Source organism: Adelges cooleyi, unplaced genomic scaffold (genome assembly GCF_023614345.1).
Source record: "Adelges cooleyi isolate 19-005CV unplaced genomic scaffold, UGA_ACOO_1.1 ACOO_flye_CR_arks_rails_tigmint_CR_PRNA_9, whole genome shotgun sequence".
Lineage (NCBI taxonomy): Eukaryota > Metazoa > Arthropoda > Insecta > Hemiptera > Adelgidae > Adelges > Adelges cooleyi.
This window is the reverse complement of record NW_026096579.1, coordinates 10,710,351-10,782,439: the sequence shown is the minus strand read 5'-3', so window position 1 is coordinate 10,782,439 and position 72,089 is coordinate 10,710,351.

The following is a 72,089-nucleotide window of genomic DNA, read 5'->3' as shown; positions in this document are numbered from 1 at the left end:
TTGTAGATACACATTACATAAAATCAAAATAGTAATAGTACGTCATATTTGACTCTTTATTCTTCTTTATCTTCGTCTTACACTCCTAACTACACGGCGTCGGCCAAAATATTTGACTCTTTAATAAGAAGTTAAAAAGGTAGTAATAGGTAGTGATTAGTAAGGAAGTAATGTAATTATTTTACGCTTTTTTTATTGTATCTATACTTTTTTTGTATAGAAACCATTTACTTATTTTAGTTTACTTTATTTTGTTGAACTGACTTACTCGAAGTGTTCACAAATTGATTAAGTAATATATCTTGTATGGCTAAATTTTGATTAAAATATTTTTACTCTTCAATATGGAGAAAACGACTATAACCTTATTTGTTTATATTAAAATTTGACCCTGTTTTTTTAAAATTATTTTTATTAATTAATTTTTAATTTTTAATAGTTATATTGTTATTTGTTGTTTATTTAATACGTATTTTAAATATATTATCTTGGCAAAAATAATGCACTTGTAAACAAAAAAGAAATGTTTATTTATATATTATTCACTCATGGAACCTACTTTGAATTGTGGTAATTTTTTTACTATTATTCATATCCTCGCATAAATAAATGTTCTTGAAAACTAGCACTCTGTAATAATATTTAATATGATGACTGTTAATGAGACACGATGCTTAAGTATACGTCAATAAAATTAATAATGTATGTGTAAGTCGGTGAGCGAATTATCCGATACGGTTTGTTAATTGGATTTATTCTCATGTATTTAATAAGCCCTTTGATCAACCATCCGCTCTCTTACATTTAACTGTGTTACCTTTACACGGTTATTCAAATTATTAAACATATTAATTACCCACTTTACCGCCGAATTTGGTACATTTGGCGTTAGATTTGTCTAACTTAACGGGATTGTTTGGATAAATATCTTATTGTATGAAATAGTAATTACACATTATATATTATGGGATTACTGTTGATTCAAGAATGTCTTAATAATTAATTGGGTTTATGATAATCGACAACATTTGATTTAGTACCTATCGAGGTAAATACACTTAGGCTAATTCCTATAATGTAGAATCGTGTTAAATCTAACATAAGGTGTACACCGATTAAATTTGTCTCCAAGGGCCATTCGTGGTTTACATTTATGATTTAAACTAATAGTCGACAGTAAGTAAAGGTAAGTATTACAAATAAGCACCCGTATCTGTATAATATACAGCAACCACGAACTATTACTGTTTACAATTTAATACAAAATAGCATCATACATCTGTTGTTAAAACAAATTGAAAATTCAGCTTTATAATACTAGTTTCGCCAACATCTTGTATTAAATAGTATACTTAGTTTTTTATTTTATTTTATTAGTTTTTATAGTTATCACGATTGGTTTAGTTATAAGTACAGTAATACTCCTCTTTTTATTATTTAACTTGTGAGATAAGTGATAACGAAATTGTTTATCGAACTCAACCCAAACGTTAAAACAAACTGCAATATTACTAAAAAGTACCTTAATATCAGTGGTGAGTTTAAGAAAAAGCCCCAGTCCGGAAATGTAACAAATGGTCAAATAAAATAATTATTCAGTGACGGGGCACCATTTTTGTTTTTTTATTAAATAAAGAAATTACCAAAATTATAACACCAGTATTATATTGAATAACTACCTATTAACATTACAATTCACCGTTCATATTTCGAATAATCATCATCTGTCCGTGTTATGTAAAATACAAAATCGAACAAGACATAAAACTATAGCAGCGGTTATTAAAAAAAATACTTTGAATAACTTCGTTTGTTATGTCCACTGTTAGAAACATAACTGCTTCATGTTTTTTTTAGCTTCGATGCGTTGTTTTTACAATGATGTGTTTTTTTTTAAATTTAAATTTAATTTAAAATTTTTTTTTTTTTTGTGTCGGGACCCACGATACCTCGTAACCGCTGAACCGATTTCTCCGTGTAGCAACTCTATAGATCAGAAATCATACTTGGAAGGTACTTAAGCAGGCTAAAAATTAAAAAAAGTCACCCATTCCCCATCAAAATCGAGAAAAACACCTAAAAAATTTACACATTTTTCAACTTAAAATTACGATGCTCTATAAATTCTTTGAAAATAGTCAAAAATGTTCCAAATTTATATGAATTGTTCTTCAAACATAGTACTATCGATAAACATTAACAAACCAGAAAAATATCATAAAACCTTTCCCTTAGAAGGGATAGAATTTTTTTCTTTATTTCACTTTTTCAAGCCAAGTTTTAGAGATTTAGATCTGATAATTAGACCAAGGTATATCTAAAATGGAACTGTAAGTTATACAATTTTCTCAAAAATCTGTAGTTGAATTTATTTTTATTAAGGAAATACCCCAAAAATAGGGTAAATTTACACTTTGGCCGTAGTCAGTTTCCAGGTTGCGAATGAATCAACAGTCAACAGGTAATGAAAATATTTTTATTATATTATTAATTACGATATATGGGTAACTATGACAGTACATTTTTATAGACAGACGATCAACCCTTATCGTATCCACCCTGCACAAGACTAAATATTAAATTTTAAGTACATTATTGCTGGTCCCACGATATCTTTTAAACCGCTATAACTGGTTTGAACATACTATCCACAGATTCGCATCGAAGCATTTATTTAAAAGTGATTTTATCACTTTCAGTTATAATAAAATCTGTAGAACTGTGACCTCTCCTATGACCTCCTGTGACCTATGCCCAACCCCACTGCACTGGCTTTTTTACTATTATTTTATATTATTTCATGCTTTGTCATAATTTTATCCGTTGACGACCGTTTATTGAACAACTTATTGATGTATTATATGTATGTAGTTTTATTAATAGATATGCATTTCGTCATTTGAGTTGTTAATTAAAGAGGAAGGGGAGAAATCCATAAAGCAATTTTTTGTTACACTATAAACTTTATAGTTGAATAATAAATTATTATTTATTGTTGGCAGGCTAATAAGACAGATAAATTACACTTCTTAAATGGCGTTCTTAAAATATACACGTCGAAAAAACCAACAGAAGCATGTAGACAAATGCTGTTAAACACTAAATTGATATAATTTATTAAAATAATAGTCCCTCTTAATGTATGTCAGAATTTATATCAGATAGTGGTTTGCATAATTTCTGCAATACTGTACTATTTTTTCTTAACTCCCATCATGATAGTATCTACGAATATTAATTCAAAACGCGCAGTAAAATGTTATGTACCCTTTCACACCATTACAGATAAGAAAAACTAACATTTAACTCGGTAGAACATATTATTGTTTAGTTCTAGGCGTGTTGAAAATGAAAATAATTTTTTTAGAAAAACACGTTTTTGTAATAGATAATTTAACCATCTGGCTGCACCTACGCTAATATAATTTTTGTAGCATGAACTTTATTTTAAGGACATTGATAGTTCATAGCTAGAAATATACAAATTGAAGTCATTTAGATTGGACGTAAAGATATATTTACTTTTAAACGTTTCATTTGGTGATATACTAGTGAAAATTAAATATTTATCTTTGGGAAACGTAAATTTTGCGGTTGATGCAAAAACAAAACTCTAAAAGCCACGTATTGTGGATCCTATTTCCTGTAATGGTGTTTTCATTATAAACGTCATGGTCATCAATCCAATTTAAACTTCCAACACGTTAGCACACATCATGTTTTGTTTATTTTAGTACTTGACCATCATGAAAACAGTGAATACAATTTCCAACATATAACAATACAGAAAACAAAGAGTAACTTTAACCTGATGCAAAACTAAATATTACAAATGTATTCTATTACAATTTATTATTTTTAATTATTTGTAAATATTACAGTTTATTTATTATTTAGACCAAGCGGCAAGTTTTAATACAATTATATATTGTTATCCAATAGCCACAGATGCTGCGGGTATAGTACAAAAAAAAAATATAGAAATTGTTTTTGTAGTTTTGCTTAAACTGACTTTTATTATTTAATGGCAAAATATAATATGAACTACTTTCAATGTCGACGTTTACATAATTCCAAGAGTTCAATACAAATACCTTTGCATCATATGATTACACGGACATAGATTTTCTTTCTTTTATACTGCGATATACCTGAGTTTTTCTTAAACATATTACTAGTTAGATAACCTCGTTTTACTTATATAGGTACCTATACTAGTTTTAAAATTAAAATGGATTATTCCTATGGTCTTATTTTGAAGTTGTTGGTTTGGTTCAATGCTGAAAATCTTTGAAGTCGCTCATAATCAAGGGATGTTGAGAGCTCCGAAGTTGATTTCAAAAAGTTTTTCCTTGATTTCAGATTTTTTGTACTATACACAAAATAAACGTTAATAACAGTTATGGTCTTATATAGATGAAAAATGTAGTTTATTAGATAATATTAAAATAAGTTCTATGCTAAATGTAATAAATTATTATTATTTTATACTAGTGCGTAATTTAATTATATTTTAACAAAAACAAGTGCATTTTTTTACTTTTAAATTATGTTGTTACATATTTTTATGATAATCTAAAACAGTTTATTTTTATTCGTTACCAGTACTCACGTCTGATATTCACAACTCAATCCTTCAAATATACTTCTTACAGGGAATTATTAAATCAGGGTAAATATACAATTTGACTACAGCAAAATTTTACATTTAATTTTTAATTTAACTAATAATAATACTATGCTAGCATATTATAATCTATAAGCATATTTTTATTGGCATGATTACATACACGATTGCCACAGATTTTGTTTAAAATGTGGCGTCTACATATCAATTGAAATTAAAATTAATATTGAATATACTAACAACAATAATTGTATTTCTGCTACAAAGGAAACCGTCGAATAACAAATCAAATTTCACCACGTAAATAATATTATAATATAGCATTGTTGTAGTATATTATGCATATCATTTGAAATTATAATGTCTGTATTAATTAGAATGTACTTCTTATTATACTTGGTTAAAGTAGCGTGTATTTCTGAAAAGTAATAAACAAATTAAATGTAATAATCACTCATTTCATCACTGATGGTACAGTTTTCTAATTCACTGGAATGTAACAGAACAGAAAAATTAAATTATTTACTAATCAAATTTACTTCTTGTTTCAATTAAACTTTATTTTAAAACTAGTAATTCTTACTTTTTCACTTAAATTATAACTTAATTTATTTTAGGAGAACTGATCCCAAATAGCTGATAGAAGATACGAGGAATAAAAAGAAAAAGGCGGTTTAACACTTAAACATGTTCATTTGAATCTATATAACATGTGAATATTTATTGGCATAGATTCCATGATAAATATATAAAATAAATACATATATTATGAAGAATTTTCAAATCAAACACCTCTATACACTATATCTTAATATTAAATTATTATGGATTAACTAAAAATTGTATTGAGCTACCTACTCAATATTATCATTATTTGAGTTGACAACCGTAGACATGATATTGATAAGTGTTTCTTATTGGTTTTATTATGGTTTGGTATTTGAGTTGTAATTTATATTTGTATTAAATAAAAACATCAGTAACGAATTCAACGAATACATATCTTAGTCTGGTTCATTCCACTTGACAAAAAGTGCTAAGTACTAAGAAATAAAGGTTTAATACTAAGTAGCGGAAGCTTTCGCATTGTATTTAAAAATGTTTTACTATAAAAAGAGATTAAAATAATTTTGGAAGTGTTTGCTTAAGAAAATGATTCAATAAACGCCATGGAAGGCAACTATTAAAAAAAAGTGAACTGGGAATGGTGCCAAGTTACCACTTTAGAAGTGCTAAACGGCCACGTAGTCTACCAAAAAACAAAAAGCATAAATAAAATAGAACGACGACAAGAGGAAAATATTAAATAATTAAAATTTTTTCAAACTTCTTTGTGTATTTCTTTGTATTAATCCCCCCGTCTCCCTGTTTCTTTCTTAGTTTATCTAATAAATAACTACTGCGAAGTTTTTATTATATAATATTTAAACACATCATTTATTTAGTTTTACAATACTATAATAACAGTAAAATATTTGTTTGTTCAAATTCACAAAGATGTTTTTCCATAGATATTTAAAAAATTGAAATGAATGAATGGAAATTGAGAAGTATTTACTTAAGAAATTAAGCATTATTACCTTATAATATATAATACGTCATATGACTCAAAACACAAAACATGGCATGATTAATAAGTTCATCCTTTGAAATGATGACACCTTTTGTTAGTATCAGTGTTATCACATAAAATTGGTTCAGATATTCAGCTTATAAATATAAATTAGGCTAATAATGTGTGTTCGTTAATACGTTGTGTGATTTAGCTTATAAATATTTTAGTATTACCGTTAAAATGTTAATACTTTAACAAACAAATTGAACAAAATCACTAAACTTATTTGATTGGTTAAGTAAAGACGAGCAAATATTTTTTTTCTTATAAAGACATAAAAATGTTCAAATTTTGGGTGAGCCACGATCAAATTTGTATGAGGCGCCATGTTAAAACGTATCCCCGCCTTAAAGCTAATAGTTAAAAGGCGGGTTTTCATTTTACCGCATGTGGAACTGTGCAGAATTAAAAAAAATTATTTTTTTACAACGTACATAAAAGTAACAATAATAATTTACAATATGGATTTGAATTTATTTTGCTAGCGCGTTAAGGTTTTTTTTTTAAATTGTGTAACTGTCTTCCATGTTCAAGACATGATAAATACTATAATATCACTATAAAAATGATTTTAGACTTGTGTATTTTTTACTAGATGGTCTGACATTTTTTTTTAACGTATTATTATTAATTTAGGCACTAGTATTTATCCTATACTAAGTCTGTACTTTTTAATCGTAGAAATTATACTCTAACCAACGCAATAGCACGGTTGGCAACGATGTAATATTGTTAAAATTAAAAAAAAAAACCGCACAATATTCACGTCATGGAACACGGATTCTCATATACTCCTCCAGCTTTACGAACTGTAATTATATATATATATATATAAACCACTTGCTCGTCAGCCATGCCCGCGGGATGAAACGGGATATTATAATATACTTAGGTACCTACGCACATGAAGGGTTACGGGGAACCGAGTCTGGAAACGCAATCAGCGAATTTCAAGTGTAGAGGTCCTCCTCCTCTTTGACAAAAACGCTGATTCAGCACACTCGCGGGTCCACCGACCCTTTCATCGTCGGCCTCTTGGCGAGGAACATCGAGTGCCACTAGTATATTGTATTTTATCGTTAACCTTACCAATCCCGATTGCCTGCTATCCAGTGAACAAGATTTTCTCAATGTGTTAACGGCGATTCTGCGAACACTGCCGTTACACTTAAATTGTTAATAACAGTATATTATCGATTCGGTTTCATTGCACGAGAAACAACTTGAAAACACCTCCGTGTTGTGACGTAAGAGGGTATATTATACGCCGTGTATGGAAATTTATTACTAAAAATTGACGGGGGATTCGTTTGAGTTGATTGAGACAATTAGTTTCCACTAAGAAACGTAGCAATGTTTTTCTTTTCGTGTTAAAACCTTCACGAGTAGTTGTTTTACCCATTCTCAGAACACAAGTAAATATGCAAAATGAATATTCTGTATCTGAGTAGTTCATTATGTACTTTATTCCAAATAATTCAAATTGGCATCCGTGGAAATACACACAAATATTATTATTAACTACATAATATGCATATATAGGTAGTGTGATTCAGAAATTTGTTTATATATAACTCTATAAAATAGTTGAAAACTATTTAAAAACATCTACATAATACATTAATTGAAATTCATAAAACTGTTATCGATGAAATCGTAGAAAGTCGACTATGGTTAATGATAATACTTCTAGTGATTTAGCTATCACATAATATCGGCCACAAGGGGTATTTTAAAAAATAATTATATATTGTGTAAAATGTATGTGGTGAAAAAGTTTAAATTCAAATACCTAAATTGACACCTTAATTGAAAATATGTGAAGGAACTATTTCAATTTGAAGGTAACACTTTGTTCGAGTTTGAATACCTATGGTTTAAGGAATCACCAAGTGGTTTTCTAAAAAAGTAAGTACGATTTAAAGGATTTAGAAAATGGAATGGTAAAAAATAAATAGGAATATAAAGTTTTAACCGCACGAAAAGTAACTTTATATGTAGATTGAAATTGAAGCGATTGTATCGGCACGTCAAAACTTTGTTACACGGAAGAAGTCATGGGCCAAAATAGGCCAGTTAAATAATTTAAATTTAAAGTTTTGGCACTACCTAGATTTCTGATTTTTTTTTAACAATATCGACAGTAATTGTTTACTGCAGAACCGTAGAGATGACTTGACACCAGAAAATAAAAGAGCATACAAAAACCATCTTAGTTCTTATTAAGAATTAGCTAGATATGAAGTATTTGTAGAAACATAAAACCATTGATTTTAAATATAAAAAATATGCAATCAACGGTAAAACCAATAGTTCAGGTAATATCAACTTGCTGAGACCGAAATTAATTGATAAATTATATAAACTGTTATCTTTCCAAATTCTGATTTGCTTAAGGCGTTTCCAGTTTTTTCTTAAATAATTTCAACTTTGTCGCAAATTTAACCTTACTAAGTATTAGAGTTTTTGATATTTAAAACTTTTTGTTTGCTGGTTACATGAAATATTCTAATTTCAACTAAATTGTTTGTTATTTTAAATGTAAGCAAATAACTTCTCTGATTCGTTTCGAAGCTTAAAATAAACTTTTATGCTTATTCTTGCAAAAAGGTTATGTATACTTTAACAAATATCTAAAACGTAAACACTAATTCGAAGAAAATGAAAAATTACCTTCTCATTTGACAAAAGTTGCTTAATGTGAAATTTTGTTTTAAGACACTTCATAAACAAATATTGGCATAGTTTTGTACATAATTCTTTAGAAGATAAAATCAGTGAAATAAAGTTAGTATTGTAATTACTTTTATTTATATACTTATAAATAAATAAACATGCAACGGGAGCCTTCATCTCTCATATCCAACATGCGTAATAGAATAATATATTATATGGGTAGTTTTTTTGTGGTGTGAACCACATAATTTATTTTATGGCCTTTCCAAACATTTTCAATTTTTTGTGTTAAAACTTATTGTAGACTCTTTAACAATAGAACTATTTTTATTTCATACCTTGGCCTTATAAATTACCATTTTTCTACATAATTTTGTGCAAATAAAAAAAAAAGGAAACTTATAATTCGATTTCGGGTTACCGCCTGATGAGACTATCATAACTTCAGAATATTTAAACAAATCCGGGATCGATTTTATTATTTATCGAGAAGTTGGGAAATTCGAAATTAGGAAGTATTGTTGTATAAAAAAAGTTTTGTTTACACAAAAATTCTGAACGTGACATTTCTGAAAATACTTCTTTATTTAATATATTTGTATTTATTATATCCTGTGTTCAATCTCTCCGGATTGATAATCGTTAAATAAAAATCTTGACAGTTTATTTTGCCCAAACAACGGAAGTCTCTGTCTAGTGGTTAATATGTAAATTACGAAAAAAATATCGATGCGTCCAAAACGATGAAAAACAACATCTGATACGATTAAAGCTGAGTTTCGGCACGTTCGCTCGAACTACAAACACCTACTTCAATAAGGATTATATTATATTTTCTTTATGTACTCATTTTGTGATTTGCAATCGGTGACACCTTCATAAAATATTTTAAAGAAATACATCATCATCATTATACTGCTGTACCTCGTCTAAGGGTTGCATCATGATACTGGACTATGGGTCAATCGTTTTTTGTCGAACAGTGTATCAGAAAATAATAATTATTATTATCGACTGATACTGATAACATTGAAGAATAAAATGTCTTTTACGACACACACAAAATAAACGAGGAAAATTGTATTTATTCTAGCATGAACGAATACCACCGGATGAATGGTTACCATAAAAACCTTAGAATTCTAATTCCTAAAGTATTATTTTAATAGATATTCCAAAACGCAAAAAAAAAAAAAAATAATAACTATAATATAATAAAAAATTATACGTTATTTATTAGTAGTTTATTATTAGTCTATTATTCATATTGAACTATACAACTAAAAAAACTTCTGAGACATTTGATTTTTTTTAATATCCTCTATGAAAAGTTGTATTATTTTTTTGGAATCCAATTAATCAACAAATAGATATAAAATATTTTATACTTAAAAATAATAGTCAAATAAAATAATAATTTTACTCAATTTTATTACAGCTTATATAATCATTTTATAAAAAATATTGTAAGTATAATATTGATAACCCTTTATATATAAAATAGTATAAATGGATATGAGAAACTAAACTTAACTATAACTTACAACGATTAATACATGCATATGTGGTACAAGTTCGACATGATGATATCAAGAAGAGAATGTGCAAACAGACAGAAATAAAGATAATTAATAAGCAAATTTGCTATAATGTGTAATCACAAAAGCAAAAAAAAAAAAAATAAATAAATAAATAATAATAATAAGCAAATCTGATTAGGACGTATTAGCCAATGTACTAAGAATTGAACACAATATTTGCTTTAGACATTGCTTTAATGGCTTATCGTTTAGCTAATCAACGTATAAAATATTACTTTGTCTTAAACACACTTTATAGTTCGTAGACATATATCTAGAAAATAAATATTACATTCGATTTTTATTAAAATTAAAATTAGCAAGAAACTAAAATACTTGTACAACGTAAACTTTGTTAAAAAGTTGTGATGTTCTAAGAAAACCCGCTACGACCTTATGAATTCGTGGTCCAATAAGTGGTATTTTGCCTCTTGGGTTTTCTTAGAGTACTTTTTTTAACCATGGAATTTTGTTTTTTCTCTTTCTTGCCTACTTTAACCTTCTTCTTTTAGTTGAGACCCAAATGTCAAGTCGCTCAAAAAATTCCACAAATTCCAGATTACGTATTTTCCTCCACTGTTGGAGATACTGATCTATAATTGGCCGTCTTAATACCTTTCTTCTTGAAACGTTTCTTTCAAAAACTTGTAATCTTTGTTCTTCAGTTTCCTCAGTGGCCGGCATTGTGCTTCACTCGTAACTATTGGTTTAATAATTGTTATAAATATTTATTTTATTTTATTGTGTTTTGAAAGTAATCTTGAGCTTAGCAGTTTACCTAGCAGCGCATGGTAGCATTTGTTTTTCATTTGCGTATGTTTTTGGATTTTTCGCTTGTACGTCATTTATCTACGTAGCTATTGACCTATACATTTAAACGTATCACTCTCTTGAATTTGTATTGACTTACATTTATCGTTTCTATCCTTTGAGCACTGTTTTCTTTCCTAATGACTACCAGGTACTCCGTTTTCTCTGAGTTGATGGGTAATCAAACTTTCTTTGCCGAGACTATTTAATCTTCTCTATTGCATAACTCTACCAGTGTGTCCTTCTCATTACTAAGTATTCGACATCACTTCCTCGTCCCTTTTCATATTCATAACTTGGACTGCTTTTTCACAATTATTTTTTTAAAATTATATCCATATAATAAAAATGTATCAGAGACTTATCGATTTTAAAGAATTCTGTGTTTTAAAAAAATCATACGTGTCATGTCTGAGAGGTAAATGTCGAATGGTGTATACGATTGTATGTTTAAAAATCGCATATTCTATGTTTTTATTGCATTAACCTCTTCTTACCCGGTTTTGTATTTATAATATTTAGAAGAGAATATTGGAAATGACGCTCGAAATACATTACATATTTATTATAAAGGCTTTAGTATCGGAAATGAGTGCTGTGCTAGACACACGTTAACGTCGTGCAAAACACATCCGCTTGTGACAAATAAATTGGCAATGTTGCTGTGCCGACAGACTCTGAAATTGAATTAACAGCAGCGTAACACATTCCCTTGCAGTCGTTATCGAAGTAGTTAACCAATCAGTTTGACATAAGTAATTAATAAATTATATCGGATGCATAATTAACCGGAAAACACGACACGCTTACGTGCGCTAACTAGTAGGTTTAGTTTAACAACAATACTTACTATAGTTATGTGGCCTTCCACGGTTTTAATCAGGATTCTACCTTATAGACCTTATAGAATGTTATACTGTAACAGTCTTTACTGGGAGTAAAGACTGTTAAAGCAAGAATTGAAACAATCAGTTGTAAGTATTGACATTTTTTTCATCAACAATTAAGCTATTAAAAAAAATGTATTTATAAACAACCAAGGAGCATATTTTGATGTTATTAATGCCTTGTAGGAAAAAAAGGGTTCTGCTATTTTAGTAGCACTCCTTATAAAAATGTAAATAATATAAAAATTAAACATATTCTAAAATGCGAATTCAATATTTCTGACGCGCACGACAACTGCTAGTCTGACTGACACAAATAGTCATAATATTTAAATAGATTATGTCAACTAGTTAAGTCGTATTAACTATTATTAATATATCAAACCCTTTGGAGGTTAAAACAATTAGTTTTATGAATATTCATGTACAAAACACGGTATTAACTAATGAACCAATGTCCTAACATAGTAAATTGGGCCATGTGCACAAATGATAATTGCAAATCAATTTGTCCGTTAATTACGGCGCACTGTGTGTACATTTGGGATTTCATTAGTTTCCTATTATAGTATTTATTAATCGGCTGTCCAATACACGTCTTGTGACGAGCATTGTCATTAATAATACTGTGATGTATGGATGACAAACCGTGATTTCATTATTTATTTGAATACATTATTTATGTACAATTTGTTTGAATTGTTGAAAGTTATATCAAAATCTATAACACAATAAATAAGTAAAAAGTAAGTAATCTATAAATATTTAAAATAATGTACATTTTATAACAATATCATATTCAACTAAACTATTTAGTGTGTGTTGATAACCTCAGGATTTTTTAAATAAAATTATGTTTAAAAGAGTATGGTTATGCGAATCATTCTTATGACATAGAGTTTTAATAATGTAGACAATAAAGAGGCTGCTAAAATATAATAAAGTTTTGAAATAAAAATAATGTAAAAAAATAAGTGACGAAAGTATAGCCTGAATCCTTCAGCTACTCACATAATGAATTTATGATGAATTGAGGTTTGCCTTATTTTTCTTAGAAATAACATTATTCTTTAATTTCAAAATATTTTTTTTTGTCGCTAATACTCTGCAGCTGCATAACAAATAAATCTAAATCAGATAACAATATTTTTTTAACGCTTCTGGTTGAATTCTTAATATCGTATTTTCTTTAGATTGAATTTTCGGTGGAAATTTGTTGAAAATCTTTTTTAGTATGTTTTGAAGACTTTTTTTATTTATTATAGAATGCTGATTCGTTTTAATTTTGTTTGTTTTTAGGTTCAAGTTGAATTTTAGTTATCATAAGCGTTCGTGTTTGTTTTAGAAGAGATCTGTATAACTTTATCAATCTGTTTTGACTGTTCAACTAAAAATGAATAGTTGAAGTTTTGTCAAATAAATATTATTAATATAGAAATTAGAAATATTAGAATCAAAATAATTTAAATGTAATGTTGATAAAGACAGGTAAGGTATAGATTATCACTGCAATAGTTGAGTTGTGCTAAAATGCTAGGTACGGTTCAAAAAAGGTGGCATACTAATATTTTTAGAAAAGTAGATTTTGTATGTGGTTTTTCTCAACATAAAACACATTTTCCAAAAGGAGATAATATTTTTAAACTAGTTTTTAATTTTATGATCATGTGATCTTCAAAAAGTATGTTTTGCAACATTTACATGCAACATATTCTATAATTTATAATGTTTTTGCGACGAAACAAGGTTTAGTCATATGATTGAATAAACTAAGTTATTTTTTAAGTTTTTATATAAAAAAAAAAATGGTTGTTTGGATTAATTTCTTGTTCATTAAAACTTTTTTAAAGAGTGTTGTGGACACTTTATTTTAACGTCAGAAACATCGAAATATAAATATTTGTTTAATCCACGATGATAATTATTATTTTTGGTTGTTACTACTTGGAAGGTTTTACTAAAAATATAGACAAATCTTGAATTTTAATTAAATCATAACAGAACTAAATACGGCTGAAATGTCATTCGCTAAATGTTTATTGTCATTCTAAATCATTATTAAAATGTTTTAGAAACCATAACTTTTAAATTTGTTGTATGTTACAGAAATTGCGTGATATAAGATTTTACTTTTACATTTTAGTTTATAAATACATTCAGTTAATAAAATTAATTCAATCGTATAAAACTTTGCAGACGGATATTATTGTTGTAAAACAATCAACAAAATTAATTTATTTATAGTTTAAATTTTATATACTCCGTAATAAAATATACATGTATATTCAGTTTCAACGCAAGACTGAGAACTGAGAAGGTAATGGTTTTACAATCAACTGTTTTTTTTGGTCTGGCACAATGTAACTGTTCAGCCGTTGGACTGATTTCTTTGAACAACAACTTTAGGAGAGGAGAGATTAAATTCTTGAGAGTCTATTTATTTATAGAAAATGAAACCTTAAAAAATGAAAAGTATTTTTTAGCTTTATATTGAAATTATCATTTAATTTATAGAACGTGTTGGAAGTACACAACACACATAATATAATTTATAGGTACCTCATATTCTTATAAATGTTAAATTTATGTAACTGTCAATTATATTATTAATTAAACGTGGATAACCTAAATAAAAAAATAATTACTCTCATTAATGATTTTTCTTTTGAATAATATAAAAAAAAACAAAAGGTTAATTCATAATTCTTACATTTTTAAGATGTAAATTACAATTATATTTGATTAGTTTCAGCTGTTACTCGTTTTTTAAGCATAATTAAAAACTACACACGTTGTCACGTGTGTAGTTATAGTGCATAATTATTAGGATAATGTTTATGACACATTAATCGTTGGCTTATGAACACTGTTATTCTGTCATTTTAATTAGGTTTTTAAATTGTATAGTTTTAAAAGTCACGTTGAACATTTTTTTAAAATCCTTATTTATAATAATCGTTTGGTGATAGTTAATGTTAATGCATAATGTGTAATTGGATTATGCCAGCAAGTTTTTTTTTACGCAGGGTTATGATGACATTTAATTAGTGATATACAACTGTTGAGGCCAATGATATTACAAATTGTATTTAAACTTTAGAATATGAATAAAAAAAACTATAAAAACGTTTAAAATAACGATGATGAAAAGAGAAGCAAATTATAATTGTTTTCGTTGATTTTGATCTTGTAATAAAAAACTCAAGACAGTGCAGTAGAAAAAATCAAAGGGAAAAAAATTATCTAGGGACTACCAGTCATATATATATATCGAAGGTACTTATGTTAAGAAAATTGGCTTTTTTTTAATTGTTTCTATTATTTTAATTCAAACATTTTAATTAAAAACTGGTCGTTATAATTAATTATAATTGTATTATGTATAATATACCATTATCGTTACAGTAGATTGTATTTATTTGTACGATACATCTTAAGACGGTATATACTTATAATTGCTTCGCTCACGGCTCATGTAAAAAATCATTAATTAAAGGCGATCATGGTAACAAGTGGAAACAGTAATTTAGAAAGCGCAGTATGGTCGAGTTGGCCACCGACTTGAAGGCAATTAACTTTAAATAAATAAAACCATCTGAAAGAAAAAGCTTTGATACGAATCAGAAAATAGAGTTTGGTAACTTTTACCTTATCTTTAAATCTTTGGTAAATTTCCATTATTAGTTAACAAAGCTAAAATATAGGCAAACTTTTTAGCATTTTTTTTTTTAATTTGTAATAGAAAGAAAACAGAATTACTGAGACCCATTGGGCAAGGTGTCAGTGTGTTGTGCGCCCACTATCACCGATTGAACTAGGTCAGGCGGTTTAGTTTGCAGTACAGGAAACCGTACAGGAAAACGATCCACCACCTTTACGAGGAACCTCTTCTCTAGATCTTGAAATTTTCAAATACTAGAATGGAATGTGAGATTTGTCTACAATTTCCTCGAGTGTTAATGACACAGTTTTGTGATGTTTTTAAATTAAACATAATACAGACATAAAGGTGCAACTTAATAACTAAGTTATTTATTTAAAGTTCACAGTATATGAAAACAATACCTAATACTTAACAAGCTACAAAAATAGTTAGAATAATTAGAATAATATCTTATTTATAAATATTACAATTTTATTATTTCTAATCAAATAATATGTTTAGTAAGATCAAACTTTTTTTAGTTTTTTTGAAAATGTTAAAAAGGAAATCATTTTTTTTGCAAATTCCGATTGTATTTATGTAAAATTGGTTTTTAGATGATTTTAGCCAAAAATGGATTGTTATACTTATAATACCGGTCAATTTGTAATGTACCATAGTGTCGATAATAAGATACTTTAAACTGTAAACTGTGTTGTAAATGTATATTATTTAATATTTCATTTTTATTTAACAAAATCCTCAAAGCCAACTTAATTTTTGTAGCTTTGTAAACCGGGTTTAACAATATAATAAATTGGATTATTAACGGTAAGGTTTTGGCCGATCTATTCAATGTATAGCATTGGAAAACAATTGTATTCAATACCGAAATTTCGACCATTCAAGATTAGAATAAATATCGCATCTGTACGGTGCAACAGCGAGTGGCGACGATTGAACATTGCAATATTTTTCCTGTCGTCACTAGGAGGACATAATGGGGGTGGCACATATTAATCGCAACTATAGAGCAGGACGCTACGCATATGTATGTATATATATCAGCAGCCGGCGCGGTGGCAGCCAAGTCGTTGTGTCGATGGCATAAATCAAAGTTGCCCGCCAAATGTTACTGACATCTCTGGAATAAAATATGTTTTTGTCCGCGGGCAATGGTCGGAGCATCATCTTTATAGCGACACCGGCAAACCGTAGCACTAACATCATGTCGGCGTACGTTATTAGTTTTAGTGGTTACACTAGTATATACTAAATAGTATAGTGTAAGCACGTCCGGCCAAGTATATATACAGCGGAAGCAGTACAACACAGTACAGTAGTTAATGTACAACACTAATAATATGTTATATATGCACACTTAAACGCTACCGCAATGCGCAACAATGTCGAGCAGTCATGAAAATAAAAAGCACTTTCGTTGCGTTCGTTTTGAAAAAAAACTTTGTCCCAAAAAACGTTAATATTTATTCGTTAGACGACTATTTTTCGTGGAATTTATTTTGATCATTCCCAGGGAGTAGGTACCGGCCAATGTTATATTGTAACCTTTACATTTATATTATTGTAGTTTTATGCGGTTTTGCCGTGTGTATTTCATTTTTTTTTTCATTTTAACATAGGAACAGAGGTAAATAAATTAAATTGAAAATCCATACGCGTGCGGTACCTAAGTGAATAAACCCGCCGAGGTGGATTACAATTGGTGCGGTTCTGGGGTACAGCTACAGATTTTATAGCGGCAACACCTGCGGTAGCGAGTGCAGTTACAATAATGTTTAGGCGTGTAAGCGTAACGGCAGCAATAGTCATAGATTTCACCGAGTCCACACACTGTACCGGTATGGTATGTATATTGTAGTTTTTATTATCAGAGCCCGTGTATGTATTGTGTATAATTTACATAGACGGTGTAATAGTATAAAATGATGCTGTTATTAATACAAGCGAGTAAGTTCGTTGATTATCGGTACAATAGTATACTAGCTGATATTATGTTTTGTCTGCCAAACATTTATAACACATTTGATATTGACTGCGGTGATCTTTAAAAGGCTTGCAAAGCGCGAAATTTAATTTTAAGGGTCTAATAAACGTCTTGCTGGTTTATAATATAATAATGTTTAATAATCTAGACAAATTACAAGTCTCTCTGATCAGAATTCTACCGTACAGTTATTTTACACGTTAAGAATTAATATATTATAACTTTGTTCTGTAGAGCTAATATAATTATGTATAATGCGTAGTTAAACGTGACAAAATATGCTGATCATTGTAAATTCGTTGTTCTTGCAGCATAGACAAAACGTCATAATGTTTCGCGTTTAAGTGAAATATGGCAAGTCATGGTATTTACTGAAAAGTAACACAAAATGCGTTTTGTCAAATTGTATTTTAATATTTACCTACTTATTGTTTATAATACTATAGAACCTATAGTATAGATTGTAAATATATTTTGAATAATGGTAATAATAATAAATAGAAAAAAATGATGTATTTCAAAAACATCGAAGCTAAAAAACAATTTATCGGATTTTAACATTTGTGTGGTTTCAAGAATAGGGCCCCTGAACGTTATAAGTTTACAATATTATCATCCCATAGCAATGCCCTTTGTTTGAAATTAAATGTGTCAAAATAAAATAATTGCATTTTTTTAAACTAAATAAGTATATTTTTTTTAATGAAAAAAATTAAGTTTAAAGTAGATATGGGCCAACAAAATAAATTAACTAGAAGGTATAGATATTTAAAAAAAAGTGATTATTAAATGATTTTATAATTATTTAATACAATGATTTTGCTACAATCAATAAACTTAATATTCTTTAAGTTGATATGCTATAAAAAAATAATGGGGTTTCACATATCAGTGGTTGGCTTATAGTTGATTTATTAATATTAGCAGGTTACGATATTTAATATAGCATAATATATTTTCGCTAATTGTTTTATTTTACATGACAATTAGAATTAAACTGAAAATATATTACTCCAGCGATAACCGTAAAATTTGTTTGAACTAAGTCATTTGTTATTTTTATTTTGGTGTCATTCAATAGAACGGTTCAAGGTCTCAAATATACTTCTTAATAATACGGAAAACGGAAAAGCTGGGATGGAGGAGAAGGCGGTGCAAATAATGCTTTTGTACTTACTTTATCTCTGGAACTACTGGTCCGTTTTTTTAAATTTGTAGATAATTCTTAACCCCTTATCATTTATCAGCAAACCAATCTTGTCGTTTTAATGATCACAGCAAGATGAACTCGTGTAAATACGTTGTTGTCTGTGGTTGTAGTTCTGACGACATAGCTTTAAGCTTGTTCTAAATTGGGCGATAGAGGTCTTAATAAATAGGCTGTTAAAATAAAAACAACAAAAATGAAGATTGTGGTAATCAAAAAAAAAAAAATTAATTCTATTGTTCGGGTCGTCCTAAATTATTTGTTTTGTAAGTTTTTCTAATTTGAATATTGAGTCACTTAAATGAATGTGCCTAGTTTGTTACATCGCGTTGTTGTTAACTATATTTCAAAGACCATTACAATGTTAATTTGTTGTACCGATACGAGGCACTATGTATACAACATTAGGGCGGTTAACCCATATTTTCATCCTTATATTATGATATGTTCTTAAACCTTGTGTGTACAAAGTATAAACGTGCACATTCTACAAGTCTATTATGTATATGTTGCGTCGAAATTATGACTAGGAGATGCAGAGTGTTATTATAACGTTATAGAACCTAAGGGAACTGAAAGACGCATACCTACTCTATGTATTTGTTTGAATAGGTACCACCTACTCTACTCAAAAGTTGTTTGCCCATCAAAATTTCACGTTTTATCATTTGATGACACTCGGAATAATGTATGAACTTAAAGAGTTGTTGTATTTTGACAAGAGTAGGTTAAAGATGTTGTGATAATATAAAACCCAGTTTTTCTAAAATGTTATAATAAAAAAAAGCTTAATAGCCTATTTAGGGTCATCGCTGACTGCTCCTAGGAAGTTTTAAAAGTTATAAATATACTATCAATCATTATTTAATGAATACTATTAATCCTTTTAATACGCCGGAAATACTTACAAGACTTAAATGTTTTATGTAGAAATCAACACATTAAATTTATTTATTATGATAAAACATTAAAAAAAAAAAAAAAAAAATGAATAATTATTGTACACCATTTTATTAAATAACAATAAAGTTGTCTAAAATATTTCTGAATTAGTAGTAAAAACTAATTTGTTGGTATTGGTCTTAACAATGTCAGTAGAAAAACTATTAGAAAATAATATAATTTATTAGACTTTAGGTCATTGAGTGTCTTTTATATTTCTTACAAGTTTTGATGAATTAAGTGTAATTTTTTTACAATTTGCCGAATTTAATAGTACTACACAATTTTTTTTTTGAATTAGGAGTGTTACAACTGAATATAAGCCGCACAGAGGTAGCCTAATTATCATCCTATGTAAAAATGTACGTTGATTAATTTTGTCATGCACTCTTACATTGTAATTTAAATGACTACATAAAGGTGAAATCCGCCTATTATGCGGTAACCGTGTTCCTACTATGGCGAAGTCAAAGTAAATCATGTACGTTATACATTGTTCTTGTGTTAATAACAATAGCTAGGGTCCTCTTCTTCACTATCATCTTTTTGCTTTAATTATACAACACATCTAAGAGATTTTACACATTGTTCGCTTTCATTCTGTTTAAAAAAAGCCGATTTTATGTTGTAAAAATGTAATTACTGTTTTCTGTATAATTATTATAGAACTGAAAAGAAATAATATCACCTAATTTAGTTCACGCTTAAAGCTATGTCGTCAGCAATATGCGGGCAAAATATTTTTTTAATAAAGAAGCAAACACGTGCACGGAAAGTGAGCCGAAAAACAGCAAAAGCAATACCGCTAAAAATAAATCGTTACGTGAAATTCCAGTTTTATAAAAAAAAGTAAACAAACTTTATCTACTTTTAAATTGAAAATTCGGGATAATTATTTATTCAAAGTAAAAAAATGCTTGTTTTGATTTAAGTACCGAATTTAGTTAATAAAAGTATAAATAAATTTTAATACTCATAATTTGTAATGTTAAAATCTCGATCATTTTCAAACAGTTCTGAACCATCACGTCTCGTAAAATAAATTAAACAAAGCCTTTTCAATCGCATTATTAATACAAGATACATTTTTGTAAACAACGTTTAACACAAAAAACTATTTTTTTAGTTAGTTTTAAAGTGCAAAACTGTATTTTCATAAAATTAATGTTTTCAAAAATTACCCTTATAATAATATTAAAAATATTTGCATTGAAGTAAATAATCGTTTTTGAAAGATAATTTTTGAATTCCGGTCATTATTAAGAAATGCCAAGCCAGCTAAGAAATAAAAATGGTAAAATATAATTTGCTGCCACAGAAAATAAAACGTCTTAAATATATACTTTTTTAATTAAATTAATTTTTTTTTTTTATTAAATACTAATTATAAAATTCTTTGTTTTTTTTTTATTGTTAACTCGTTCAATTTTTGAAATAAATCAAAATTGCATACTAAGTTTAGACTGTTTAGTTCGTATTTCGTTGGAACTTTTTAGGTATGTAGGAAAAGGTTCATGGTAAAATAACCACAGCGAAAAATTATATTATTAGAATTTCAACTAAAAAACGTTCTACCGAAAAAATTACGAATATTCCGTTTAAAACTTTTCCATTCAAAAGTAATGGACTTATAACTTATATGATATATTATTAACTTATAAATTGTATTATTATTATACCGAAAGGAGAATTATGATTCCGACAAAAAGCTCTGGTGGCCAAAAAATAAAGTTCAAATTTGCGGCGACATGATTTTGTATTCAGATGATAATAATATTTGCTGTAAAAGTCAAACAGTTTTATTAAATATTACTACAACTTTGTTGACGGTGAAGATGTAAATTGTAATGAAAATTTAAGAATTTTAAGTAAGTATTGTATAGATAATAGAACATAATTTTATTCGATTTATTTTGGACATACCTAACACCCAAAATACCCAAAGCGTTTTTTATGCTTGTTGATAGCAATAACAATTATCTTCAGAATGGGTAATTATTTTCTAATATCAACGCAATATTCCCTGTCTGGTTAACATTGTTTAGCATTTTTGTAACATTTGTGTCAGGTCCAAGTTGATCCGTTTAATCGTTCATTAAAATCAGAATGACTAGTTTGCTCATAAAATGATATTGTACATACATCGCTTAAAGCGATATACTGTGTTTGTTATCTCTACAAACGACATATTATGTGTCAACTGTTTCAATTGTAAACCAATAGGATTAAGAATGCGGTTAATTTGATTTAAATTGACCCATTAAGTACTAGCACATCAATTATCTAATACTCGTTGATTATATTATTGATTGCGAGTACAGTGTTGTTGACGAATTGTATGCTGCACACAATATAGTGTACACATTATTTTAACTAACCAAAATTTAATTTTAATCACTTTGAAATCAACAAGATGCGTTATTTAAAGTATGATACAATTAAAGTTTGACGTTAAATTATAATATGATAATAGCCTCCGAGCTCCGCGTTGAAACTAAAAACGTATAATATAAATAATGTTTAAATCAATAATGCTTATTAAGTATATTTTCATTGAGAACTCAACTGTATAAAATATTTACTTAAATAAATATGAACACAGTATTCACCGCCTAGAGTAATGTGTGTTGCCCACTTACAAATTGAACGATTTTATTTTTGGGATAAGTTTATATTTCTTGGAATGTAGAAATAGTTAATTATTCATACCTCGAACCCGGAACACTGAATTGTGACAAATGTAATATTATTTATTATATCTATCTATACATTTCGGTCTTGTAGTATTTGTTTTGTCGCGGTAAATTCTACAGTAAACAGTAAGTATAGCGCCTCGACAACTAAGAAAATAAACATTCCGGAAGAAACTGAAATAAGAGGATTAACCATCATAAAGCAAAGGCGAATAAAAAATGATTAAGGCGTCTTAGCAACGTTACAGAACCATTACACAACTGCAGATGTAATTTTGAATGAAAAATAATATGCTTTGTACAATTGCATATAAATAAATTATAGTTATGTTATTAAATGTTCCGATTTTTTTCTTATACATAGATATATTTTTGTTGTAGTTTTAAAGTCGTTTAGTTTTCTCTTTGAAACAAAAACCATGTTGATTATCCATTAAGATACTATTTTCTAATACAAATTACAGCTTAGGTGTAATTGCAATGAACTGTACTAATAGCTTTAATAGCGCAGACAATAACGGCGTTGTTCTATTGATGGTAATCTTACGGGATCAAGAGAGCAACGGGTATGATAATATATTGATCGAGCATAATTTAATCTCCATACTAGTGGAATCTCTCCGGTATAAAACAATTATTTGAAGAATTTATAAATGGTCATTGCTAAATAATTCTACAGTTCATTATGACCTAACAAGAAGACCATTAGGTCTTTTAAATTTTATTTTCAATAGTCCATCAAAAAACTTTCCAAGACTTTTGGGGATTAGACACTCTTTTTTTCACAATAGAAAAGGGCCAAAATAGCTTAGGGTCCAATCAAAGTAAGTTCTATATATATTCTGTAAGTACGTACTATATAAGAAGCGACTTATTCGAGTTTGAATTACTTCCTATACTTTTTTTTGTAGAGTTTCTGTGTTATTTTTAAATGTATAATAAGATATTTCAGAGTACAAGAACACCAAATAGGAAAGGCAAAATAAAACGTTTTTCACTATACATCCGTACTAATACATTATCACAAGAATACTCTACAATTTTGAAATAATTCGACTAATTTTTAAAAAGTTATAGCGGGCCGTAATTTTAAGATGAGTAGTGTGCACATATTTGGATTTTGGAGTGATTATTCGATTTTTAACGCAAAGAGGGTAAATTAATAAATAAGACGTATTAGTTGATAAGTAAAAAAATTGTCCATTAACTTACGTTTTCTTGACATATATGCATTCAAATTGCCTACACATTGTGCCGGCATAGAATCATCATTTTAAATAAGTACGACGGAAAACTATAAAACCAATATGGTGTGATTATTTAGGAGGATGTCAAGGTTTGACTTACCTCATGTTTTTGATAATAGATAAAATTTCTATGCTATTTTAAAAAAAAAAGAGCGTTCAGTAGTAATTTATAGTTTATACAAATTTATATTTAAAGAAATCCATTGTCGATTGCAGAAAGTTAAAAATCTTTTATTTCATAATTTAATTATTTTCGTTTGTAGTTTTTTCACTGCTTTTTCAACTGCAAAAAAAAAGAAAGATAATGTTAACAACAGACTTAGTTAATAACATTTATTTTCGTACGGAACGCAACAAGAGGATAGAACAAACTTTTACATACTTACACAGTCTTATTATAAATTACTCTAAGCTAAAAAACGAACAAACTTTTAAGAAAATGTTTTTTTGTACAATGAAGCAAGGGTCCGGATAAAGTTCCTGTCAAAATTCACATTTTGTATTCTAATTAAATTTTTTTTTTCTTAAATTAAATATTTTTCACAGAATCGGACAATCATTTCACACATTTTAATATATTTATTCTGGAGAAAATAATTCCATAACAGTCAAAAACATTTGTTGAAATATTTGATTAAAAAATTTGAGAAAGGTGAGATTTTACATGGAGTTTCATCAGGACCAATGTCATAAGGTTTTGTCATAATATTGATAATGATTTGATTATATTATTATTACTTATGTTGATATTCTCTAATCGACAATAATCAAATATTTGGAAATTTTATAATCATTTGTATTGCTTGATTTATTTACTTGAAGAATAAAAGAAAATAATATTATTTTGAAAACAAGAGTAGTGTAATAAAACTAAATCGTTTTTATTTTTTGGCCTAACACAAACAACTAAAAAAATTAAACCGGTCTAATACGTATGATGAAAAATGTAATATATTGCTAAAACAGAAAAAGTTTAAGTATGCCATGCATATTTTGAAATTTAATAATATTTTATTTCGCATTTAAAATATACATAATACAAATATTATTATAACTGATACGTGCTCGAACATAAGAAATGCCATTATTTGCATCGGTGGCTCAATATAATATACATATTACAAAATATTACAATACATATATATTTACATATATTTATTTATAAATATGTATACATAAACTAAATGTCTTACGACTCTATGAGATGTACATAACGAAACTGTAAAACATAGTGATGGATAGGTACCTACATTGTCTGTGATGGTATTTTTTAGCATTAAGGTATAGCATAAAAAAGCTATAATTCAGTATCGGAACACTCCTCGTTTGAAATGATAGCAATTAGCAGTTATTTTGTATAATATGCAATATGTTGTATGTATTACATTTTTTTTATTTGTTAATAACATACATTTTACATAAACATTCTTTTTTAATTAAATGTGCTTGACTTAATTTTAAGAACTACTAATTTACAGATTCAAACGTATTTAATAAAGTTCAATTACCTATTGTAATAAATTAGTTCTTAATTGATAATTTTAGAAATGTATTCATATAGTAGGTTATTAATTTTTTAAAGACACAAATATATTTTGCTTAGCAGCGAAATTCATATTTTTAAAATAAATGTCAGTGTCACAGTTACACATGGAAAGTGGTCATTGTCTTTAATCGTATTGCGACTTGATAATTATACATTAAGTAGGTTATATATTTCCTACGTGTTTACCGTATTATTGTTTCCAAAGTATTTCCAGGGTATTCTATTATTGCCTACTACACCGAGCCTATTCACGGTGGAAAGTTGAGGCAGCCAAACTTGGCCAATTGTGTTAACATGATCGTTTCGGTTAGGTGAATGTATGACCTATACGTCGATGAAACTCGAAATTCAAAACTAAATGCGGACTTTTGAATACAAGTAGGTACGTATCCGCATAAACGATTAATTCAAAATCGTTGAACACCAAAAACAGCAGTTATATCCAATTTCTGTTGCCGATATACAATTCAGTATTGTTGTACGTAAAACTATTATAATATTATATGTACATTATCCTATTTCATTTTACCGTCAAGACGTGTTTAATAGAACAAGAACACCCCGTGTACGCCTTATATAAATAAATATAGAGCAAAGTAGAAAGTACTTAAGTGTCGGTGGCCGATCGGAGGAAATAAGGAACACACACACACAGGCACAATATTCTAACTGGTAATTTATGGCACAAACCGTGTTATACACCGAAACTTTTCCATTTGTTTTCCTTTCCGTTTGCGTTTGTGCATGTGTACCGATAAATTAGATTTCTCTGATTATAATCTATTGTTTTAACTCGGCAACATCGTTAACTACTTGCCGGCTTACCACGACTCTGTCCTGAGGTCAGACTAAAACAATTGATTTCGGATCACCAGCAGAAGCGGTAGTGTACAGCCCGCAGACTAATCAAATGCAAACGACTAAGCCGTCTACCTGAATGTAATAGTTTTTAACGATTTCGTTTCATAATAGACAGTAAAAAATAAATAAACAACTGTTTGAAATTAGAACAAAAAATTACAATTTTAGTTATAATAAATACATTTTAACTAAAACGTATACTTAGTGTACGAAAAACAAGAGAATTAAAAAAAAAAAACCTATTTCAACTTGATATGATCGTTATGTGTTGTGTACCTATACGTGTGTATTTTTTATATTTTTAAAATAGTAAAGTAAATAACTCGAAAAAAGTATAATATTAAAGATTAGTGTTTACATTTTTTATAAAAAAAATATTAATAAAATTGAATATTCTTAATGGTGAAATGAAAGAGATAATGTTAGCTAAAATCATTTATGTGTAAGGAAATAATTTATTAACGAGCAACGTACTATTACATTTTTATAGGGGGATACAATTTTTAAATATATAATATGTGCTTTGTCAGATTTATTTTCGCCTTTGGAATTTCATTGGGTATACATTTCTGACAGTCGAAAAATACACACGTTTTATAATTTCTTGTCGATGAAACATTTTCGGTTTTCTCAATAAGTCAATTAAGAAAGAGTATAAAATATAACAATTGTAAACAAATCCGACAGTTCCTAAAAATTTTTTTTCCTCATCTTATAAATGTCATATGAAGTAGACATAACAGTATTGAGTGGAAAACAGAACAATACATTTTTCTATAAATATATTAAATTTAACTTTACTTTGAACACATAACAGTCGCTACCTTGGAGATGGAATTTTGCTTTCAACTCAAAATACGGAAATACATGTTCATGCATTGAAGTTATTTTTTTGTACACGCAAAAAAGAACCGTTTCATATAGCTGACATTTTTTTATTGGCTTATATTTAAAATATTTGTTTGCTCACGAGATTAAATTCAACATATATATTTTGGTATGTATACCTGTTTTTTAATTGTTACCTCGATCTTGGTGATATTAAATTAAAACGAAATAATAATAATAATGAAGACAACTCTATTATGATACAAAGCTTTGTTTAGAATTTTTTTAATGACAAATTTTATTATTTGATTTTGGTTATAACTTATTAGACAGGTAGCGACGACCTCAATCGGCGTAAGATATGCTTTTTTTCGCTAATAATGATAATAATATACTTCATAACCTTATGGAACATTATGAAATAATCTCGAGAGTTCTGAGAATATATTCGAGTCGTAATTAACTTGAAAGCTTTTCAAAAATAAACAGAACTAATTTCATTAGAGAACTTTGGTGTTTGTCAATAGATAAACACAATAGTTGAAGTGTTACGACCATACTTTATTGGTGCGCAATTTTACTTTTCTCTAAGGAGAAAGAGTTTCTCTGAAACGGAAGCTTTCAGTCTGCAGGGATTGAAAATGTACCAAGCTAAAATGTACACTATTTTTTGTTATAAATACAACAAAAGTTTATTACAATGATTGGTAGTATGATAGTATGATAGCTTAACTAATTTTGAACTTCTTTAAAAAGACTCATTTAAAAAACCTTTTTAATTATGTATTGCCATTTAGATCGATATAAAACTGTGTTCCTTGGAACGAAACATATATATCGTTCCAAAAGGCAAAACTTAACTTAAAACTGTTTTTATTGACTTTTTTAGTTATAATATATACTAATAATAATTTTAATCGACGTTTACATTGGGGTTATAAAAAATAGTGTACGTTTGGGCTTGGTAACATTTACATTCCCTGCTTGTATTTGTATGTATATTGTATATGTATTATATAATTTCATAATTAGTTTCATATCCAGGTAATGTAAATTATTATAAAGAATGTTCGGAATTTTATAGTTTAGGAATTTTCATATCAAATAATTGTCTTAGTTAAAAATGGATTTGTCTTTGTATCATCTTATGGCTGGGGGTCATTCTGAAAATTTGTCCACGTTTTGAGCGACACGTTAAGTGTCACAGTGCTCACGTTATTATAGATTATGGAGGTGAATTAATAGAGATAGTGGATTAGAGATAAGATATTAGAGATACTAGATTGCAACAAATATCCATGTATTGATGTATCTGCATGAAGTGTGAATACTCTTAATTTTTTTAAAAATAATTTTGTATTATCAATCTACCTTTTCACTGGTCATTCTTTGATCATCGCCAATATCTTATGTCTTCATTAGGTCTATTTAATGTATATTTTATTTTCACGATTTTTAGCTTATGTAAGTTTTCACTATTAATAATATAGGATTATAGATTTTGTGTTTTTTTTTTGTATTTTCTACTATGGTATAATATGTTCAGACGCGCCTAATCCCAATAACGCAACTGAACAAGCGGGTATACTTTTCTCGACAGCTCGGTTAGAGGTTTAGTGACCGCCGCCGATAAGACTAATGAGTGTTACCTATGGGACGACAGTTGGCTAAGTTGGCCACATTAACTTAACCCAAAGCTTAGGTCATTATATTAAGCTAGGTTGCCTAAAGTTTATCTTTATACAGTTTTACGGTCTACCCGCTTAGGCAAACTAGGCTAACTGAAGTGTTTAGAATAAAATAGAACTTGCGGGTCTGATAACGGTAGTAATAATTAATATGTATAATATAACAATATAATAGGATAAACAATTCGTAAAGAGGACTTGACAGATGTAGAGTTTCAACTTTAGTTCAAAAGATATTGAAATATTATAACAGTGTTTGTTAAAGTAAATTCCCATTAATGTAAATGAATTCTATACAAAAGCTTTGACAGACGACAAATATTAACCCACTCAATTTAACACTTAAACATTCTTTGAACAGCATCTAATAATATCAAAACACTATTATCTTTTTTAACTGGGTTTTGTTATATAAAATTAATGGGCCTTATACTAATTTTCTATATTTAACTTTTATTGTCAATATGTAATGACTTTGTAATACCTAACCTAACTAGATGACCTCTGGTTAAAATCTTAAAAAAAAAATACCGGCATAAACAGTGAAACATATTGTATTATCATTTTTAAACTGATTATAGCCGAAACATGTTTTATTTTAAATATTGTAATAGTATTTATGATGTATAATTACTTTGCTTTCTCGGACAAAAGTTGAAATTTTTAGATGAGAAAAAAATACCAGTCCAGTGTTTGGCGACACTAGATTTTCAATTTTGATTACACTAAAGAAGAAATGTGTATAATGGATACAAGTTCACCTTGAGAATGATAGCCTACCGGCGTTAAGCCAATAATCTACGGCTGTGGCGTAAAAACCTTATAAAAAATGAATGTTCTTGATAAAAGATAAAAAAAAAAAAAATTATATAAAAGGAAAATATTTTCAATAGCCCTTTTTACCTTTTTGGCGATAATGTTAAAAGGTGTAACGACAAGGCGGAGAAGTGGAACGAGATGGCGACAAAAAGCGGACATACTCGGCTGTGTCGCGGTGGACTTTTGTTAACGGCCGAACCCAAAACTTAATACCTAACACTCCACACCGGCAAGCGTCGTTTATTAAAATCCTTATTGGAACCCGTGTAAATGCAATCCATCTTGTCGGTGCCGCCGCTAACAGGACCGCTGGAAAATTATAATGCTCCACCTACCGGCCGACATTCCAAACGACGTGAATTTATTGTGTAAAAGATCTCCAGGGCAATTTTTATTGTGTCACCTATCTTACGGAAAAATCACCAAAACAAGTATTCAAGTATATACTTACCGACGGGCTCTTGTAAGCCCGCCTCAAGCTCCAAATTAATTGTATAACGTTTATTTCCATAACGATAAATGTGATATAATAAACAAATAATTTTTCGTAAAACCACTTCTTGGCAATATTCGTTGAAGTTGGTGTGTAGGGTTGTAACACAACACTTTTTTAATCATTTTTTTTTTTTTAGTATTGTAGTACATACAGATCAAGTAAATTATAGATATTATGCCCTCATATTAGTTTGTCGCTTTGTTATTGGATTTCGCAATAATTTTATAACTGTGAAATCTAAAAACTATTTTTGTATAACAGTGTTATTAAATCTGAAAATCGTAAATTACAAAAATATCATGTGATTTTTCTTTGTGTATATAGATTTAAAAATACAAATATTTATAACTATAATACTATAGTATTTATTAGTATTTGTTTTGAATTTTTTTAGTTATAACTCTAAAATTCCATGACGTATACAGACAGTTGCAATCATGATTACTAAAAAAAAAATTTAGAAAAAGAATAAAAACTATTATTGATTAATTTTGTGTAATTTAGTCATTCAGTAATCAATTACATCTAACACTGGCCTATGTGTCATAGGCGAAACTTTAAGGCAATTATTTTAATACCAGTAAAATATTGTGTAGCACGGCTGCGAGACACATGATTTATATAACAAGATAGATGTATAACCAACTTTTAAATATGGTTTTTAACAATGATATTGGTATGTCATACAGACTCATGTCAATAATATTACTTTTAATATAAACGCCATAATATGGTATCCTGACAGCTAAGTGTAAAATTAATACTTCTTAAGTATCGTGAAAATATATTAAACAGAATTTTTGTTTATTTTTTTTCTGTCACGTAAACAGTTATTAAAATAGTTTTATACCGTTTTTAATATGTTTTGAAAATTTAAATATTAGGTTCGTGTTGTATGAAAAATTAATAAATCCATGCATAGGAAAATACATTTTTAACTTGATGTAAAACATAAGTACTGTTTCAACATGCTTATATTATATATAAATAAAATACGAATTTATTTATTTTATCTATTATATCTGGTGGCTAAGTATTTATGTAATAAATGGGAGGTGCTTTTGATCACATCGCAAAAGATTTTTCGCGATTCGTTGACTGTATTTGATTTGACAATTTAGAACATTATGGTCGAGGGCATTTAGCACTTAAGACTTAAAATATTATGTTTCAAAAATAAATTACAAAATTATAATCTTGCAGACCGTAGAAAAAATAATTAAAGGGAAGACGGGTAAAACTAGCGGTATTACGACGTCTCTAATTAGATTAATATTGGACAAATGGCGTAAAGTTTATAAGAGTTAAAAATGTTTGTAAAATAAATAATATTTTGTTTTTAATTTGAATAATTCACATTGTTTGATCATGATTTTTCATATTTGTGTAGACATAAACGAATTATATTATAATATCCTACTATCATCTCGACTGGATGAATATCAAAACGACCAGAGGGCAGAGATTAATGACTGACGGCAAACAAGTGTAAAAAAAAAAAACGCTATTGTTTCACTTTATTGTGTGTTCGTTATTAAAAGAAGAGCAAACATTGCGGCTACTACTCCCATGAAATTTATATGTCCGTGTTGAGTAAATACAATTAGGCCTCCGGTGAATTTGTGTTGCGTTGTTAGCGAATAGCGACTTTTGTTTTTAGAAAGAAGACAAAAAAAAAAACCAATAACGTACACGCTATCCGTGTTTAGAATACCGTGTGCGACCTGTGTCAATATTCAAAAAAACTCACTGAGGAAACGTTCAATTGAAACGCGCAGGCTTTTAGGGATAATTAGAGTTAATAATGTGAAAATATCCGTTCGAGCAATTTACATAATGTTATTACGTCGGCGCCTATTTGATTGTTCTCCACGTAGCACAATTATTGTATACTCAAGGAAATTAATAATTAAAACTTGCGTATTAACCCGTCGCCGTTTGCTCACTGCACAGGCTGTAAAAGAAAAGCGATTCGTGTATTAAATAAATCGACCGAAATTCAAGCAACGCCCTTTCAACGTTTCGATTTGGCCGGTATCTTAAATAAGCCAAAGGAAACATTTATTTGCAAGATCGGTCTATGGTCTTCAGTCTATTTGTAATTGAATTGCAATACTACATTGCGTCGGATTGCATCTAATTAGAAATATTATGTGTGTGCGTGCGTTAAATGATTGTACACTGAAAATCATTCTATATTTTAAAGAGAAACAATCGAGTAGTTAGTTCTGAAAAGCATAATATAATTATTATCGACATGACTAAATGAAAATGGAGTGAATAATATGTCATATTAAAAATACGTTTAGAACGAATTATAGGTATTTATTTTTTTAGGAATTTATATCATAATATAATTCACACAATTATTATAACTATACTGCGTATAGCTATGTAATTTATTAGAAGAAATGCATAACAACTTTTCTTTCTATAAACGGCGAAAGACATTAATGAATGTTTAGAGATAAAATTATAAACTTATAATTGTGTGTTAATAATTCCTTCTTTAGGTTGCGTGGCGTAAAAATGTACTCCAGTCACACTTTATTTAAATGTGACTGAAAATCGTGCTACTGATAAAAGTTTAATTTTTTCGTTATATATAAATCAAATACACCGTTGTTGATATTGTTAAGCTATATTTTGTTACTTTAATATTTAAATATACATATATGACACTACCTACTAGCGCTACTACTATGTGGAATATTATGTTATTATTTATGTCATAAAATTAAATTAATGCATTATTAAGTACAGTACAAGGTTATTCGTACTGTATAAAACTGTAATAAAAAATATTATAGTGCTAGTATTTAGTTAAACGTTACTGTTCAATTACATACTTATTGTAAAAATAATTTTTTTTTCTCAATGTATTTTGAACACTAAATTAGGTAAATTTAATGTGCGTCGTTATTGCGTGTTCGCTAACCATTTGTGCTAAATTTAATGTTCGTTATGTCCTCTAATGGAATGAAGTACCCTAATTTTGACAAATAACAGTATATAACGTCACAATACAGTGGATTAAAATATAAAGACTGATATTACAGTCACAAGATAGTAGAATCAAGTGTAACGACGACTGAGTCATGAGCGTTATTATGAGAAGACATTTTTATCTTTCACAATATATCTTTCAAGTTTTAAAAAACAAACAATTTTGTTGTATATATAACCTCAGGATCAAAATATAGAACTATGCATTTCTTCAATTGGTATACATTTTTAAAGTTTATAAAAGAAGAGAAAAATATTCGAGAACTAACAAATTTACCTCATAAGCAGGATGGTGGTTGCCTAATTCCTTATGGTTTGTTTATGTATTTTTATTTTATGTAAATGGCGAAATATGGATTTTGACAAACTTCTGGCGTGACCTTGAATACACTAAATGGTAATTTTTTTAATAATCTTTTTTTGAAACACTTCATGCAAGAAGGGGTCCAAGAGCAAAAATGAGAAGATAAATTTTTGATGTTAGGGGAGGTATTTTTAACGTTTTGTGCATGAAATGACCACTGTTACTTTTGAGTTGCAAATACCCATTTTTCTATGAAGCGATTTATTTTAGAATTTGGTGTTATCGATTTTAAATAATTTCACTTAACGACATCATCTATACTTACAGCCTACTTATCTTTTTATATATATAACCTCTACAAAACCTGGTTTCACTTCTGAATTCAATAACGGGTATTATTATAAATATTTAAATGTAATCAACTTTTTAAAACCAAAAAACAGGTTACTTTAGAGAGGAAATCGAAGCTCTGTGGCGTGTGGTTGGTGTTATCTGTAACACGAATTTCGATTACACTCTTGTTGATTTTTAAGTCACAATTTTTTCGAACACGGTGCACAGGTAACTGTAGAATAATGGACGGCGGGCGGGTGGGAGACGTTCTTACGAAACAAAAAGGCAATGATATGGAAATACTATAATACCGATAACGAGTACGCGACGGCGGAAAGCAAGGGATGAAATAAGACATTCGTGCCTTTGTTGTAAATCTCACGGCGGTGCCGGTGCAGGTAGTGGTTGGCGGTGGCTGAGAACATAGCTATTCCTCACACAACGCCTGTATTCATTATATTTTCCACTATACATTTTTATCCGGTCTCTTTGCCCTTTCGAATATTTAGGAGCTTATATTTTTTTTTCTTATTTCCTCGCCACCACTATTTATTCCACCACTGCCATTAACCTTATCTAACAGTTCTCGTCTTTGAATTTATAACACTCGCGGCAAAAATTCAATACACTTTCTTTTGCCACCATCGCCACCGTAACGTTTCTATAGCAACTGTGTTATAGTAAGCAAACTATTGAGAGATTATGAGCACCTAACCTGACGCTTAAATTATAATATCAAATTTTGCAGCCTAAATCCCGACCTCGTGTTCCGGCTCGAACGACTGTTATTTTTGCATTCAACGGCAACTTACAGGGGTTGTTTTCACGGGTCGGGTGCGGGCTGAGATGAGTGTCATTTTTAAGTGCTCCTCTCGTGTTCTTGCAACAGGATATACAGCTATAGTGAACGAGACTGAGACAAAGTACAACTTTTTTTTTACCATTACCGGAAATTACCATTTATCTCCGGTGATATTCAAAAGACTTATTTTTCTAAGTTAAGTTAGGAAACCTTTTTAAGAAAATCATAAAAAAAAACACTATATTCTGTTACATGTTAAAAAAACGAATTTAAATCATAACGTGGGCCTAGTAGCAAAAAGTAAAACAAAACTAAAGAGCATGGTATATATTTTGATAAAACTCAATAAACTGGAAAATTATAACGTATCTTAAGTCTGTACATATTGTTCATTGAACGCCCGACCGTGTAGGGATTACGATGTGCACTGACGCATTACAGTCGGTTCATTTGTCACAAATCCTTCAAAATCAATCCTACAAAATTTGTGTATAACTAAAATGTATATCTTACTTTTATAATATTAGTATTTTCTCAGAACGCTTTTTTAAAACACTGAATATATTTAGTAAATTGTTTTTTTATGTTGTATTTCTCAAAAATATTAATTAAATATTTTCATAACGTGTTAAAAGAAATACTAAAACCACAATTATAAGTCAAACGTATAGTCTTTTTTTACACGTATATATTCAATGGAATAACTGTAAATATTTTTGACTAGACCAAACGGTTTTGACAATATAGTCATACCAAGGTACCACTTTATGTAGATATTAAAAAATGTTGTAGTGTGTGTGTGTGTACACTGCTCACAAAGAAATTTGAATACATAATATTTTTTGGTGGAAAATATATGTGTATTGTTTTGTTTGATGTTTTAAAAAATAATAAGTAGTGTTAATAAAATATTATTAAAATTATAATAGAATATTATATAATTCTGTACCTTTGGTCTAAAAGGGCCTATGTCAAAATTTGGGCACAAACAAGTTAATGCACTAAACACGAAAATGAAAACATCCTTTACATAATGTAAAAAAATGTCATTCTCGGTACAAAATTGAAAACTCATGAAGATTTTTGTAAAAAAAAATAACACAAAGCCTCATCAAAATTAAAAACTTAAAAGCTCATTTCCAACAGTTACTTAGGGTGCGATTGGCCCTTTTAGACTAAAGGTACAGAATTATATAATAAAGGTACAGAAGTATAAGACGAAAAACTGTTAGTATTGTGGTGTGGATGAGGGATCGTCATATAATACAATTACAGTAGTTATTTCTGTAGAGTGAAGTTTGTGCGCCCCTAAACGTATGAACATACGTTTATTATTAATTTTTTGTCCCACGTATTTTCGCTATAAGATAGGTTGTTCAATTTTAATCGTGTCAAGGGTTGACGCAATTTAGTATTATTATATGCCGTTACCCGGCTTTTGAGAGAAATGCCTTGTGAGCTATCCGTATGTTGTAAATGCGAGCAATTCAAGTGATTTATGACGCGCACAAATTGTCAATAATCCTTATCTATGTTCCTACCACACACGACTTTTATAGTGACGGCGATGTTATTGATTCCGACAATACACGTCAAATCAGATAACTCTATAATAAAGAATTTTTTTTTTCACATTTATTAATTTTTTATTTTTTATTGCGTTCTCATGCCGTTGTCGGCGATGTATCAATTTGTTCGTGGCGTATCAATCAAAAGTGACTTTGATTAAAAAAAATCTAAAGCCCTCTCCTAAAAATATATATACTATTATTACTTTCGTGTACACAATTGCCTTCAATAATATGTCAACAATAACCGGCCGGAATTTGTGTGCAGATTGTCCTCCCCTATGTCCACACGCGTTGTTCGCTTAGAAAACATATCTTGTGTTTGAATTTATGTACAGTGCATGCGAAAAATAACGACCACGAAAACGTATGAAAATTAATATGTGATATTTTTCGTCTCGAAGACTAACGAATAACGCGGCAATAATAATAATATTGTATAATATAATGTTTCCGTCACCGTAGCCGCCCCACCGCCCTTGTCGTCCCTTAGGCGCGATCTAATAAGATTACAACAAATCTGCTGCAACCATAAATTCATATCACGGAGTGGGTCGAGGGGGTTTAAAGGATTGCCGTTTACGTTACCACAAGCGGTATTTATATCAAACGAATTACGAAAATGTATACACAAGACCCAACGTGGTAAACGATTGTACCTATCCACGTGGCTTTAAGAATGCAATTACCGAACATAATTTTCCAACGTAATATAATGTGTGTATATAAAATATATTGTACGTTATGTACCGAAAATTCGAATCCAGTTCCTAGTAAAAGTCGCCACCGAACGCTGTCAAAACCAATTCTTATGTTTTTTGTTGATTGTAAAATGTATTTCTGAACGATCCATACTTATATATGTATGTATATAAGAACTCAATATATTCAGATTGAAAAATGTCCCGACCTGGGAGGCAGCTATTTTGTGTACCAATTCTATAGAAAGTAAAAACGTTTCCATGATACATAATATTAAAATGTTAGGTTAGGTGATGATAAAACTCTGTCGTCATGTATTTGATAAATCACTTAAAAAACAACGTGTATCATGATTAAAAAAATAACTATTCACAAAATGGCAGGCATCTTACTAGTATCTAGTAGTATAGGAATCATTATTAGTGAATGTGACCTACCGATTGTTCAAAAGTGATAATATATACAATAAGAATTTATAAACAATGTTGACAGTTTACATAAAAAATAAAAAGGGAACGAGTAAATAAATAAAAGTTACACCCCTATTTAATTATTAGATCCCAAGAGTAAGATTTATTTACTTTTAAAATGAATACACGACGGAGTTAATGTGAAACGCTGATGGTATATGGAGTGTAAACAAAGTAGTTTCACTGTATACATAATAATAGTAATACGACACGAAGCGATTTCGTTTATAACCTAAAAAGGTACTTTGGCGCAACATGGTTTAAGTATTATAATCGTTGATTTAATGGTTTCTATGAAAATTTATTTTACTAAAAAACGTTACGCTGTATGACATAATATGAAATAAAAAAATCAGTGAGTTTTATAAACTCAGCTATACAAAATGTTGAAATCTCTTTTCTGTTTCACACATTGGTTACATTGATTATGTAAAAATAATTTTAGTCTATAATAGCATTATAATAAATTGATAACCCATACTTTAGACCAAGGTTTTCCACCTTGCTTTAGACGCTAAATAATAATGCAAGTTTGTAACACGAGCATTAGCCTAGCCAAGACTAGATTATTCAAGTTTTTTCTTATAGTTAAATTGTTTAAATATAATATGATGTTGAATATTTAGAAATTTAGCATATTTTCAAAGTTCTACACTACACTATGTTACGACGTATGTTTAATATAAACTTTTTGAGATGGCATCTGTTAGTAGTGAAATGGGTATGAGTAATTCTCTTGCTGACTTTTAAATACGTTTTGTGTATTTATAATTTAAGTTTATTAGTTTCTTTAAAACTGTGTGCGACGTGTCACATGCAAACATAGCGACAGAAGAAAACACACCCGAGAACAAAAATGTCTTAAAAATCAAAATCCACAAAAAAAAAACGGCCAAGAGCGTGTTGTACTAAAATATGAAGTACACTAAATAAATGGACAATACAGTAGAAAAGGAAATGACAAGAGATCAGCACGCTCGAAGCTTGATAGAAACGTAAAAATGGCTTATTAAGTACAAAACAAAACAATTTATTGAAATTAAAAAGATATCGTTTTACCTTACAGGTGCATTAGATATTTGCCAATACTACCTAATAGTATTTTCTTACCAACTACAAATTTAAAGTCTGGATGCGTTCGTTTATGCTTCAAGTGTATTAACTGTAGGGTCGCTGTTAAATTAGCTAATTAGCCATCCCGAATTTGTCGAATTCAATAAATTACCTAATAAAGTTGCCCTAGCCGATTACTTTAAGTGTAATTGATATAAATTTGTAAGCCCAATATAAAGTTACTAAAATTTACTTTTTATTGTACCATAATTGTTATTTATCTAAAATGTATGTTATATGCTAAATTTCATTTTTGCTCTCGATCACAGTTAGTACCTAACCCTCAACCCATAAGGTAATTTACAAAGGTGCTGTTCTTATTAATAAACATGAATTAATGAACCACCAGTAAATTCAGTTATTGTAAAATATATATTATGTACTTTAAGATAGTCCTTATATCGTTTTTTTTAAATACAATTTTACGTTGGATACTTCGGATCAATCGGTTCTAAGTAGAAGATGTATAGCTCCACAATTTGTTTAGATTTTTACTTCTTTCCTTCAGACTCTATTTTTGCACTTCATCGAATTTATAATTATGTATAATAATATATAGACAACAGACAATTTTACAGTTTTATAAGTTCCAAGTTCACCTTTCTGCCATTATAGTCTGATGCAAAACCAAATATATACTTGTCGATTATGTATATTCAATACATAGTAGTTCGTGTGTGCTTTCTAAAAATATTCGAAACAAATTATAACCGCCTTGCCAAAAATTATCTTAGTAGTACAGTCAATTAAAAACTTATGCAAGTTCGAATATTTTCCTATTATAAATAAAAACGTGATGTGCCAACAGGGAGACTCAAGGGTTGAAATAGAAAACTGAAAAAATGATGATAGTATTTTTTCAACATCTGAAGCCAAATGACGGCCATCCAACGTCATGTAAGGACCACCCTAATGTGCTTATAAAATATAATACTATATTTTAATATAAAGTCGTTTCACTAGAATGAATATCATTATACAAAGCATAACACTATTAACTTGTATGTGTATCTCATAGGCAAACACAGTTCCTCAAATTTAGTACAAGAATAACAAGTAGGCGTTTAATACGTATTGCATTAATGCATACTACATTTTATATGGCGAGCTCGTTATATTTAATGCAGAGTTATAATCACTATAATATATCAATAACCATAAAACTACAACGTGTTTGAGTTTTAATAGATTGTTTTCCGGTAGATTTATTATATGTATCACATAGCGTTACTGTCATATTTAGTAAAATTCTGTAAGAACCCGGGACTAGTTATTAATATGGACCACGGCATATGTTTTCGGGACACTAATAAAATAATATTATATTGGTGTAATTTAAATAAACTAATCTAAGTACTCTACAAAAAACGGTGTCCTTTTTCAACAGAGACAACAACTGAAACAACTGTAAAAAAATTATTTATTGAATAAGTGTGTGAGTATATGCCAGAAACAATTCATGGTACTACAGTAAAGTATTTTTTTATACTCGGTATTCAACGAGAATAAATGGATAACGAAATAATGTTAATTGAAATATTAAATTGAAAATTGAGGAGCACATCGTTATAAAATTCAACCACCTAATAAATAATTGAAGCGGCGAGAACTAAAAGGATTTTATAATAAAGGCGGGAGGGGGAGGGGTTTAACACAAGGTTTCTAACTATACCTATATTGTATTTGTCAATGAAAGATCTTGTTATCAGCTGTGTTTGTAATTTATTATTTTTCTTCAAACAATAAAAGAGTGTCTAAGAAAACTCGCGGTAAAAATTCATTGAAAACATTATTGGATTTTGCCAAAATGTAAAGATGAATATAAAATCTCGTTTATACTTGCTTGATTCTTACCACTTCAATAAATACATTTTGTCGGTTTCTAGAGAGAATTACTTACGAATACACTATAAAGGATCACGCAAATAATATTGATTATACTTTTTAATTCGTCACCTTGCCGCTTGTTCGTGTACCTACTGAGTATTTTAATTTGTTAACTAAAAAATAAATGTACAAAGTTAAAAATATTCAAACTCAATAGATAGGTTGCATCCACAAACTAGTATCTATTCATATACTTCTGAAAACATCTTAACTGCGTACAATTCAAACATTTTGTCCTATTTGGTGAAACTTTGTTTGCGTGCACCCAAATAAGCTATTACTGGCCTCTTCTTCGGCAAGTCTAAGACACCGTCGTGTCGTCAATAAGGAATTTATTGTATCTTGTATTGTTTGTTTTAACAGCCAAAACGGCCGGAGGTCAAATCATCGTTTCACAGCAAACCGTTCGCCGGAAGACACGGGTAACGGCCCTTATTCGTCGCGTGAAAGTGCTAAAACTTGTTACCAAACAACTCGCCATGTGACAATGTTGTTTTTTGTAGTTATTTTTTCCTTTTCGCCTCGTCGCTAAGTTTTAGTGAGCTTCGACGACATTAGTCAATGTTGTTTGAGAGAGTTTCCTATCAACGTCGATTCGGTAGAGAAAAAAATAAGCCTACTTACACAACAGCTACGCGCATACATTAAACAACGTGAATTATCTTTTAGCTTCGATGCAAAGCGAGAAGGTATTGGTTTTACTCTGATGTGGGCTTTTTTTTTCGCTGTATACACTGTAACTTTTTTAATACTAGACCAATTCCTTCGAATAGCAACTCTATAAATCACAAATTTTGTCTAGTTTGTACTTTGGGGGGGTAAAAGTTGAAAAAGTTTAAGTCTTCACAGACGAAAGTTGAAAAAACAAAAAAAAACCGTACGAGTTTTTAAGTTAGAACTTTTACTGGCTATAGTATCGAGAAAAAGAGTCGGATCGAGTTGAAATGTATAAGAAATATTTATTTGGTATGCCCGCGCACGTCAGTTTTGTCAAATTTAAAATATACCCATTTCCCGCCCCCCTAGGGGGGGTACAAGTTTTTTTGTTTTTCGGGGTTTTTAGCCGTAATTTTAAAACTTTTGGGTTGAAAATTTGCCAGTAGTTGGAACTCATATGTATCCATAACATATTAAGCGGGTGAAAAATTCGGCACTACAGTTTTTTTTTAATTGCCGGAAAACCGTGTTTTCGCACATTGCGTATATTTTAACAAAAACACCTAAAATCTTTAAAAAAAATTGATCAAATCATTAAAATAATTTTATGTATATCTATGCAGAATGATACTATTAAGTTTTGTGCCCAATTACCACTTTTGACTTTAAGTTTACACAAATTCAACTTTTTTTTTTTTTTTTACTTAAGTTCTTTCCGGATGATTAAAATTGAGAACTGATATTAAATTCGTAATCACCGACCCAAAAAAACAGTACAGTGGGGTCGGGGCATAATGGAGACGGGGAGGTCACAGGTTTACAGGAATTTTTAAACCTGAAAGTGATAAAATCACTTTCGAAAAAACGCTTCGATGCAAATCGATAGTTAGTATTTTCAAGCCAGTACAGTCCAAACCAAGCACAGTATAAACCAGCAAAGTTAGAAAGTATTAAATTGACGTTCTGTATTTACAAATAAGCATCAAAGCGTTTATTTGAAAGTGATTTTATACAAGAGGACTAGTACAGTAGAGTATAGGTATAATGGAATCAAAGCAACGAGGGGACGGAGAGGTCACAGGTCTAGAGGAATTATTATAAAAAAAGTGATAAAATTGAATATGCTCTTTAGTCTATTTTTTTACAACACAATATTTGTAAAACTGTTTAAATATGTACACAAATTTTGTACAACAATATTATGCATTTAATTTGCAATGTACACTGTTCAGTAACGTTTCAACTTACTTGGAATTTATTATACCGTTGAGATTTACATGATCTCTTGTCGTGGTTTCCACAGCTTTCTGTGGAATATTTTGCTTAGATCTTTCAACGAAATTAAGCGCATTTCCAATAAAATTGATTTATTGTCATCAAACGATTTTTGAAAAGCATCGATTTTTTTCATACGGATCTCTAAAATCTATTTGTTGCGCAAGTAATCTAAAAACAGACAATTTACTCTATAGTTATAAAAAGTACCAATTTGTGATTTTCTTTTAATGATGTTTGGTTAATGCCTAACCAGTATGCGTGGATAATTAAGCCCAAAGTTAGTTTTTGAGAGTCTTGATATGTTTTTGACAAATCTTGATACTGTTGGTAGGATTCTAGGTAATTTTCTAGTTGTAATATTGTGTCGTTGGTATTTTGTCTTTGTGAAACCAGCCTTTGAATCATAATTTTCACTTATTTTTACATCTATAGTGTTTAACCAATATTCAAGTACGGTCGTAGGTTCAGGGCCGTATTTAGGAATTTGTCACCCTGGGGCAACAAAAAAAACGCCTTATTATAATATAATACAAATTTAATGCAATATAATAAAATTTAGCCGCCCTCTAATAATCAGCGCCCGGGGCAACAGCCCCCTGTTGTCCCCTCCTAAATACGGCCCTGCGTAGCTTCGTCGTTTTCTTTCCATATGGTAAGCTATCTTGTCTGTAAGGATTTAATGTGTGCTATAAACTTTTTTCATTTTCGTATTTGGACGTACATGGGATTATATTTAATTTGAAAAACTAGTTAAATGTATACGGTTCTTTTTTAGTTTCATAAGATATCCTCTTTAATTTTTACTTCTGACTGAAAAAAACTTGTATGATGTTACTGTGGCATCAAATTGTCGTTAAGGTAAATATTGATTATGTATTAATCATTTTGTGTGATTTTGATTGTTATCTAATATTTGACGTCAGTATAATTCTATAATTTTTCAGTACAATGTTAAAATATGTGAACTGGAAGATAGTGGCTGGAGGAGCGGCGGTGTTTGGAGCCGGCGCAATAGGCGGGTGGTATTACCACCGATGGTATTCGGTAAGTACAAATTAAACAGCATCTGACACCGGCTTTATACAATTTTGATCTATTAAAAGGTTGTCTCTGTCTCTGAAAGTTGCGATTTTCTCAAAACGAATGCCGCTTAAAAATTCGAAATTAATGGAGGGTGGCAAATTATGCAAGCTGTCCCGACCCGGCGTTTCCCGGGTATATATGTATTAGACATGGTCATGTATTAGACAAACAATCAGCTGTATCCCTGTGGTATGAAAAATGGCACCGTAGATAGATCTACGGTGTAATTTTTCATAACTATTGATACTATCGATAATCATATTAAATAAAAAAAAATTGGGGTGGACCACCCTTATCACTTAGGGGTATGAAAAATAGTTAACGTCCTATTGTCAGATCTACTGAATATACACACAAAAATTCATAAGAATCGGTCAAGCCGTTTCGGAGAAGTTTTGTTACAAACACTGTGACACGAGAATTTTATATATTATATAGATTGTTACTAATGACCCAAAGAATTATAAACCGATGTCATTATTATCAGTGGTATATAAATTGTTTGAAAGAGTACTGTTAACAAGAGTTCAAAACACAAACCGAAGAGAATCTACCGAAGGAACAAGCAGGTTTCAGATCAGGAAAAAGTTGTTGTGAGCAAGTTTTGTCACGCATGTAGAAAACGGATTTCAGAAGAAAATAAAATCAGAGGCGGGTTTCCTCGACCTAACGAAAACTGAACTTAGAGGCTCAGGGAGTTAATATACAATGAGAAGGCTCTCCGAAATACCTGGAATTAAAGTTAGACAGGACTTTGACCTTCAAACAACATTTAGAAGGAGTAAAAAACAAAATAAAAACAAGAAGCAATATAATCAGTAAGCTAGCCGGAACAAGCTGGTAGTGTAGGGCAAATGACTTTCGCACTATTTGGTCTATCGACAGCACAACAGATAATCCGGAGGATTTGTGGAAGAAAATTTGGAGAGATGAAAACGTGGTTAATGGCCTCATCGTCAATGATCCGAATCAGAGAGGCCCAGGATTTGAACTCGTGTTGTGGACCGCTCAAAACCGGATCAGAACAGAACAGGGAAATTGTAATTTCGTTTACAATAATTGGAAAATTGTAGATACGCCACTCTGCGGGTGTGGACAGGTACAAAACATCAAACACGTTGCAGAGGTATACCCCCTAACAGTGAGGCCCAAGATTGGCTAAGTAGCCTGGAAGCTCACCTTTAGAGCTAGATACGTGTGTTGCAGGCACTTTTTTCTATTTATATGTCTGTTTAATAATTTATAATTTTATATATGTTAATTTCAGTTATTTATCTTTTTTATTTTTTTTTAGCAATTAAGATTTGATTTGATGATGATTTATTTATTATTTCCAAACAGAACATACATAGTTTACAATACATGAGTAATAAAGGAAAAAGTTTGTCTCCAAAAGCCTGATACTTGTGGAGGAGACAAGAGTTCATATCTCATGTCTTAAATGTATACATTTTTCTGTTTTCAATATTTAGATAATTTACAAATGAAAAATAACAGTATAATATACTAATATTATAAGAACTAATAAAAAACAAAAAGAAGTAGATTGTAATAGTTAGTAAGTAAGTTAGCGTGTAAGCATACATTTTCAAAATTTTGACACTCGTAATTTATAGATGACATATTTTTTATATAACTTAACCCTTCACTGCATAATTTTTTTTTTTAACCATATGCTATAAATGTACTTAATACTACTTAAAAAAATAAAAATAAATTTGTTTTGAGTTTTGGTTTCATGGAAAACGCTAATTTAAGAATTTGGAACATTGTGCATACAAAGATGTATAGCATGAGCAGACATAAACAATAAATACAATCGTTCCATATTATGGAACATTGTGCAGTGAAGGGTTAAAACTATGGAAACTATTTATATCAATACACAAAGAATTACAGAGTTTCAAACCCATATAATACGGATTTCTTTTACCAAATTCACTATTACATTTGAAAATTGTAAAAACATTTTTAACAATTTTAATATAATACACGTCAAATGGTTAGATTAAAATTAATGGTTAAAATTAAAATCTTTATGGTTGGAGTAATACAAATTACGCAAAATTTAATTTGCATGGAGTTGTTTTAGATTAAGTAAATTGTAGGTATTGAATATAATATTTGTAGGTGTATAGTAGGGTTTTTTGAAAGCAATCCTGAGTAAGGAATTTATCGTTGTTATAAGTTTTTTAAATGCGCATCATAAGCTCCTCTCCAAGCAGCAATTCCATAAGAGAAAACTGACTGAGCAATTGCACAATAAATCATTTTCGTGGTGTTGGTCAATAAAATATTGTTTAGAGTTTTGAAAATATAGAACATGCTTCTAACTTTTTTAATAGTAGATCCAATGTGAATATCCCATTTTAAATATCGATCAATAGTCACACCAAGGTATTTTACAGAATCAACAGATTTGATACGACTACAAAAATTGCTATGAGTATTATTTAATTTAACTCGCTGTGTGCAATTTGTTTGAAAAGTTTTGTTAAGATTATTCGCCACGAATGCCATATGTGTCTAATTTTTTTAGTAACAAATTATGGTCTACTGAGTCAAAGGCGTTTTTTACATCTAAAAAATTCCAAGTACTAAAACGTCACCCTCATCAAGTTTTTTGTAAATAGAACTTATTCGACTTTGTAACGCTTTAAAAGCACATTTATTATTTCTTAAACCAAATTGTCTTTCAAAAAAAATAGACGATTTTTCCAGAAACACATACAATCTTATTTTTATACATTTTTCCAATACTTTGGATAAAGTATAAGTCCGAGATATCGGACGATAATTAGTACAGATATTTTTATTCTCCGGCTTATAAACTGGGATTATAGTAGTTTCCTTAAGCACGTGTGGGAAAATTCCAGAAGTAATTGATAAGTTAAATATATGTTCCAAAGAGTTATTATGTGGTCAATAATTTGTTTTAAAATATAATTTGTTAGGCCATTATCATAAAATGAAATGCTTCCCTTACGATTCGCGGACGAATATGTTTGATTATTAAAAATGTATCACGTGGTGTTGCGGAAAAGTACGCAAGCTGTTAACATATAATATGTAATACTTATGTGTTTTTGTGACAGTTTTTTTCGATTTATTTACCAAAGTAATATACTACCCCCACTCCCATTCCAACCCCTACCCCTAACCCCAAATCCATTCACACCCCCACCCCTACCCCATCCCTCATCATTTATCTCTAATCTCTTATCAGTTATGTGCCAGAAATAAGACATAAAAATGTAAGTATAATAATGTTTTTTTTCCAAAACAGTCGGCAGTGACATCGACCTCCGCACCTGCCCCTCAACCGGCTAAAAGTACGGCCACGTATTCCGGGACTCCTTAACCGGATAAGACTACGGCAACGGATTCTGGGACCGCCCCTCAACCGGCTAAGAGTACGGTCACGTATTCCGGGACTTCTCAGCCGGATAAGACTACGGCAACGGATTCTGGGACCGCCCCTCAACCGGCTAAGAGTACGGCCACGTATTCCGGGACTTCTCAACCGGATAAGACTACGGCAATGCATTCTAGGACCGCCCCTCAACCGGCTAAGAGTACGGCAATGCATTCTAGGACCGCCCCTCAACCGGATAAGACTACGGCAACGGATTCTGGGACCGCCCCTCAACCGGCTAAGAGTACGGCCACGTCTTCCGGGACTCCTCAACCGGATAAGACTACGGCAACGGATTCCGGTACCGCCCCTCAACCGGCCATGAGTGCAGATTGGAATGTAATTACTGAAGAAAATGTTCACTTGTTTGTCCCGAACATTTACGATCGAGGGCAAACATTTGATTTTATTGTTCAGCAAATCGAGAAATGTAATCCGGAAACCCGGCGGAACGGACGAAAATACGGACTTATTTGTGCATTGAATCGTACAGAAATAAAGCACCTAATACGTGTCGTGGGATACCGCCTAAAAAAAAAAGATAATAAAAAAAAGAAACTTCGAGAAGAGAAGGGGAGGCGAGAAGATGATGAAGAATCATGATGTAAATTTAATGTCATTTATATAGAAGATTATCAATATTTTGTGCAGCCTGACATAAATTAATAAGTAATATGCTTATATAATATTCACCTAGTGCATCAATAAAATCCTGGTGATTAACAAGAACTACTCTTCTTCGTTTATTGATCAGGTTCTGTTTTCCATAAACTCGCCATTCGACAGATAGTAAATCAGATATTTGTTGACCAAAATATGCAATTAATATGCATATAAAAAATGTATCTTAATAATGTTATTTTTATTTCGCAGTTATGTGTTTATTAAGGGTCCGAAACTCACATTTAAGAGCAACTATAGCTACTATATAATTATATAGTATTTTCAATAGTAAGGAGTTAAAAAAAAAAAGCCACAAAAGCAAAATTCATTATTATTAGCTGTGTTCTTTGTATTTATGTGGGTTGAAAACCTTTTATGGAGATTTTAAAAATTGTGTTTTTTTAATAATAGTATAGGAGCAGTATCATAAAGTTAAATGTTCACGAGATTTGTTCCAGTCATAAAATAAAGAATTATCATTCATGACTTTTAATTATTATTAAAATACAGGGTGATTTTTTTATAACGAGCCACTCAATATCTCATATCTCTTAGGGTTTAATAAGAAATTACAATATATTTTTTTCATATTGTTTTTTTACAATGTGATCTCAATTTTCTACATTTTTTTTTGTTTTTACCCCTCTTCCAACTTATTTTTTTGATAGCAACTTTTGAAACTTAAATGGTAACGTATATATTTTATTAACTTTGTAAGTGATTTTATTTCATTTTATCACTTTTATTTGTAATAATTTCTGTAGACCTGTGACCACTCACACTGCATAGGCATAATGGAAAATATATTAGAATAAAGATTCTACTGTACTAGGCCTCTTGGATAAAATCACTTTCAAATAAACGCTTTGATGCTTCTATTTTGTAATTTTATCGGTCATTTAAAAAACGACACAAGTCACAAATTTGAAATATTACACTAGCCACAAGAAACTTCATAAATATATTTTGCAGTGATTCAAATTTCTTGTACTCAACATTTGTATTAAATATGAGTCTGACAAATTGAGTTTTCACACAGAATACGTAGCTAAGTATATAATTATTTCATTTGATAAAAAGACAGTTTTGAAAAATCGGTGACCTAAGTCGTTTTTGAAATGGCCGATTCAATTTAATACTTTCTAACTTTGCTAGCTTACACTGTGCTTGGTTTAGATTGTACTGCCTTGAAAATACTAACTACCGATTTGCATCGAAGCGTTTTTTCGAAAGTGATTTTATCACTTTCAGATTTAAAAATTCATATAAACCTGTGACCTCCCCGTCCCCACTATGCTCCGTCCCCACTATGCCCCGACCCCACTGTACTGGTTTTTTTTTAATATTAACTTGCGTGAACTTAGTTGTGTTCTTGTCACCGACGAAAATATTATTTGATTTTTGGGTTGTCAATGGAATGGGCGAGATTGACTTTATGGTTAGTTTGTTGATTTCATAAAATAATAAACGTGTACAATATCAACAAAAATCCTATACTCTTAACAAATAACAAAAATGCTATTTTATAATACTATAAAACTAACAAATATTTACTATTTTTTAGTATTTTTCAGAAGTCTATTACTATTTTTAACTCTATATGGTAACGTGTACATTTAATTAATTTCTCTAATTAAAAATAGTTTGCCAATAAATTTGACTAGTCGATAAATAGTTTTGTATAATTTTTCTTTTTATATTATTAAACTATACAATTCGTGGAGGTGGATTGCGGTTGAGTAATGCGCGCAGATAAAAGTAATATCCTTCCGTCCGTCACAAACTTTAAATGCAGTTATTCAAAACTGTTTGTCAGCCAGTAAAAGTTTTCAACAAATTATTCTTATTTAAAAAAAGTTAATTAATTATGTACGTTTTTGTTTGAATTTCAAAAGTTAATAGTGCTCTGAAATATATGAAAATGAGTAACTATTTGGTATATTTATAATATCATCGCTTAAGAACACCGAATATCTCATTTTAATAAATTAAAATATACAAAATAATACCCATTTTACATCTACTTTATAACTTTGTTAGTTGAACATCACCCTCACCGGAAAATCCTCCCTTAGTGGCTTCCCTACTTTGTGCGTAATAACACCGCCAGATCGCGCCACCGTCATGTATATTGTGAATTATTACAGTAATAATGTAACAACAAATACATTTAAATTGTTATTTTTTGTTTTCTGTAAAATCGATAAAAATGACATATTCGGTAATTGTACACAAACATAAATAAAAGTGTTTTCAAAGAGAAAATACTATAAAATTGTATTTATTTTTTAGAGATAATATGTAGTGGCCTAATTTAAATTGTTTACTCCGTATATTAGGTTTCATTATTTATATGCATATATAATATAAGTGTAATTTATGTTTCGACGAAGAAGGGTACACGGCGTACCCGTATTTACATAAATAATATTATTTTTGTTTAAAATTATTTAAAATTGCATTATAATGTCTAATGGGGTTTTAATTTCAACTATAGTTTTCAGTACAACGATTTTATTTTACAATATCATCATGTATTAATAATAGCCATATTATAATGAAATGTATTCCAAATGCTGACAGCCGAAAAGTAATAACTGGCTGTAGCCTAAATTTGCTTATCTTGTGTGGTCCAAAATGGCTATTCGCCGGATACCTGTTAAAGTTTGTTGGCTAATATTCTAAACACAAGTGTGTTTTATCGTTTATGCAAGGCAGGGTGATCGAGATGTCCGGGTGCAGAGAGTAGAATAAGAATGGGAAATTCAGCGGCTCGGCACGACTAAGGGTAGTATTCACAGGATGTCGACAAGGGTGGGTAGCCGGAGGAGGATGTAAGAGCAGTAAACTCGGTATGGTCGGGGTGGTTTGCACGCGAAAATTAGCGGTCGTTGTACACGACCTAGTCACCTTTCCATTATCTCAACCTTCGATTATTATCGTTTTATAGAAATTCTCGGTGCCAGCAAAATATCTCGAAACTTAAACCGAATACAACCACAGGCAAATAGGAAAAAAAAATGTTACGTTGTTAGATTACCTTTGATATTATGTACATTCATTAGTATGTAGTTGTCGGTTCTGTTTGGTAGACAGTCACTAATAATGGTTGGTGATTAAATTTACCGATTAAACGATACGGACGGACTTCTTATAGCTGTTGTAACGAACGAAATCGGATAAAAATAATAACGGCGATTTATTGGTTTTTTTTAAGACTGAGGGCAGTGAAAGAAAGGTCCGTGTTTGTTTTATTTACTTATGTTATGATATAAGAAGTATGGAAGAAAATCGCGAAGGGAATAAGCGATTTTTATTAAAATCTACCGCAAGAGAGCAAAATAAAAATTATATTTTCAATGTAGTTTTAGAAGCGATGGTAATTCATTTTTAAACATTTAATTAACCAAAATGGCCACTTACACTCTTTTGGTTCCAATTACTTCATCTGAATATTTTATAAGATACTCGAAGGTTAAATTTAAAAAAAACAGTTGCTTTAAGATCATTTAAATAAGTATAAATAAGTTTAATACAACTAATAAAACGTCATCCATACAGATATTGGTAAAGAATAAAGAATTCCTCATTTGTTTTATGAGACTTTTATGTAAAAATGTTCTGTAACAAATAATATATCAATAAATCCATCGAGTTGTACTTTACAATAGAAATAATTAGCATTAAAACGATTAATTATTATCAATTTATAGATATTTTATGATATTGTAATTATAATATTTTGTTTTTTATACATTAAAAATAAGTATAGTTTATACAAGTACGATGATTTTTTCTGCAATTACACGATTGTAGGATAGAGTAGTAACATTTAGATGAATATTGAATAGTACTCACACGTGCAGAAAATTATGATTATATTCCCCCTATGCTTGTACACACGCTTATAATATAATAATATATAAAATCTAATTTAATTATCAATTACTAACGATTATTCATCATTTTCAGTGGATAATGCTCTTAAAAAAATATGATTTACATTATACAATAATGCTAATTATATTTGATCGTTGAAGCGTCAAGGGGGTTAAAAATAATTTCAATAATTTTATACTTAAATTGCTGTAAAATTCGCATTGCTCTATTATTTTAATAATAAATAGTAACTTATTTACTGGATCATTGTAATTTACATTATCATTTTAATCACTCTTTACAGTTTATACTAAAGAACATGACGTGTTGTTATAACTTAGACATTATTTATTATAATGCTTGTATATATTTGTATTTATATTTGAGTTGTAAATATTTGTCAATCGTACCGTAGAAACATTTATTATTATTTTATCAATTATATGTTTCGGTATAAATCCATTAGGTTATATTGTGTGATAAAAGGCCTGTGATGTGTTTCGGAAATGAAACAATGGACGCTACAAAATTGAGGAAGCGTTAACGGAAACGATTTCAGCCGCCTGTTTTGTAACAACAGTTTCAAATGACACCCGAAAAAAATAGACCTTCGCGGGTATCCGATTAAAAGGGATTTGTATTTTATGACGTACACAATAAATAAAGGGTGGCGAAATTCGATCAATATCATTAAAATTTAAAAATTATACAATCCCATGAAACATTGCTCGGATTTATTTCGATAGAGCTTTCGTACATTATGTACGTCTTGTAGTAATTTAATATATTATTATATTGCAAGAACTAGAGCGCGGATTTATATAATGTTCAAAGACCTAATTACGTATGTGTATACAATTATGTATGTTAGTGTTCTCTTAAAAACACGATAATATTCTTGTAATTTATTTCTTAAAACATAAATGAAGTATATAAAAATATGTGTACAACAATTTATAACTTAAAGTTTAAACACGAAACCGAAAAATTGTAAAACCTTGACCAGAAATAACATCATGTTAAATGGTATACGCAGATAATTCATAATCAATTTACATTAAGTTTTCTTTTATAGGGCCGCAAAAACAGAAATTTTATTACTATTATATAATAGTATAAAAGTAAAATTTGTATACCTAATGTATTTAATCAAATTAAAAATAGTCGTTTAAAATGTTTTAAACAAAATATAATCAATAAAACTCGAAGTATTACAATTACTTGAACTCTTATAATCTTAACAATTTAGTTTTTAAATACATATTTTTTACAAATAAATATACAGGTGATTCACTATCTTAAAAGATATTAGACTCATTTTAATTATTCTTTTTCAGACTTTCACAATTGTTAGTTATTCGAAATTTGATTAACTTTTTAACTACATAACCTCATCCTTTTTGTGTTAAAGCCTCGAGAAAGATTTTTTAATGGTAACATATATTATCTCATATTTTTAATTTAAGAATAAATTGTTGAAAAAATTGACTGGGCGATAACCAGTTAAATTAATAAGTTAGTATTCATTATTGGTTAAAAATGTTTAGAAAATGATTCTTAATTTAAAAAGTTAAATGACACTGTTTTCCGTTAATGATTTTGTGGTAATATTTTGTAGGTGTTAAAATTTTAGCAATAATCTTGTTTTTTTAATTAAAAACGCGTTGTCACATGATAATACTTTTTGCAGGTACTGGGATAGCGTTATTTAGGTTAACCAGGGCGTTAGGGCATCAATACCTTAGTAAGTAAACATGGGACGTGAAATGATAGTAGTATAAATCGTGTCGGTAGAATTATCAGAATTATTTTACATAATAATAACGCAAGTAATCGGGGGATCTAGGTTAATCCCATGTTTAATTTCGATGGCTTGGCGTAGGATTCACCTCCCAGTATACTTTCTAAAGCCTATTTTACCCCTCCCCACACTTCTCTTCCGTTTCTATAACACATAAAATAGACCATATCCAATAATATTATATTACATTTGGTCACTCCACTATATATCCTTTTCTATACGCCCTTTTGTTTGTTTCGTTCATGACATAAATCCAAAAAACGTATTATTTATGTTCTAAAACGAATATATTTGTTATTTTGTATAACAACATAATAATAAAGAGGGATTATACTTCTATTAAGTTAATTAATTTGAATTGCTATGTGTGAACGTACCATACATGTTAACACTTAAAATCAATGAATATACAAATATAGTAAAAATTAATGATTTTACAGTAAATTGTCGACAATTTTGAAGTGTTGAGTTCAGGCAAACATTATCAGCGGTTTAACTGAAACATCTTTCCGTATGCTTAATAAACATAATCCTTAAAAAAATATTCTTACAAAATAAAAAAACCATGAAGGATCTATTATTCCTATAGAGACTATACGTCCATGTTTTATACAATATTGACCTGTGAATTATAAAAAAAGTATGTACACAATATTGTAATATTGTATCTAATAAAGAGCTAAATAAATGTTTTATTCTATTGGGCGTTATTATCATTCAAATAAACCTTACATTTTATAGTTAAATTTATTAATATCATGATTGTATTAATAATAATAATAATAATATGATAAATGAATACTAAAAAAAAAATCTCATTCGATATTGAATTTAGACCGCATTGTATATTATTTCAGTTGGATGAATTTTAATTTGTGTTATGCTATATTTAATTAAAGTTTAAAAATAATTTAATATTCACCAAACAAAAAAAAAATTTGAATTACAAAAATAAATCTGTGCAGATTTCTCGTTTGCTTTTTAAAAATATAAAAGAAAATGTAGAAGTTATAATTTTTGAATAAAACCGAAATGGCTGAAAGTTGTTTATTTTAAACACTAATATATAACTTTTAATGGATGCGTGTGAAGTGTGAACGAATCAGTTTTTATTCGTATATGTACAATAAGAACTTTCATTTATGGACAAGATAACAATACTATTAAACAAATGTATCTTATTGGAATATTTAAAATGGAATAAAGATATTTAATCAGCTGTAGATTATTTTCTCACTTTGCATCAAAGGTAAACTTTATGTTAACTCACTATTAAATTTGTAATAATTCAGTAGTAAAATGTACAAAATTAAAATAGAACTTGTACTAATATTATTTTAATAATATTGTTTGTCCAACCGATATCTATTTAAGAAACGTACAAAAATGTAGATGAAAACATTGGTACTTTACCTAAAAAGTTTTAAATTTGGCACATTTAGCCATGCTAAAAAATGGAGTTATATCCATTGATAAATAATTGTTCGAAGAGAAATGTCTGTCTTACAAATTTTAAATAAAATAAAATTTCGCATGAATATTATGAATAACATATAGAACAAACAGTAGATCAGTTCATTTCTGCCATTGAACTGTTCAAGATTAATAGATCACTGATTTTCTTCAATTAAATGAAATAACACTTTTAAAACTAATAATAAAATTGAAGATAAAAAACTAAAATTAATGACCACGAGTGAGTATAGCGCCGTGCAAGTTTTAAAGCAATAGAATCCACCTGACACGGCGAGGGTCATTACTCTTAAACATATTCTGTGCTAGTTTGGAATACTTCCGTATTCTCTCTAGGGGCATCGTCGCCGTTGGGTTTCTATATTAAACGTCCGTTTTTCCCATTTCCCAGCCGTGTTGGCTACATAAATATTTACAAATACTCAGAAAAATCATATTATAACAGAGAAAAATGTCGACACGGTGCCTGACTCGCCTATCTTGTTGTGTCTCTAGTACCGAAAATGATAAATTACACCATTATATCGTGTGGTATGATGAAACGAAAATCGAATTAAAACCCACATCGTGTTTAAGTAGTTTTTCGCCAAAACTACACACTTTTGAACTTATTGCCCGCACTGTAGTTTTGTACTTGAATAATTTCGCGTTCACGACATATTAATTAGGTGCAGTTATGGTAACACGTGTCGTTTAAATATTGCACGGCATCCAATTGTGAAATTCCCACATAAGTCTCTAAATGCAACACACTCGAGACTCAAGTTGAACACTGTTCGTACGAACAGTATGCAAAAAGATAATACATTGTCTGCGTGTCGGATATTATGGTATGTGTAGGTAGGTCACATATTACATTGTTTTACTATGAAAGATGTTTAAATCGCGTTAAGACTTTAATTCCTTTCTCAAAGGACGTCGTGGCGTATTTGTTCGTCAGAGTTGACTGTCTATCAAGTATGTGTAGCATACCATACGAAATGTACAGATTATGAACAGTTTTAGTAAAACATGTGGTTAAAGTCCTTAGTTATTATACTATGAAAAATACAACTTATACAATTAATAGAAAAATGTTATTAACCCTATAATTTGTGTAATTATATCTAGGTTACATACTATTATAATAATATAGTACAGTGTTTTTTATTAAACGCAAGACACTCATTTCTTAAGAAATAATTACAATGTTTGGAGACATGTCAGTCTGTGTAATTTTATAATATTAGACACTATTCAAATTGTTATCTTTTATTTTTTAATTCCACAGAATTTTAACTTTTAAAACTTAAACAGTAATGTATATTATATTTTATTACCTAAAGAATAGTTTGTTAAAAATGTTGAACGGTCGATGACCAGTTTTGAATAAATATTTTTAAAGTTATTAAAGTTAAGAGTTTTGGGCGGGAGAATGGGTGAAATAAAGTATTATTTTTATCTGCACACATTACTCAACCGCACTTCATCCTACTTCCTCTGTACACTCGAACAGTCAAAATTTCCAACAAATTATTCTTATTTTAAAATGTTAATTATATATACACACATAACCATTAAGTTAATAAAAGTTGATAGCGCTCTAGAAAATACTATATTAAGTTAATAATTAGTTATTCTATAATATTGTCTTAAGTCAAATTGAACACCCCGTATAGTAGGTTTCATTAGGTATTCATATATTATGTAGGTGTAATTTATGATTCAATGAATAAGTGCGGGGTTATAGGACAACGGGAAACAGAGGTGGTAGATTTGTTTTGAATTATTCATAGTCTTACTTCACGATAAAAACCTATGGTCATTTATAAACATATACGCCACACACATACACATATAAATGTATTATATATATACCTATATTTATATAAATGTATACAGGTATATCCTACGAGAATATTATAACCGTGTATAAAGGGCTGAGACTAATTAAAAGCACTACTAATAATTGTTACTTTTTTTACCATACTTACATTGTACAATTGTAAAAATACAATTTGTATTGAATAGTGCATTTATTGTTTTAATTGTAATGAAAAAAACTGTTATTGAAAGGTTTTTTAATTGGTCTTATTGGATATTTTTTAGAGTGCTAAGCAAATATTACTTTCTCATAAACCAAGCACAATACATTTATATATTAACTAACTTTATAGTTTATAATTTAGAATAAGCATAATCTAATAAGGATGGTATAATAAATAAATATATGTATATATATTTTGAAACAAACATTTTTCTGATTATTATGTAAAGTAGATAAGTGATGATTTGATAAAACATAGCTATAGTCAATCTACATATTTTTAGTTATTTGTTTTGTAAGTTCTGGTGCGTAAAATGATAGATTTTAAATAGGATGTTTTTTTTAGTGAAAAAACTGAAAAGGCTAAACAAAAAATAAATTAACGTTTTATTAGATTGCATAAATGTGATGGCTTATAAAATATAATTATTATGCGTGTTATACCTGCGCGTGTTTACATTTTTTAATATACAGTTTTCGTAAATTTAATATGCATTATTTAATATATTATACGCTATAATTTATAGTTGGTGCATGCGTGTGTGTGTTTTTTTTCTTTATGTAAACACTATACAATATGATCCGATAATTGTCCGATATAAAATTAACAACGACGTTAATTTAATTCAGAGGTGTATGTAAAAAACGTTTTTAAACCAACCTTCCGCAAACACACTATAATAATCAAGTAACAAAATTGAAAAAAAAAAACAAAAACGTTTAAATTAAATAAATTATACTGTGTACAAGAGTCAGATTAATCGGGATTAGCCATTTTCATTTTAGAATGTCGGTTTTTAGAAATATTACAACTGAAAGAGAAAAAATTATTCTAAAAATAATGCTTCGGTACAAATTGGTGATTCATAAAAATATTTAAAAAATCAATAGAAATATGTGGTGTATAACATATAAATAGTTGTAGGCAATAAATGGGCTTGTGGAGATGATTTTGTTAGTTTTTCTTTGATAAAATAAGTTTGATGACAGACAGGGAGGATACTGTACAAGAACAGTTAAATTTGGGGACTTGAGGTACACACTACCTTAAGTCTAATTTATAGACGACAAATGATCCAATGATAAAAACTGATTCAATGGCGATAATCGCATGAACGGTTCTGATATAGTATTAGGTTTTAAGCGCAAAATAACGTATTGTCGATTTGTCAATTAAACGGTTGTGACTTGTACTATCATTATACGAGCGTGCCTTAAAGTGACACTATTATGTACATAGCTTAGACGTTGCCAGTGGAGATTGAAACTTGGTGCATAACAATTATGTCTCAACTCATTGCATAAAGGCCAAAGAGTGAACTACAGATATTGAACAGGGTTTGATGTGAATTTGAACACTCGGTAGAAGTATGCATTTGGCGACATTATATTCTGTGTGTTACGACAGCTTAGTGATATTAACTTAACAAAGGCCATACTATCCGCCATACTCCGTCTCGAGTATTAAAGAACTTTTTAATCCGTCATTGTCTCCAAATACTTGTGCACCACTATTACACTATAGTGGAAAATCTGTACACATTCGACACTTTAATACATTCAACTCTAGCTCTAATGTGTTATTTAATGTTTAAACTAGTCATTAACCGTAGACGATCAAAGTATATTATCTTAGTAACTTTGAAAGCATTTCGTAAGTTAAAACAGCTAAAAACTATAACCGTTATAGTGGAAACAGCTAAAATCAGTTGAGTAGGTAAGTAATGAAATCTAACGACAAAAAAGCGATTAGGAAACTTTATCTGCAGGGATTGTTTGTTTGCGAACTAAGTGAGGGTTGACTAAGTTCCATAGTTATGCAAGCAAATCTTAATTTATAACAAACTTTTTAGATTGTGTATAATGGAATCGTACACAAACTGAAATACTATAGTTTCTCAGGCCAACCCCCATTAAACATTTTCAAACAGAATTCGTTGGATTTGCTACTGTTTTAAACTAACGTTTCAAAATGTTGAACTTCACAAAATTAGAGCTATGATCATATTTTACCAAATGAGAAACTAGTTCACGAAAATTTAAGAATTACTCGAAACAAATAATAATTGATTCCAGCTGTTTTCGAAGTAGACTAGGTATGCGAATTGTGTTATTTCGACATTCCCATATTTTCATTTTCCACTATTTATTCTCCGCCATTTCGGCCGAATCTGACGACGGGTCGAATATCGATGATGTCACAACCAAACTATCTATAGCCGATGTTCTTTTTTATCACGTGTAGGTACAGTTTTGTTATAGTGTATTCGATTTGCGATAAATAAAACGGAAATGATTCAATAGATAATAATAAAAAAAATCGTACGACTACCGACAAAAAAAAAAAAACCGACTTCGTACAATAAATAATACCGCCGTTAGTCGGTTTGTGTTAGGTTAGGTGTAATGTTTGTAAATATATATATATATACAATAATGATACTAATGGGATGGTCTATCGGTTTCCAATGTTTAAAAAATATTACTGAATGCTTTTTCGAGTCGCCGGTAAAAAAACCCAGTTACAAGTATCGTTTTTAATGGTACGGCCGCAACCACAACAGCCGTGTCTTATCGAAGCCGTGGCTTTCATATGATAGACGATGGACCCATAGCACAGCAAATAATTAATCATACGCTGCGATAGGATAGGTTGGAAATCGTTCACTACTCGCCCTAGCTAGGTGACACACCGCAGGTCATTATATATATATATATATGTTCCCACGTAAATGGGAAAGAGGGGTGGTTATGTCCGGACCATTTGTGCCACTCGCAATCTGGTCGCCTTTCACAAAAAAAAAAAAATCCCATATAGGGATGATTTTCTCATCGACCTCCCACTTTTTCTCTACCTATATTTTTTTTTTTAACCGTATTAAGCGAATAATATAAACCATAAACGTGAGCGTGGGCGGGTTTGCGTATAATGTTATAATAAAAATAAATTCTTACCATCGACTGCCGCAGTATCGCCCTTATTTTGGTTATACTGACTTAGTTATATATTATCTATATGTGCGCTTTCACCCTTTTGCTTATGTTCAAACAAATTACGTCCTTTGTGTCTCGCTGCGTTGTCTCGCGTGCAATTATATTTTTCAACGCGATGTCGCCTTTGAATTCGACACTATCTCTGTGTTCGCTCAACTCCGCTTCTCCAGGACCAGCTGATGATCTCGGGGACCCAGGTAGAAGTGTATTATATAAATATATGTATATACATTTATACTGTGTAGTTTACCCTGTAAATACATAGTTATAGTTGCATACTTAAGAGTTACATCATTTAAAGGTACGACGTTAGCCCTTCGGGCGATATAGAAAATCTACAAAGGGGACTTTAGGTTTATTTAATCGCAGATACGAACTAACTACCCTTTCTCTATTCGAGATACGTTTATTTAGTCCTATCGGCGACCGTTCTGTCTGATCTAGCCAACTAGCCAAGCGGGCTTGTTACAGTTTAACTAATTAATAATTGTACATATTTATTTAAACCAAATCAGCTCCTCACCGAAGCTAATATCAATAAATATATTGAAATTAATAATCAAGGTACAGTGTACACACTACACAGATTGATTTATTAATATTTATAAATGATCAATGTGCTTTAAGCAAACTCGTGGCGAAAGCAGTGGGTTACAAAGACAAAATGAACATGATCTTTTATGCAATACTAATAAAACAGGATATAACTAAATAAATTGTTTTTACTGTAAATTCAAAGGCCTAAAATACACTTGTAAGGTACCTGTTTAAATATTATAGCTGTCGCAGGCTGTGTATGATAAGTAATAATAATTTTGCGATTTTACTGTCAATACAAATCCTTTCACTAGATTTTCTTTTATACAATATTTTCCTTTCGCGATTTATATTCACTTAGTTACACCAGTACGGTACACAGTACCAATATAATATAAACGATTGTATTTTATTCCGAGTACAGCTTTTTGCGCAGTGCGCTTATTAGTGATTTGATCATTGGACGCATAATAATATCAGCTACTTTTTTTTTCGCCTATGAGACTGCAGATGTGTTTTCATAATATAACGGACGTATATTGGCCCAAACGATGCAGTAACAAATGTAAATGAATTCCGGTTGAGCAGTGATTGAGGTTATATTTGCGCCGTCCCAGAGGAGCCATACCGGCGGTGTCCGCTGCCGTCTTGTTTGCGGCAAAGCTGCAGGTATCTATCCCGTGTGAGAGGAAGACCAATGCTCGTTATTTCGCAAAGCCAGCAGCAGCAGTTTGCCCGGTGGTTGTTATGACCGGTTGCCGTTGTAGTTTCCAAAGCAATTGATATACCTAAGTAGTAAAAAAATGAGCTAACGCGTACACTCCGGGTCGTATTATAAATATTTATCACTACTATATTCTAATATTATTAGTCGTTGTGTTGCCCCCCTCGGCGCATTATATTGTTTTCCACGTTTCTATTATACACTATACGTTTGCTGCGGGGAAAAATCCTAGTCAACACTCGTGATAACGAGGTACGATGGCCGGTTATCATTATTTTCTTTTGTTATCGAAGTATTGTAATAATTATGGCCATCGTATTGTACCGAAACGACTGTAGCCATACATAGGTATATAGTTCCTGTATGGTAAGTTTCATAATAACGTGCGGCGAGATTACATTTTGATTTTCCGATGCTTATTCTTTGGCAATCGACGTGAAACCGAATAGGTATTTGGAATTTTGTTTTCTCACAATTTTTGGTAAATTCAATACCCATATTTAATATTTCAGCTTTGCTTGTAATTAACTCACCCCATCTACTCCGCTAATAAATATTATAATTAAACAGAGTTTATGGAATTCAATTTGTATGAGCTGACAATTAGTGATGGGAATCCGAAAATCCGGATTAAAAAAAAACGCTATTTAAGCCATTTAAAAATCGTATAAGTATTAAATATTATTACAATATAAAACTGGGTACCTAAGTAAAATATGTTTGATGAATATGTAAAAATAAAACACAACAAAATAATAAATTGCATTTGGATTTCAGATTTGTTGAAATCCGAAAGCAATTTATTGTCAACGTTAAGCTTTTTTTTTTCAAATTTTCATCAAAACATTTTACTTAGATTTACAGCTTCATATTGTAATAATATTTATACGATTTTTAAGTGACTTAAATAGCGTTTATTTTTAAAAAAAATACGTATAGTCGGATTCCCATCACTACTGACAATACGCACAGTTACTTCTTTTACAAATTACAATAAATAAGTTTAAAACATTTTTATTAAAAACCACTAATTGTCATTGAAAACCTTTCTATGTGCTATAAACTCATTTTTCAAAAGAAAAAAAACACGATTCCCCGACATAAATTTTAAATCTTAAAAAAAAAAAAATTGGAAAAGAAGTATAATAATTATGTAAATGTTTCAGTATTTGTTAATGTTTTTCAACAATATTTTTACCAAATTTATGATCAGATAGAATAAATAATTTATATTAGGTAACACATAAGCAGTTTTATTTTGTCACATAATAATACTTTTTATCTGAATTCAAGAGTACTAAAACACATTAACTTGAACTTGTTTAAACAAGTATAAAATAAATTGAGCTAAGCCAAACGCCACAACTTTGGACTCTATTGTAACTTTGTGTTTTATAGCAGGTAAATTAATTTGCGATTTTCCTGTACAAAAGGGTTGATAGTGGTTATAAGGATTTATTTATTAGAAACACGAACGTGTGATTTGGAGATTGACCAACACTAAACAGATACCGGAGGAAGTAGCAGTTCAAAAAGAAAAAAAAAATAGACAGGAACATATTGCCTTCGTCCAGGTACTGTCTAATACATTACTATGTTATTTCGGTTGCAAATAAAATAGCACTGCGTGTCGGCAGCAGAGGTCAGCGATAATGGTTAACTTATAGGGTCAGTGTGAAACCATTAGGTTTAAATTAGATTTTCCATTGAATTTAATAAAAAAAAAAAAAAAAAACATTTGAAGAAACACCGTAAATTATGTCGTATTGTTAGTGTAGCAGTATAAATCGCCACAACGACTAAATTACATAAAAAAATGTGTACTAGTTTACTAGTGCTTTTATGCACAGAAGGTATATAATAGGAAATGAGCAATTGCACAATTGACTGTGCAAAATACAACCTCTCATTTTAAACGGTTATTTAACATAATACCATAAACACACGGTTATGAGTTCATAGAAAAATTTGATATGGTAAAGTATTTTTTTTATATTAATTTTTCTGAAAGTATGCCAATTAAAAAACATTATTCTTATTATTAACTTGATGTAATCTTCGGATGTATCCATGTCTTTGATTGGTTGCTGACGTTTCAGACTCTTTGCAGAGTCGATGGTCACCGTTCCACTACACTGACTGTTTCTCTCGTTACCTATGTGTGTGCATCGCATTTTCTCGACCAAGTGGTGTCACACAGATCTTGACGTGTCTTGATAATATGTCATGGAGTATTATTTGTGTTTATTCCCGTTTCTTTGTTTGCGCAGTATTTTTTTGGTATTATTTTCATTAAGCTCTTCCTTTCATGCATCTGCAATTTTTTTTCCACACCAGCTACTTCTATTGTTTGACATTGATCGGTAGGCTTAATTTGTTTAAAAAAAAATGTTAGAAATTGTCCATTAAAATAAGATATTTTCTTATAGAACTGCAACCAAGCTAGTAAGAAAAAATTATTTTATCGCTTAAATTCAGTATTATCATCCTACAAAACATTGGTTTCCAGTGTACAGCAATATTTCCTCATTTTCCTGGCTTTTGTTTATTTTGTTTCAGAGAACGGTGTATTCCATTGATGGCCAATATTTCCAAAAGCCATTATCCTACAAACTCATGTACTATATATACGTGTCTTCTATGTCATCCTTCCCCTAACCTGAGTTCAATATCCGAAAAATAAATAACGTTATATCCTTGGCAACCCCATGCGACTATATATGGGGAACACATGCGATAATATTTAATAGCGGTTAAAATTGTTTCATTTAACCGTTTCATAACGCAGAAATCGATTTTTATTGGTCACAAATGATTTTGCTTTGCACAAAATAATTAAACATTTGTGTATGGACTGTGAAATTAGGATGCGAATATTATGTACCTATTGCTTGTATGTTCATGCTTACCTAAGATTATTGAATACTACAATTAAAACATCTAATGGCTATTTTAAAATAAAACGTATTAACATTACAATAAATTAAACACGCATTGTTTTCATCAAATTCAATTTGATTGATAGGTTAATATTTTTTTGAGTGTCCTGAATAATACAGAAAATTGATTAAAAATAAGCAATAATTTAATATTCAATACAGCGTATGTTTTTGTACGTGAGGGCTGAAATATGAGAGTATATTTTGTATTTGACAACGGGGAGTGTATAGAACTCATAAAAAAAGCTGACTAACAAAAAAAAAATACTACCTATGGGCCAAAATGACAATTCTATTTGTAAAATGAATACAAAGAAAAAGGTATTGAATATCATAAAGTAATTTAATATTTAATGCAGCTAAAGTCACATACTACCAAATATATTGAAATGGATAGCATTGACCTTTCTTAGTAGATTATTATATTTGAGGCATTTATTACACTCGTGTAAATCAACATACATCGACCAAAACGTTATTGGTCAACAATGGGGCCATGAAAAGCAGGGACAGGGACAAGAGGTGGGGTTATGGGGGGGGGGGGTTAAAGCTCCTACCTCGTATACTTAAATTGTATGCATTAAAAGTGTATTTTTACTTTCATTTTTATAACATTAAAATATTTTTTTTTTACTTTGTACATTTTAGCTCTATGACTATTACTTATTTGTATGTGAAGTGACACTTTTTCTACCCCCCAATTTTTTTACTGACCGTCAGCCATAAAATATAGTTATCATATAAACAAAAATATAAACTAATAAATTACTTTTTTGTTTTTATTATTGCTTTTGTATAAGTTACTTTTATTTCAAATAAATAATGTTAAATTGACTATCTTCTATACATGAAAAAATATGAATTATCAATAAAAGTCGCAACATGTAAACAAATAAATGTTAACAATATTATAATAATTGTATTTGTAATTCAAATTTTATTTTGTTTTTGTGGATTTTCCCCTAACAAGTATAAGTTATAAGGTTTCCATTAAACAAACAAGTTTTTAGATAGTTTTTTAATGCTCTACCTATTTATTTACTAAATTCCAAGCTACAACAAAAAAGTTATTGTTTTTTCATAACAATAATTTAGTTTTATCGAAATATATAGACGAATATGCCAGTTAGTCCGAATATTTAATCCCAATTCCTATAAAACGAATAAACATTATTTCGTGTCGAATAATGATTTTGTTTACTTACCTAATGTGGAGAGTGTCAGTTTTGAAAATAAACGTATTACTATTAAAGCTTTCACAGTTCAATAGTCACAGTCAAAGGATTATCGTTTTGTATCTATAAACTGATTCGATATTTTAATATTAATCCCAAATATATACACTATATACAGGTTGATGGTAATTGAAAAAAAAATAGAAGCGACGCTCAATTTTATTGCGAATTGAGCTTAAAATAATAAAATGAAATCCAACCAAGGAAATCGCAATTATATAATTATATATATATATATATATATGTATAAATGCCATCATATAGCTAGGTTAAAACCTTATTTTTTTGTGAGTAAATTAATGCTCCAACTATTAGTTTGTACATTAATGATTTTGGTATACGAATAAATTAATTTACATTAAATTAAATGCCTTCGTCGAGACTTTAATCCTTTGACTTTTTCGTTTTATATTAAATTAATATTTTCGGCGATTTTTTAATTAACACAGCTGCAAAAAAATTAAAAATAAACCGTTGCCGGAAAACATTTGAGCCAAAAATGTCGAATGAAATATTATGATCGTTATCGATGCGCAGGGCTTAGTGTGCCGGTTCAAATATTCCGGCAGATACGTCAATGTGTATTTTTTTGGTAATTTCTAACCCCACGGTGTTCAAAAAGCTATTAACCGGGTGAAAAAATCAAATATATAAATCCTATACACAAAAAATAATTATATATATATATTTTATAACGAAATAAAAGGTACCTTTTGCCACAATCGCAAAACTTCGATAACCGCTGATTTTATTTGGTGGTTTTTGCGTTGTTTTATATGTATATTAGGTATACCTAAAAAAAAAAATACACTATACATATATATATTTTTTTATTCAAATGGTCATTGGTCGATTCCCGTTGACAGTAATGGCGAATATCGGCGGACCGTATCTTTGCTGCCCCGTAGGAAAAGGAAACATTATTCACAATACACCCATAGTTCGGTCGGATATTGATACACACATACATATTATAATATTATACTCTCACACACACACACATTCGCTTTTACCCTATCTTTAGGGTCGCGTTGTTTTCAGATATATTCAATTTATACCGTTTCGGCGATAAATCACCATTGTAAACATTGTTTCCCGAAGTAATTTTAACGGCGTTATAGTCCCCCCCCCATCCTCATTGTATACTCATACGCAAGTGTGTGTGTGTTATTAGCATTGCAAAATGCAAACATCGAGATATCGACATGCACTGCTATCATCAGCCTAATTGCTTTTGTGTTCTAATATCGAACAGTTCAAAAATTACAAACACGAGTAAATATTTTTAATATAAAAGAGTATTAACTAATTGCTTTTCAAACGATTGTAAAAAACACGGCGCGTTCAAATTGTGTCCCGCGTGAAAGTTGGGTTTTTTAATATTGACATTATTATTTAAAACTAATATCGCGACCTGTTCAATTTTTAACCGGCATAAGAGCTCCCACGTTTCAATGTGAAAAAAGTAGATTTTTCCCAAGAAATATAAAATATTAATGTATTATCTCCGCTTTAACAGGTACATTTCCTCGAGTATACGCTTTTTATATTGAGTAATTATTTATTTAAATAATTTCCAATTTTGTTTTTCATTCGACTGTTCCTGGTACACAGGTAGGCGTTGTGTATTGCAAATTATTCGGCACGCTGTATTTTTATTCAAACGTCAATCAAATATCCGGTCTAAAATGTTTCCCATTTCCGGAATATTGTTGCCTTACTCAGAATCAATCCTTGCTATTGTGTCATTCATTTTTGACAGCAACTACCGCGTAAATAAACAAAAACTGGCCTACACAATTGTTCGATCTTGTGCAACTCTTAAATTATCATAATGTACAATTAAAACTTTAAAGAAAAAAATGTTAACCGAATCAAACCCTTGCGGGAACTAATAAACAACGAATAGTTTAGTAAAAGATAAAAAATGAATATTCTAGCAATAAATATCAAGTTATTTAGTATTTAGTTACTACTGACCGTTGTTTAAATCACTATTTTTAAAATAAGCTTAACTAAACACAATTGATAAATAAAATTAAAAACTTTGTAAATCGAAGAGAAAAAATGAAGTAAGCTATATCACAACACATTTACAAATTAAAAGTTTTTAATGTGAATTCGTTACCTGTGAACTAAAACAACGGAATGCCATTTTTGTATTAGAGTATACGCGGAATTTGGTACCTATATTTTTATTTATTTATATTCAGAATTTCGGTTAACCGTTAATTATGTTTTATGATCAGAAATGACTTGACTAACATTAAAAGTCACGAACAATAATACAAATTATTGATCGTAAAAAAATGATTCATTCATTGAACACGTTTACACGAAACATTATATTTTAACGAAAAAAAACATATTTCTGAGATTAACGTTAAAAAATGTATTTTTTATAATTTTTTTGTTTTGTAAAACAAATTGTTTTAACTTAAACATTAGTTTCGTGAAGAATTTTTTGTTTTACAATAATAACGTTATCATATTGTATTTTCGTGTATAGCAATTTTATAGGCGTACCTGTTCAGGTCAAACGTCTTTAAGCACTTAATGCAATCTATGTTTTTCTGGAGGTAAATGTATGTTAACGAATATTCGTTATAACAACAATTTAATGATGTACTATAACCACTTCTGCCCAACCCCGCTCAATAATTTATCCCTTCATCCAAACCATCTCAAGGTAATTTTGATAATATAATTATATTTACGGTAAAATAAAAAGTACAAAACCGTTGGTGGTATTTAATGCGCTAATAAGTCAAGAAAAACACTTAAGGCATATTAAAATCTTAAAAATAACGAAATCGCTTTTCACAGCTAATTTATGCAAGTTTTTATTGTATCGTATTTAACGATTTTTTTCGATCTTCAAATAGTTTTTTATTTCTAGGAATCGTAAATTTTTTAGTTGCGGATATTTAAGTAATTATTACTTTTAGACAATTGTTAAGTTCAATAGATTATTTAATTAAGATGCGTCGTAAATGTGTAATCAGATTTTAGCAAATCAAACTTGTGAGATTTTTTTATTTGTCTTGGTAATATTATTGACAATTTCAGATTTCATTTCTCCAATTTGTTGAGATTTATAAGTTTAATTTTAAACGACGTTTTTTTAAACACATAATATACATACCTAAAAATTTAAACGGTACATGTTAGTGTATACATTCCTATTTTATGTTGAGTATTAAATTGCTTAGTTTATACGGGATGGAGCTGTAGCAATAAATAAGTTCGAATCGTTTATTAAGAAAGTTGAACTGATCATCCATAATTTTGGTTTCGGATGAATTGAAAAAGGCGATAAATGCTGCGAGTGGTCATTAACGTGATATGTATAAAAAAGACTAAACGGGTGTTAATAAATGGACATTATGAGGACGACGAGATAGAGAAGCGTTTTCATATAAACAAACTTGCCAAAATTATTACTATAACGTTAATGATGTGGAAGCTTGGAATATTCAACAACCACAACAATAAGAAATTAAGAACAAAGATGGAAAATTATACCTACACTGCTTTTCCTGTTAAAAAGCTTTGTAGAAAGATCTGAACTATAAAGACATTATACAGCTTTATAATTATAGCTTAAACACAAAAAGAAAACTTTACCGAGTTTTCGTTTGCGGAAATAATATATTTTCATAAACATAATTATTATTCTAAGAATGCAACGAATTTATTAAAAAATAAAGGTGATAGTCCTGAACATGGCTTTTATGTAGTTTAGTTTTGTTTGTATTTTTTTTTGTTGTTGATCCGTTCTAAAATGTCATAGAAAAAAATAACACTTAAAACATCATTTGCGGTTAAAGCGTTTACTTTACTAGGTTTTTCTGATGTGTATGGGTGGTGTATGAGAGAGTCGAGTTGAGTCCTAACTCCTAGGTAAGCTTAGGCCGTATAGTATAGACAATGATGCGATGTAATCTCGGATCATTTATCACTTTATTAAATGGCGCGAACGAAATATGTGATCTTTAACCCACATACATAGCCCTAAAGTATCCAACTATAAAACATACAAATGATGACCGGTTAGTCAACCATTGTTTTTCACATCACATTTAACAACGGGCAACGGCCCACAGTATAAAACGGCATTCGTACTATTACTGTTTTTAATGAAGGCTTTATTCGTCGAAACCATTATGTGCATATATAGTTTACACTATGTATGCATACTTCATTTTGCACTAATAGCATTTTAACACGGCTAGATGTGCTGTGTATTTATTGCTAAATACAAATGTCCAACTTAATGCCTTAAATTATTTGTATTATTGTTTTAAAGGTAAATAAAATTTGTACCGGGAACGTATTGATTTGAAATAATCGATTCCTACGATTTCCACAGGTAAAATAATAATCAACCACTTATAATTTTATTTAGACATAATCTTTATGATTTATTTTTATTTTTGTGGTGACATTTTTATAATTTATATGTGTTCTACTAAATGTACTATGGATGATATAATGTGGAAATTACAATTTCATATTGGGCCGGGCGAGTTATACTTATATTGTCTACACTTAAGAACTTCTAGCCAAAAGTATCAATAAACTTGTTTAAATAATACATTCGAGTTTATTTAAAAAAAAAAGTCTAAAATAGAATTATAAAAAAGTATGTTTTTAATATACCTACTTTAAAGTTTTATGCAATTATCATTTGTGTATATTAATGAATTATTTTGTAATGACTATATAGAATTTTATAAACATTTGCACGTTTTTTATTATATTTATATCAATAAAAATGCCAAAATATGTTTGTATTCGATCCACGGTCATCCAGTCTCGTGTGCTTCTTATAACAATATTATAACCAATCATGCACGGTACTATCCTAGTCGTTGTACTCAGCCAGTGAAATATTACATAATATAGAAACCAAATTGATACTCAGCATTTTTTCTTTAATAAAAATAAATGGTCTGCGTTATATATGTGTTTTTTCAATATTGGGAATATTTCTATTACGTTTTACGAATAAGAAACAAATTATTCTTTTAATGTATTGTTCTACATTTCATTTTGACCCGTTTATTTTTCTCGGCTTATTCGTATACATGCAGCTTTATACACTTACCGGTATTTTACGGATATGCAATTTTCAAAGGATTAAGCAAATTTTAACCGGTAACAAAGTCCGTAGAGTAACAGATTTGTATAAATCCGCCAAAATGTGTTTACTTGTATTTGAGCCATTCTCCGAAAATAATTTAACATTTTTATTGTAAGAAATATTATATTACTAAAATATTCTACAAGAAAATTTTTAATACAAAGTAAAAATTGTAAGTAAGTTTCCAAAACTAAATCTTATAACTCCTATCAAAAGTTGTTTAGCCACTTACTACTTGCAACTCAACTTCACCGTTAACAACAGAATACATATTATTATGAACTTAATGTAAAGTAGAACTCTACATCATTATTTAATGTCAGTTAAGATAAAGTTGCGGTAACTGATATAACAGCTAGGCATATTTTGAGTAACTACAGACATATTCATTGGAAAAAAAATTACACCTAACAATTCTCTTATGAGAATTTACATTTTTAAATTAGCCAATAGCTATTTAGAATAAGACCGGATGTTCGATAAAAATACTAATAGAAGCAAACTGGTATTTGAAATAAGCATATTTTACTTTTTCCATTTGAACAATTAATTATTTTATAGTTGGATGTTTAAAAAACAATTTGATATTAGATCTACTCAATTTTTTTCAAATCGATGCAAAGAATGTGGATTATTCAAAGCATTAACTTACAATTAATAACATAATTTGATGGGCACATTTAAATTAATTTACATTGTGTTATTAAATAGTTTTAATCGTGTCTATAATTATAGTGTAAGACGTAGGTAATATTTAACCAATTTCTAGTTGTTTGTTATTAAACGTCAGTGTCTTAATTCTGTTAGGAAAGTTTAATTAACTCTCGAGGGCTGTCGTTAAGGTGAATATTGTTACGAAATTAAATGTTCAGCGGGAAGTAGTAGTAGGAGTAAAAGATAGCACAATATTAAAAAAAACCTTCAATTCGGATAAAAAATTTCATGTTGCAATCATGAATAAGTATATTACATTTTACAACATTAATTATTCATTTAAAATAGATAATAACAAACTTCATCGAAAAAAACCGCTTTCAATAACAACTATTGTTTTCAGTCATAAAGAAACGCCCACATTTGTTTTCGCGTAGGAATTTTTTAATTTATTGCATTTTTCATTCTTCGTTACAGGCCACAAAAATCTCCTACGAACAACCACTATCTTTCTGTTATTTACTGCCTACTTATATTATGGGTGTAAAAAAATACATTAAGTATTTTGATACTGTAAACAATTTGTTTGGCCTCAATTTGTAGCTGAAAAGATACTGGTTTTAGGATAATTTGTTTTTTTTCGTTTCTTTATCTCAACACATTGTAACTGTTATTTTTAAACCAATTCACTCAGATATAGCAATTTTGAAGATCAGAAATTTAATGCGAGAAAATTAATTTTCATTTATCAAGTAAACCTCGAAGTTCTAACTGTTATAGTGGCCTGAAACACGAAATTCCCATTTTTCTATAAGCTAAACCATATCTTTGTGGTTTTTACTTTAAAGGATATTGAAATGAAAACCTGATAATATAAAAAATTGTTTTATAGTTTTTACATTTTTCCCATTCGTAACTAGATTTTGTGTTTTGTGACTCATATTTTTTTATAGTTAATACATTACACAGAAAAAAAACATGAGTAATTTTGAAGTTTGCATCGTTATATTTTATCACATAAAAAATAACGTAAAATATGTTTTCAATTAAACATCGCCATACGTTTTTTACATCAGCTTTATGGATGTTTACTTGACAGAAAAAATTCTTTTTTTAACATTTTAGCATTTATATTTGTCAAAGTAGGTAGAGTGTTAGGTAGGCACTACCTAAAAGTTTTACCTAATAATTCAAATACATTTACTTAAAAAGTTATTTCCAGGTAGC